At 42.0% G+C, this 72089-nt stretch overlaps 1 long non-coding RNA gene across 1 annotated transcript; it reads left to right on the forward strand.

Moving 5' to 3' along the window:
- The first annotated feature begins 23360 nt into the window (after positions 1 to 23360).
- On the forward strand, positions 23361 to 51515 carry LOC138757018 (uncharacterized). The gene is made up of 3 exons (XR_011353280.1): positions 23361 to 23580; positions 50104 to 50215; positions 51420 to 51515. It is a non-coding gene; the product is annotated as an uncharacterized lncRNA (long non-coding RNA).
- The last annotated feature ends 20574 nt before the right edge of the window (positions 51516 to 72089 follow it).

Consider the following 72089-nt stretch of genomic DNA (forward strand, 5'->3'; position numbering starts at 1 on the left):
TCCCAGCACAGTGATAGCTCCCTCCCTATTTTTGATTTCCACCCACACCGATTCAGTGGACACTCCCTCTGCAGCATCCTCCCTTTCTGTGGCTGTGATACTATCCCTAACCTGTAATGCTACTTCCTTACCCACCCCCCACCCCGCCTCTCTTACCTCCCATCCTATACTTTTTAAAAAAACCTCAGTACATGCATCAGCCAATCCAGCACTTCCTTTGGCCAAGTTTTTGTAATGGCCACAACAAAGTAGTTCCACGTGCTGACCCATTCTCTAAGTTCTTCTTCTTTATTCCTAATACTCCTAGGATTAAAATACACATTTCAACCCCTCTATCTCACTACATTTACTTTTTGTCCCCTCCCTGTCCTTCCTCACAAACTCAGAACATAGAGCATCATGTTTTTGAGCTTCTGCCCTATTCTCTGCACTCACATCTTGGATCCCACCTCCCCAACAGCTCCAGCAAACCTATCCACCAGGATATTGGTCCCTCTCCAGTTCCAGTGCAGCCCATCCTTTTTGTACAGGTCAGACCTTTCTTTGAAGAGATCCCAATGATCCACAAATCTGAACGCCTGTGTCTGCACCAACTCTTCAGCCATGCATTCATCTGCTACATCTTCCTTTTCCTACCCACTCTGGTGCGTGGTACAGACAGCAATCCTGAGAATACCACCCTTGAGGTCCTACTTCTTTCCTAATTCCCTATATTCGGTCCAGGACCTCATCCCTACTACTATCTATGTCATTGGTCCTTATGTTGGACCCCGACATTTGGCTGCTGACCCTCCCCCTCCAGGATGTTGTGAACTCCATCAAATACATTGCATTTGGGAGGCAACACACCATTCGGGACCCTCGACCGTTCTCAGAACCTTATATCTGTAACCTTGAACCTCCCTTCCCTTCTGAGCCAAAGGGACCAGACTCTATGCCAGGGATCTAACCACAGTGACTTGCCCCTGGTAGATCATCCCCTCAACATTATCCAAAATGGTATACCTATTGTTGAGAGAAATGTCCACAGAGGTGTTCTACACTGTCTCCCTATTCTTCTAACAGTCAGCCAATTACCTGCTTCCTGACTTTTGGGGAGTGACTGTCTCCTTAAAGCTCCTGTCTATCACTGCCTCAGCTTCCTGAATGACCCAGAGTTCATCCAGTTCCAGTTCTATTTCCATAACTCGGTCTCCCAGGAGCTGCAGCTGGATGCACCTCTTGTAGGTGTAATCATCAGGGATAACTGCACTGTCTCAGACTTCCAAAATCCTTCAATCGATGCATTTCACTGCCCTAGCTGCTGTCTCCATTAATTATTCTTTGTTTAAATGCAAAGTCTTACTTGCCCTTACCTTATTGGAAACAAACTCATCCTCAGCCTCTGCTTGCCAAAGTCTCATGAGCCAAAGACTCAAAGTCCCACTCCTACCCTGAGCCACTCACACACTGGCTGCTCTCCACTAGCCACTCTGTTTGAGCTTCCCCTCTTTTTATTTATCTCTGCCCCTTATCTGTAGTACTCACTTCTACTAACCACAATTCTGCTTCACCCTTAAATTGCTCTCCACTCCCCTTTTGAATACATTTACCAAAAGCTGGTTCCCAATGCTCAATGTTCTCTCATATCCCTTGCTCCTCCTCTTACAGCAACTGTCCCAAAATTACAATGACCTAAATCCCCAATCCAGTCCATTTTTAAATACACTTAAGAAAAACTGGGTCCTGACACTCACTGCTTGCCTGAGTCCCTCACTCCTCCTCTTACAGTATCCCAGTTATACTCCTCTTGTATGCCTGGTCTCAGTCTTTTTCTTCTACTCTTGCTTCAGAGGGCTATTTGAAGACTAGAGGAGCCAACCTTTAGGCAAGAAGCTCATTTAGCTCCTTTGTTGTAGCCCTTTATTTCTGTAGGGGTGCTTCATATAACAAAATGCATTATGAGATATTTACTGTATATTGTCAACTGGTTTAATCAAATTGATACATATAATTTTTTTTCAAAATGTAGACAATCAGCATGGTAACAGGCCATTTTGGCCCATGAGTCCGCTGCCCAATTTGCACCCAATTAACCTATAATTCCCTGTACATTTCAAATGGTGGGAGGAAACTGGAGCTCCCGGGGAAAACCCACGCAGACATGGGGAGAACGTACAAACTCCTTATAGACAGTGCGGGATTCGAACCCAAGTTCCAATTGCTGGCACTGTAAAGGCATTGCATTAACCACTATGCCAATCGTGCCACAGGTTATGTGAAACAAATCTGCTCGAGTTAGCTATTAGTCTGGCTGTGCTTTCTGGAACATCAGGCCTCTCCCTTTGTCTCACTCGCACATGATATTCAATGCCTGTTCAAAGGCGACTTCAGATGTGACAACAACCAATGCTTAAGTACTAGATTCCACAAAAGGAACCCAGTCCTTTAGTTATCAAATAGAATTTAACAAGCCACACAGAAAGATATTACACTACTGGGGGAAAATTGTTAAAATTAAATTAAAAAAACAATAAAGGAGTAAAACATAGGCCATGGAACAATACAGCACAGTATTGTATAAGTCTACTCCATAACAATGTAATTTTTCCCTACCTCACACCCATAAGCTCTATTTTTCTTTCATTCATGTACCTATCTAAGAGCATTTTAAATTCCCCTATTGCACTAGCCTCCAGCCCCTCCATCCCGGGTAAGAAACCTGCATAGGAGAAGGCCACTCCGATATAAAACCTACGACCCAAGGACCTCGCTGCCACGTCCCAGCTTGCTTGGCCACAGCACACAAACCATGGGTGTAAAGGGTGGGACCAGTACTGCGCGCACTTCACTCCACCTAAAAGCTCCTTTGCGCAGGCCCGAGGACAGGTCCACGTCCTCCCCCTTCACGTCCTCCCCCTCAAAAGATGCTCACAAACTCAAGCTAGCATGCTGGAACATCAGAACCATGCTAGACAAGGCCGACAGACCTGAACGTCGGTCTGCCCTCATCGCACATGAACTCCTCAGACTTGACATCGACATAGCCGCTCTCAGTGAAGTCCGCCTTGCAGATGTAGGCAGCCTCCAAGAACGCGGAGTGGGCTACACACTCTACTGGTCTGGCAAGCCTATGGATGAACGACACCTATCTGGTGTAGGCTTCATGGTCAAGAACTCCATTGCCTCCAAACTCGAAAACATCCCGACAGGCCACTCGGACCGGATCATGTCCATGCAACTCCCCCTTCAAAACAAGCGTCGCATCACCCTCATCAGTGTCTATGCTCCAACCCTCCAGGCGGAACCAGCAGAAAAGGACAAGTTCTACACTGATCTGCGCAACCTCATTCAACGCACCCCTACAGCCGACAAGGTTGTCATCCTTGGCGACTTCAACGCTGGCGTCGGCAAAGACTCAGAAACCTAGCCAGGAATCCTGGGCAAGCATGGTGTCGACAAATGCAACGACAACGAGCGCCTCCTGTTGGAGCTCTGCGCAGAACGGCGGCTTGTCATTACAAACACCCTTTTTCAGCAGAGGGACAGCCTGAAGACTACCTGGATGCATCCCTGATCCAAACACTGGCACCTCCTGGACTACGTCCTGGTGCGAGAAAGAGACAAACGAAATGTGCTCCACATCAGGGTCATGCCCAGCGCGGAATGCCACACTGACCACCGGCTGGTTCGCTGCAAGCTCAACCTTCACTTCAAGCCAAAGCCCAGGAACAGTAAAGCCCCCAGAAAGAGGTTCAATGTTGGAAACCTGCAGTCAGACGAAGTGAGAGGAAACTTCCAGGCAAACCTCAAAGCAAAGCTCGAGACATGCATATTGTCAACTGGTTTAATAAATCCAATGAATGCAAATATGAAACCACTGCACAAGGGGAGCTATTAGTCCAGCTGTGCTTTCTCAGTCCTTCATATTCCCATTTCTCAAATTTCATTCAGCCTAATCCATTGGGTTGATGCTGGCTCTATAGAGCCATGCCATCAGGCCCATTGCCGCACTTACTCCCCTGTTAAATGTCTCAAACATCCATCAACTCTCCCTGATTCTCCTGCTACCCACCTACACTAGAGGATATTTACAGTGGCGAATTGATACATGAGCACTGTAAATGGGCTGTGTAAACCTGGCAGGCCAAAGGGCTGACTTCAAAGTTTAACCGCATTGTCAGAGTATATACCTGAGATCACAGACAACCCTGAGATTCTTTTTTCTGCAGGGCAGCAAAATCTCTATTCATCAGTAGTGGAAAAAAAGTTATATTCAAGCACGGATATGTGTACAAAAGAGAGAAATGTGAATAAGAAGAAAGTGGAAACCAACTGTGCAATACAAATATGATAGAGGAAAAGACTTACTTTTACATGATAGAGGAATTAGGGGATATGGGGAGAAGGCAGGGAGGTGGAGTTAGGTCATAAATTAGATCAGCCATGATCGTACTGAATAGCGGAGCAGGCTCGATGGGCCATTTTTGGCTTACTCCTGTTCCTACTTCCTATGTTCCTATTAAAAAAAAATCAATAGTGTGCAATGCAAGAGTCCTTAAATTAGTTTCTCATTGAGTTTGTTGCTGAGGGGTCAGCTGTTCCTGAAACTGGTGGTGCGAGTCTTGTGGCACCTGTACCTCCTTCCTGATGCCAGCAGCGAGAACAGAGCGTAAGCTGGGTAGCGTGGATCCTTGATGATTGCCGCTGCTCTCTAATGGCAGCGTTCCATGTACATTTTCTCGATGATGGGGAGATTTTAGGCTGGGATGTGTTCACTATCTTTTGCAGGGGTTTTAGCTCAGAGGTATTAGTGCCTCGATGCAGCTGGTCAGCACACTTTCCACTACACATGTCATAGCGAACCTCCACAAACTCCTGAGAAAGCAGAGGCGCTGACGTGCCTTCTTCATGATGAGATCTGTGTGTTGGGTCCAGGAAAGGTCCTCCAAAATAGTGACTCCCAGGGACACCAATGATCACTGGGTTGTATATTCCCTCCTGAAGTCCACAATCTGTTTTGGTGACATTGAGTGCGAGGTTGTTGTTGGTGCACCATTCACCCAATTTTTCAATCTCCCTCCTGCATGATGGTTCATCACCCCCTTTTATACAACCCACTACCAAGGTATCAACAGCAAATTTGGAGATGGCGTTATTGTAGTACTGAGGGAGATTGTGGAGAAGATGGCTGCATATCTCAGTTGTGCATCACTCAACGTTAGGGAAAGAAAATAATCAGTGTCTTGGGTTTACAGTGCCCTCTATAATATTTGGGACAAAAATACTTCTTTCCTTTATTTACCACTGTGTTCCACAGTTTTAAATTTGTAATCAAACAAATTCATGTGATTAAAGTGCACATTCCAGATTTTATTAAAGGGAATTTGTGTACATTTTGGTTTGACCATGAAGAAATTACAACACTCCTTAAACATAATCACCTCATTTCAAATATCACCCTGCATTTTGGAAATGAAAAGCGCTGATGAAAGATTTTAAACTTGCAGCAGTAACTCTCTCTTCATAGCTGCCTAAGCTCATGACTATTTCTGGCATTTGGTGTTTATTTTGGAGATGATAATTGAGAGACATAGAACTGACAGCTGATCTGATGCAATACGTTGGAGTAAGAATTGGAAGCAATGTATAAGCTGTTACCAGTTTTACAATACCGTCCTGCGAATATTACCCCAATAAAATAAAGGTCAACACAATGTTGTCCCTGGAAATCAGAAAGAGGAACAGAAAATATGGAAACACACAAGAGCTCGGGCAGCAACTGTGGAAAGAGAAACAAGGCTGATGTTTCATATCAACACCCTTTCATCACATTTAGGAAGGAAAGGAACCAAGCTATTGAACAGCCCTTGGTATCCGGCATCTAAAGGGATTAGTGGGTGCCAGATTAGTATATTTTCCGGTTACTTGAGACTTACTTTTACAATCCCCAATTATTATATCTGCACTAAGAATAAACAGTTTAAAAGACAAATACTATACTTACATGAATATATAAACATGTTACTTTATATTCAGACACATTCTTTTAAAAAAATTAACTGTCGCTGCATCTGCAGGTCCCTCCCCAAAAGACGAACAATAACATTATAGATAATTAACACCCCCTTCCCAAGTTTACAGATAAAGCCTCTGACTGGGGCGACTCTTAATAGGCAGGGATAAGGAGACATTTTAAGAGAGTCACCCCAACAGTGAGCGGCATTGCTGTTTCACACCACATTATTCAAACAGCTGCTTTGGGCAAAAGACGACCAAGGCACTCTGCTGGGAGAATATTTGCTCTCATCTTCACCAAAGGATTATGTGTTATTTCAGAGAACTTTACGTTTACAATTTTAACTTGCGCATTTTTAACTATTATTTTATTCTATTTATTTTAATTTTTAAAATTTATTTTCCTCATTTTTTTTGGGTCATGGAGGGACCATTAACTTTGAAATGCTGAAAGGAAAATTGTGTTGTGATGGAATCTTGTTCAGGATGTGGAAGTTCTCTTCATAACTGGTCCTATTTCATTGTTTTATATTCCTTTGCTTGTGCCCTTTCTAACTGTCCTTATTAACTGGATATCACTATACATAGCTTAACCCACAGCAACCCGAGCATTATCCCTTCCTCTCTCTTCAAACTCTTGGCACAGTTGGTTTAGTGGTTACCGCAACCCCGCGATCGGGACCCGACTGGGGATTGAATCCCGTGCTGTCTGTAAGGAGTTTGTACATTCTCCCCATGTCAGCATGGTTTTTCTCCAGGGGTTCCAGTTTCTCCCACCCTTCAAAATGTATCAGGGTGTAGTTAATGAGGTGTAAATTGGGCAGAACAGACTCATAGGTCCGAATTGGCCTTATTACTGTGCTGAATGCCTAAAAATAAATTAATTTAAATAAATAAATTTACAATTAAAACTCTCTTATACATTTCTGACAAGAAATCTTTAACCTGAAACAGAACAAAGAGCATGGAACATTGCAGTGCAGTACAGGCCCATGATATTCTGGTGACGTAAAAAAAACCTCGTCCACCCAATTTCATCCTTCCCTACCTCACACCCATAACCCTCTATTTTTCTTACATCCATGTGCCCATTGAACAGTCATTTGAGTGTCCCTATTGTACCAATCTCCACCACCACCCCCGGCAATGGATTCCAGACACCCATCACTTTGTGTAAAAAACATACCTCTGACCTTGTCATTAAACGTTCCTCACACACTTTAAAAAGACGTTATCTGTTATTTGGTATTGTTGCATGGGAAAAAGGTGCTGACTGCCCACCATCTCTATGCCCCTAATAATTTTATGTACTTCTCTCGTCACCTCTCCTCCTTTATTGCTCCAAAGAGAAAAACCTCTCAACCTTACTCCGTAAGACATATTCCTCAATCCCGGCAACATCCTGGTTAAATTTCCACTGCACCCAGTCTAATGAATCTACATCCTTCCTGTAATGAAGATTCAAGGTTCCTTTAGGTCTTGTATTAAAACAGGTGTAATATTACAAAAAATTGACTTTCATCGGCTGTAATGCAATCAAAGATTCGCCATCAGCAGAAATTTCCCGGCACCCCGTACAGTCAGAGGAAGTTCCCCCCAGAATCACTCAGTATCTGTGGATTCACCTCCAGCACATCCACAGCCCCCGCAACCACACAGTCAAGCCCAAACTATTGATAACATGCTCCATATCCAGACTCTTCACATGATCAGGAAGCCTTGAGCGCCCTCGGCATCCTCTTGCATCCCGATTCCAATACCCTATACCCCTTCAGTCAGTCTCAAGCTGGTCTCCAGCAGCCCGCAGTCTACGTGTCTTCCTTGCCTCTAGTCACCAACAGATCGCCACCTGTGTATTCTTCAGCTGCAGAGGCCTTCACTGATCATGATCCCATAAGGTCGTCCCCTTTGCTTCTTCTTGTCAAATAGGAGGGGGTGGTGGTGGGGGGGGGAGGGGGTTGGGTCTCCACATTTTCTGGTGTCCTGCGGTAGTCCTCTGCTTCTTCGGAGTCTGCAACTCTCCTGGCTGCTGCCGAACGCAGGCGCCGCCATCTTGGGCCCAGGATTTTAAAATAAACCAATGCTGGTTCCTTAAACAGGCCATTTAAAGCCTATATGGAATCATCGGTAGTTGGACTGGGCAGTAGAGCCCTATGGAGAAGCACTGTGACTCCTCTCCCCTCTCTCTGTGGGCCTGCACCAGTGGCAGCACTGCTGTTGCAGCAGTTTCTCGATGAGGTGACAAGAATTGAATGCAATACTCATAGTGTGGTCTAACCAGAGGTTAGTAGAGCTGCAACATTACCTCATGGCTCTTCACTCAATCCCTGACTAATGGCACATCATATCCTTTCTCAACCACTCTATCAACTTGCACAGCTACCTTGAGGGGTATATGGAACTTGGACCCCAAGGTCTCTCTATTCCTCCACACTGTTAAGAATCCTGCCATTCAACAAATACTCCACCTTCGTTTGACTTCCCAAAGTACATTGTTTCATACTTATCTGGATTGAACCTCATCTTCAACTTTTCCACCCAACTCCACATCCTATCTATTTCCTGCTATGACCTACGACAGCCTTCTACTCTATCCACAACTCCTCCAAACTTTGCATCATCTGCCAACTTGCTGACCCACACCTCCACTTCTTTATCCAAGTCATTTGTAGAAATCACACAGTGCGGAGGTCCCTGAACAGATCCCTATGTAACACTACTAATCACTGACCTCCAGGCAGAATATGTTCTACTACTCTCTTCTTTCTGCAGGCAAGCCAGTTCTGAATCCAAGCAGCCAAGGTTCCTTGGATCCCAAACCTGTAACTGTCTCTCTTTCTATGGATGCTGCTGGGACCACTGAGTGATTCAGGCATTTTCTGCCTTTATTACCTTAGTGAAATTCTGCTAAAACTTGTGAGCCGAATAAATTATGAAAAATCTCATAATAGGCCTGGATCACAATCTGTTCTGCCTTCCGAAACCTGTCATTTCCCAGTTATTCAAGTATTAACAAAGCTTAACTTTGTTATTTTGTCTATCTGTCTTCCAAGGACTTACAATCAGACACGAATGTCCAAATGTTGCAATTGATCTCAGCATGTCTGTTTATTCTGTGACTCAGTGGTTTGAAAGGAACAAGCCAGGCCAAACCAAATTTCTAATATTAAAACTAAAAATCACTACCCCGTTACTGGATATCAGTGAAACTTAAAAGAACAAATGAGCCAGAGATCTTTCCTAAATACAAGAAAGCGAAGTTGTTGAAAAGCATTTGGCAAAGCATTTTTTTTCTCTCTATTAGATGATTCGAGCTTGATAATGTCAACTGCATCATTAAATTAATGGAGGCAGGGATGATGTTCACCTTTGCCTGCAATTTTGCCTCCAATAAAATGAGGTGCTGAGAGGAGGTTCTTCCACAATGCATGGGATACATTACAAGGTATCGGGGCTCTATTGTTCAGGCCATTACTGCACAGCCAGGGAAGATTAATACAGTTATGCTTTCAAATAGACGAGGGAGCTGGATTAATGCAGCTATTTTAAGAACACTTTCAGTGCAAAGCAGATGTTAAATACAGACTGCTGGAGGAGGAAATCATTGCAAATGTTAACAAACTGACAATCAAGGTGGGTGAACGAGAAAATGTGAATTCTTCAAATATGAAGCACACATGGCTGAGTACAAATTTATACGAGTTGAATACAGATCAGCTGAAACCTAAATGAATGGCACAGAAGCTTGAGGCATTAAATATCCTACTCCAGTTCCCACAGGTTCCAATGAATTTGGATTAACATGAAATTCTACAGCAGTCCAGGTCAGGAAAGTGGGACCGAGTCAAAAATAGCTGAGTGCCATTTGCGCACGGCGTCGGCATCATGCCAATGGATCCGAGAATGTGAGCATTATCTAAGTTATCACAAGGAGACTCAAGACTAAATCGGCAGCCATGAACTGCATATCACTTCATTAAAAGGATTGGGTGCTGAGACATCAACAGATCCCTCTTTATCTATTAGAAAAATAATAAATTACTTTAAAATTTTGAGGTACAGCACAGTAAATGCCAGAATGGCATTTATAAACCACTGCTCTAACACGTTTAGATTTTAAGGTACACAGGTGGCTCGTGTAGCAGTTAGTGCAAGGTTATTACAGCCCCAGAAACTGAGGTTCGAATCAAGTGTGTCTGTAGGGAATTCCGCGTTCTCCCTGTGACCACGTGGGCTTCCTCCCATGTTCCAAAGATGTACGGGTTAACAAATGATAAGATCACTAGGTGGAGGATCGAACTCTCCACCTATAATTATCACATAGCATACAGGCCAGATACTCTCAATGAATCTCCAGATGCCCTGTCAAGAGGAAGCTGTGCCTCTGCACACACCAGCCAGTTGTGGTCACTGGATGATGAGCTTTGCCATCCAGGCATCACTCACATGGTTTATTTCATCAAGGCACGCAACCAGCCCTATACCATTGATCAGAAAAATGACCAGGTCCTGCCAGGTCTGCGCAGAGTACTTCTACTCCCATGACAAAGCACACCAGATAAAGGCATCCAGCCCCTTTGAACAACTCAGTCTTGATTTCAAAGGTCCCCTCCCTTCCACCAATGGAAACGTGTACTTTCTCAACGTCATCGATGAGTATTCACATATTTTTGTTTGCCATCCCCTGCCCAGACATGACCACCACAACAGTAATGAGGGCCTTGTACTCAATTTTCAGCCTGTTTGGATATCCCAGCTATATCCATAGTGACTGGGGTTCATAATTTATGAATGAAGAGCTATGCCAGTACCTGATCGTCAGAGGCATTGCCTCAAGCAGGTCGACTAACTACAATCCCCAGGGGAATGAACAAATTGAAAAAGAGAACATAGATGTATGGAAGGCTGTGAAATTGGCTCTCCAGTCCAAAGGCCTTCCAGACTCATGCTGGCAAGAAGACCTACCCATGGTGCTCCACTCCATAAGGTTGCTCCTCTGCACTGTGACCAACGCAATTCCAAACTAAATTATATTTACATCCAGAGGAAATCCACATCTGGGGCTACTCTCCCAGCTTGGCTAATGGCTCCAGGGCCAGTACTGCTGAGAAAGCTCATGAGGAGGAGCAAGGCAGACTCCTGATCGAGAGGGTGCACCTGCTGCACGCCAAATCAGGGTATGCCTACGTGGCATACCCTGATGGCAGAGAGGACACTGTCTCGATCAAAGACCTGGCACCCACCAGAACTGAAGATCTGATGCCTCAAACATCCCAGGAACTACCATGTACCCCACCCAGGGTTCCGGAGGACACTGCTCGGGAAGTGGACCATTCCACTCCACAACCAGAGCTGGAGGCCTCAAGACCCACTGACCCTGTGTTACAGGGGTTCAGGAAGTTCAGGAAGCCCAAAATCCTCCAGTACTGCGGCACTCGACCAGAATTACTAGACCCCCGACAGACTTGTAAATATTTGTAATCTCTTAGCTTATTTTTGAATGTATGCTCTCTGTTTTTCACCCACTGGTCCTATTCTGAAGGAATGGGTGAATGCAGTGAACTGGAATTCACTGACTGTGTGTAGTTCTGATGGCTAACTTCATCCTTGCCTCTACCCTCACCTACCCAAATATAAACCCTGCTTTTCACCCCTTACCTCAGATTCACCTGAGGACTATAGTATTTACCAGCCATTAAAAGCTATTAAAAGCATGTTTGTCTCTGAGTGCAGTCATGGTGGATACCAACCTTAAAGTCACAGTCATCCTTTTACAGCTGATATTAAGTACACATTCCACTTCACTTTCTCTCCAAAATGCTTCTTAGAATCACCTTTGCTTATCATGCCTGTAGAGATTTCAATATCAGTGCTGCTCAGTGCAATGATTGGGCTGTACCATTCAAGGTGCTATGCAGATACATGTTGTTTTATAAAGATACATTTGAAGTGAAGGACTTAATTTAAAACATTTTAAAAACTTTTGTGATGGATTATATCATATTTTATATTATGTATATGTATTTGGAAGAGTTAGATTATGGGTTTTAGTGTCAGGTCACAAACAAACACACTTCACAAAACAATTCTCATATAAAATACAAGAGCTCTGTTCAAACCAGATACACTGGGCCCAGTGGCTTTGTAAAGATTATAAAAACTGCTTTGCTGAAGGACTTCACAAGTAGGTGTTAATTGGACATGTTGTGAAGTAATGGATTATTGTTTTGAAAGCAATACCTGAGCAGTTCAGTAATCTGTCTGGATGCAGTTTGCTGTTCTAAGAAGTTCATATGGTTTTGCAAGGAAGGAGGGAGGGAGAGAGAGGGAGAGAGAGAGAGAGAGAGAGAGGGAGAGAGAGAGAGAGAGAGAGAGAGAGAGAGAGAGACCAACCGACCAACTGATCAACCGACCAAACAGGCTTTCTCACAGAGAGAGAGATCTGGTTTCTGCAGCATGGCAAGCTGGCAGCTTGTTTAAAACCCCATTTTGAAGACGGATTGTGAGTTCTGAGTTCAGCCTGTTGAAACAACCCATGTGGTCCATACAAGAGGAAATGGCTGGCTAGAGTGTTTCACCTGAAATAAGGAATCAAAAAGGAACTCTGTGGTGACCTGCAGAAGAAGAGGTTATCATTTGGAAAACCTTGATGGGGCACGTTTCTTCGGCAAGTCACTGACTTGGCTGATTGGAGGGAATCAGTTTGTGTTGTGTGTCAAATGAGCAACAAATCTCTCTGAAACCAACGAGAACCTTCCTGAGCGGTAACCATTTAAGTACCAGAGAGAGATGATAATTCATAAATGTTAAATTCTATGCACAGTGTAAGAATTGCCTAATACTGGTGAACTTGGAGGAGTGAGAAATGAGATTGGACTGTGAATCAAATAACTTTTCTAAACTTGTACACATTACATACACGTGCGCTTAGAATTAGGTTCAATTAGGTTAAGTTAATAGTAATAATTTAAAGTTTGATCCTGTTTTTATGTTTAAAGAAAATTAAAAATGACTTATGTTTTAGTAACCATTTGTCTTGGTGAATTTCTATTGCTGGTGGATTTTGGGGCCCTCTGGGCCCGTCACATTTTTAACTTATTAGGAGAAATATACTGTAATTAATATAGAACATCCAACCTTAGCAACGTGCTGCAGATCACTGTGTTTGTTCCAATGAGAACAGAGGACAGAATTGGGAAGAGCCTTGTAAACCTCATTTTACACCTGCTATCAGGCTCTCACAGGTAGACATCTGGAGAGCAGGAGTCACCTCTTGGGAGGCATTGAGAATGGTTCATATTAATTTTCAAAATGGATTATATTAATTTCCATTCACGTGAGTGAAAATTAGACATACTTAAGTTGCCCCAAGCCAGGGTTAAGCAATCAAATTTGTTAATTATTTAAGGAAAATGCATTGCATGAGAGTTAAGCCTTATAAATGCCAGAAATGTTAATATTGTTCAACTGGCATGAGTTGCTTCACATGGAACACATCGTGACATAACATGTGGGAAATTCGTTGTGAATTCCAGGGTAATTCAATAATTGTTGACAAGGGCGTGTGTGGTCTGTTGTAAAGCACAAGATTCCAGATGAATATGTACCATTCAGATCTGGCATAGAGGAAACTGTAGATGTTTGTACAGATATATATTCTTTGAAGGATAAAGAGCAAATGCAGTCAAATGGGACTAGCCAGGGATGCCATCTTGATCAGCATGGTGAGTTGGGCTGAAGGGCCTCTTCATGGTTTATGTCTATGGCTCTACGTAGAGACAATTGGAATTTATGACAGGTTTCACTGCGGTGATAGTGTACTGATCACTGAATTCAAGCATCTCTCCAGAAACATGGCACAAACCCAAGCATCTCACTGTCAAGAAAAACCTGCCCTCTCAAACCCCAGTTTATACTTTTGTCAACTTGCTAAACTCCTCCTTGATTTATTTTAGGTTCCTTTATACTGTTGACACATGCCTTTTCCACTACTGTAGAAAAGACAGTGAACAAAGTATACAAGCGAACAAGAGGGAGATAGATCAGCTCGTTGAATGGTGTAATGACAACAATCTTGTGCTCAACGTCAACAAAACCAAGGAGATGATTGCGGACTTCAAGAGGAAGTCAGGGGAACATGGCCCAGTCCTCATCGAGGGCTCTGGAGTGGAGAGGGTCAAGAACTTCAAATTCTTTGGTGTCGACAACTCCAAGGATCTGTCTACCCTCTACATTGATTCAATCACAAAGAAGGCTCACCAGCGGCTATACTTTGTGAGGCATCTGAGGTAGTTAGGTATGTCACCAAAGACTCTCGTAAACTTCTACAGGTATACTATGGAGAGCACTTAGGCTTGTTGCATCACTGTATGGTATGGATGTGCCAAATCTCAGGACAAGAATAAACACCACAGCCACAGCATCACAGGCACCAGACAACACTCCATCGAGGATATCTACATGAGGCAGTGTCTTAAAAAAGAAGCCTCTATTTTCAAAGGCCTCCAACACCCAGGCCATGCCTTTTTCACTCTGCTACCATCGGGAAAATTGTACAGAATCGTAAAGATAAGCACTCAGTGGCACAAGGACAGCAGGCCCCCGAATAAACAATGAACCAAAGACACGGCCTTACTTTTCGTACATTATTATTTTTCTTTATAGTAATGCTGTAAGATGGTTATAATATGAATGTTTGGACTGCTGCAAGACAGCGAATGCTATGACTTGTTCACGACAATAAATCTTGATTCTGATTCTAATATAATCAGGCTGCAATGCACTTTTGCTAAATGTAATTCCAGGCCATGCCTGTCTTGAATGAAACTGCACCCCACCCACCTTCCTACATTCTTTCTTTGAATATCTTTACATAAATTGTATATTTGTTTGGGTCCGATGAAAGTTTTTCCTTCATGTTCTCTCGTATCTAAAATGGCTTCCACATTTCCAAGATTATCAAAGTGTCCATGCATTAAAATATCTTCATTTTCTGGAGTTCAATTTGGACCAAGGGCTAATCAAATGTTGGCCTTAGTTGTGTTTTATTCCCATTCTCTTTGTAACTTTATAGTTCTTGCAGACAGAGCCCTGAATCTACACTGGTATTTGTACGTCTCTTCCCCTCAGTTGATTAATCTCTCCCTTTTGTTCACTCTGGTGTGCTAAATGGAATGTGGCGACTTTATGGGCTCAGATTTGGTGTTGATTGTGCCAGACACTTCTTTAAATCCTTTTCATTGATTGCGGGTAATCCAATGACAGTTCACTCCTATTTCATTTTTAATTCTCAACCCTCCAATTACGCTTCACTTAAAAGTGAAACTTTGATGAATGATTTTCTTTTTACCTGCTTTGATGAGGCTGTTGTTCCTATTTACAACATGGTGCCTTCCTCTCTGATTGTTAACTAGTTCTCGCTTGCAACCCTACATGAAATCTAGGGCACTGCTTAAGTAGGAACAGAATTAGACCATTGATCCCATAAAGTCTGATCTGTCATTTAATTCAAAGGTGATGTAATTTTCCTTTCAACTCATTCTCCTGCCTTCTCCCCTGAAGAGCCATTCAGCCTATCGAGTTCGCTCTGGGTTTCTATCATGTACTGATCCATTCTCCCACTCAGCCCCACTCTCCTGTCTTCTCACCATAACCTTTGATATCCTCATTATTCAGATACTTATCAATCACTACCTTAAATACACGCAACGACTTGGCCTCTACAGCCACCCATGGCAGCAAATTTTAGAGGTTCACCACTCTCCGGGTAAAGAATTCCTCCACATCTCTGTCTTAAATCCTGAAATTATGCCCTCTTGTCTTAGACTCCCATACCTTGGACACAACTTTACTACATCTACTCTGCCCAGGCCTTTTAACATTGAAAATACTTCCATAGAGACCCTGCTCATTCTTCTGAACTCCAAAGAGCCGTTAAACGTTCCTTATATGCTACTTCCTTCATTTGAGGAATCATTTTTGTGAATCTTCTCTGAACCCTCTCCATTGCCAGCACATACTTTTTTTAAATAAGGAGTCCAAAACTGTATCCTGTTCTCCAATTAAGGCCTCACCAGTGCCTTATAAAGTCTCAACATCACATCCCTGCTTTTACATCATATTCCTCTCGATATGAATGCCAAAATTGTACTCGCCCTCTTCACCACTGACTTAACCTGGAGGTTATCCTGCACAAGGGTATCCTGCACAAGGACTCCAAAGTCCCTTTGCACCTCTGAATTTTGACATCCTTACAGATCAACATCCTACAATCTCTGCTTTAAAATACCCAATGTCTTTGACCTCCACAGCTGTCTGTGGCACAAATTCACCACTCTCTGACTGAAGAAACCTCCTCATCTCTGTTCTAACGGGACATCCTTTTATTCTGGGGCTAAACCCTCTTTTATATGGACACACTTTCATTTCAAAAACTTGTTATGGCCAAGAGTTTCAATTGTATAACCCTATAATTTCTTAAGCATTATCAATTAAAAATTGTTTTTCTGATCACAAATTTCCATTAGACACAGACCACAATGCATTGCAGTGGATTTCTCTCTCAGGATCATGCAGGATGCTGTCACTCCCAGTGCAAACGTCGATTGCAGTAGTGTCCTGAGGATAACAATTAAAGCAGTGTCTCAGGACAATCTTGCTTCAGCACTGGATTGGGTCTTACTTTTCATCCACTCGATTACCTTTGGGAGAAGCCAGTTTAATGTTACAAAGGTCCGCCTTCCCACATATTATTCACCCCCTGAGCCCCCCCCCCCAATTAAAGACATCGTCCTGACTTCAACCACTCAATCCTCTTTTCGTCCAATCTCACAACTTCCAAAAATACTCCTTCCATGCCATTCCATCCTTTAGGCCTCCACAGCTCCATTGTGTTCCTAAATGGTTTTTACCCTCCCCTGTACCCTGAGGATCTTGCTTCTATAATCTTCAGTCCCAAATTTGCCCAGATGCTCCCGTCTTCCTGATGGTCCCTAAAACTGGCTTATGGTCTCAATCCCACCTGAAGGTCTCTGCGTCCTGATGGTCTGGTCTTTAGCGACTACCTTTCTTTACCTATCCAACCAGTTACTTTGCTCCTTGACCCAGAGTACCCAATCTGAGTACTTGTGGTTATTCTATGACCTATTGTGCTCTGCTGCTATTCCTTCCATTTAAGTGCCAATTATTTCCACCCGCTGTTCACTCTACCTTTGTATGGATTTAAAATGCATTTCTAAACTTATTTATTATCCTTTCCACTGGAATGTTTGGTTCCAGTTCACTTCAGGGTTAGTCCATAACATCTCATTACTGCCTGTGTCCCACAAATTCCCACTCCAACCTTTTAACCACACAACTGCTTTCCTAAGATGCATCTTCTTTCTTTCTTTGGCTTGGCTTCGCGGATGAAGATTAATGGAAGGGTAATGTCCACGTCAGCTGCAGGCTCGTTTGTGGCTGACAAGTCCGATGTGGGACAGGCAGACATGGTTGCAGCGGTTGCAGGGGAAAATTGGTTGGTTGGGGTTGGGTGTTGGGTTTTCCCTCCTTTGTCTTTTGTCAGTGAGGTGGGCTCTGCGGTCTTCTTCAAAGGAGATTGCTGCCCGCCGAACTGTGAGGCGCCAAGTTGCGCGGTTTGAGGCAATATCTGCCCACTGGCGGTGGTCAATGTGGCAGGCACCAAGAGATTTCTTTAGGCAGTTCTTGTACCTCTTCTTCGGTACACCTCTGTCTCGGTGGCCAGTGGAGAGCTCACCATATAACACGATCTTGGGAAGGAGATGGTCCTCCATTCTGGAGACGTGGCCTACCCAGCGCAGTTGGATCTTCAGCAGCGTGGATTCGATGCTGTCAGCTTCTGCCATCTCGAGTACTTCGATGTTGGTGATGAAGTCGCTCCAATGAATGTTGAGGATGGAGCGGAGACAACATTGGCGTTCTAGGAGCCGTGGGTGATGCCGGTAGAGGACCCAAGATTCGGAGCCGAACAGAAGTGTGGGTATGACAACGGCTCTGTATACGCTAATCTTTGTGATGTTTTTCAGTTGGTTGTTTTTCCAGACTCTTTTGTGTAGTCTTCTAAAGGTGCTATTTGCCTTGGCGAGTCTGTTGTCTATCTCGTTGTCTATCCTTGCATCCGATGAAATGGTGCAGCCGAGATAGGTAAACTGGTTGACCGTTTTGAGTTTTGTGTGCCCGATGGAGATGTGGGGGGGCTGGTAGTCATGGTGGGGAGCTGGCTGATGGAGGACCTCAGTTTTCTTCAGGCTGACTTCCAGGCCAAACATTTTGGCAGTTTCCGCAAAGCAGGACGTCAAGCGCTGAAGAGCTGGCTCTGAATGGGCAACTAAAGCGGCATCGTCTGCAAAGAGTAGTTCACGGACAAGATGCATGTAATACATTAATTGGCTAAGTAAGGGGACACAGTGAGTAGTGAAGTGGCATTTCTCAGAGAGGAGGGAGGTTTCTCTGGGGATCAATATTAGGGCCATTGCTTTTGATTATGTGTATCATTAATTTGGTGCACAGGGCATATTCCAAATCAGCAGGCAAGAAGGAAGAACAGTCTATAAGGGGATATAGACAGGCCTACAGAATGGGTGGCAGATGAAATTTATTGGGGAGGAAAGCAAATTCTTACATTGTGGTAGGGAGAATGAGAAGAGGCAATATAGAGGGCACTCTATAGAGAGATTCAGGGTTTGCAAAGTTCATTGAAGGTATTTGTAACAGTCATTAAAGAAGGAAACGGGATTCTGGTTCCAAAAAAGAAAGGTTTAAAGTACAAGAGCATCATGAATTGCTATAAAACATCCTGTCCAGCTCTGAGTGCCACAGTTTAGCAAAGAAGCAAAGGCTTTGGAAGATTCAAAGAAAAGGTTAATAAAACAATCCTGTTATAAATTGGAGAGGAGAAGCTGTAGTTCTTGTCTTTGGAGAAGAGAAGTGGTGACCAGAGTAAATGAGATGGGTATTTAAAATCATTAAGTGTGTGGTCAGAATAGACAGAAGTAATTGTTTCCACACCAAGGGGGCCTAGAACTAGAATGTAGGTGACTGCAGAAGGAACTGAAGGTGACAGGAGGTTACTTGTTTTTTTTTTCCCCACCATCGAGTTGTCGAGGTCCGGAACACACAGCTGGGGTTAATGGCAGAGGCAGATTCTAAAGGCATGAAAGGAAATAAATTGCAGGGCTGAGGGGGAAAGGGTGGGAGAGTGGGAGCAGTTAGACTGTTGCAATGGGCAGGATGGACTCAGTCTCTGCCGTGATCTTGATGTGATTCAGTGACTTTCCGAGTGGCTTGGGGAGCGATCTTGATGTTATCACCCTCGATGGCCTTCTTTGTCATTTCAATTTATAGACATATAGCGGAGTAACAGGGTCCTTCCAGCCCAAGAACCCATTCCACCCAATTGATTATAACCTCTGCATGTTTTGAAGGGGGGAGGTAACTGGAGCACATGGTGAAAATTTACGTAGACACAGGGTGCACAGTTAGCATCGGAGTTAACACAAAGCTGCTACAGAGCCAGCGATCAGGACCGGGGTTCAAATCCCATGGGGTCTCTATATTCTTCCTGTGTTTGTCTGGGTTTTCCCCAGGTGCTCTGGTTTCCTCCCACCATTCAAAAAATGTACAGGGGTTGTAGGTGAACTGGGTGCAATTGGGCGGCACGGGCTCATGGGGCGAAAAGTCATGTTACCATGTATGTTTAGATTAAATTTAAAAAAAAATAACTGAATGTATAAACTCCTGACAAATAGCGCCAGAATGAAACCTGGGGAGCTGGCGCGGTATTCGCATTGCGCTGATTGCTACACTAACTGTGCCTCTTTGGTGGACCTCGTTCCTGATTCCCCCATTGCAGGTTCCTGGTTTAAGGTTAGTTTTCTCAGAACTGGTTAGAACTTTAGAGTTCAATGTGGTGAAGCATGGCGCATTACTGATCCAGGAAGGAGTTTCTATATAATGGTCCCTCCCACCCTCCCACTGCCTTCCCAGCCATTTTGTGATACAAGTTCCTCTGGCACCAGGTAAGTGATGTAACCTCCTGGAGAGCTTCAGTAACTTCAACATCCCTAATCAATGAATCATGGACAACAACAACTGGCCAGATCTGTTTCTCCTCAGCCTCCTCCTTGCTATTGGATGGCATTCTTGCTCTCTTCCCTGCATCTTATCTTCTTTGGCACGACCAGTTTTAGAAGTAGCTCTTTCTCTGCCTCCTTTACAGCCTTAGCAAGGCTATAGTTCCCCATGGGGTGTTATGATCTCTTCCCATTTTGTGTTTCTCATACAGCAGTTCAACAATTCTAAGCTGGAGAAACAGAAACCAGTTCTCAATCAAAACTCTGCTGCTCCTCCTCAACTGCTCGTTACCCTTCTCTTGCCAATGGCTTTTCATTTTTAAAACCCTTATTCTTGCCTTCTAACCCCTCCATAGTTGAGTCTCATCATCTCTCCATAACCTCCTTATGGTCCACTTGTCTTTGAAATCTCTAAACCCTGCCCTTTTTATTTTGTTTTCCAACTCCACCGATCATTCACCATCATTAATCATTTGGAGGATAGAAAAAAAGTTTTGTGTCTTGCTTTTCACAATCACTGCTTCAGGCTTTGCAATACCTGCTAATAAAGTCTGCATATTGGAGAAACCTGGGCCCCTGCCAAGCCTAGATAAAGGCTTCTCACAACATTCTCTGAAACTCTAGGATATACACAAGGATACTCATATCAGCACCTGCACCAACATGCAATTAGATACCACATTTAGCTGCACACTCTGGGTTCCTCAACAACTGCTGCTTGGTTTTCCTTCAGGTCAGTCTCCACAAAAAAAAAAGTACAGAGAGTGGATTAATTATTTAGCCAAAGAAATATGTTTGAAAAAGAAGTGGAAAGAGGCAATGAAGTGAAGAAATTCCAGAGCTTAGGGCATAGAGAGCAGAAGGCAGGGCTATTAGAAGATAACAATTATATTCAGGAATATGTTTAATTTTCCAATTATTTTTAACTTGTATGCTTTGGCTCCTGACTCTTCACTCCCAGTGATAATCGCTTCTTGCTATCCAATTAATCAAAGTCTCTCAGAGCCTTGATATTTGCAGGGAAGTCTGCAAAGGTTGAGATTTTGGATTCTTTGCCCTTCTAGTGTTTTTAAGAAGCTTCACAGACTGTCTGAGCAGATCACTGCACTGACATGGAAAGTACAAAATGCCACCGGCTCTCCTAATCTCAGTCAGATCAGCCTTGTCCAATTCACTGACTGAATTCCATTTGTGCATGTTCTTGTACATACATCACTTGTGTTAAAATAAATTAAATTGATTGTTTTTAATTGCACCCGTTAGACCTCTGAAATGTTAAAAAATATTTATATATTGCATCCACTCGCCATGATAATATTACAAATGAAATTATCTGCTTAACCTTGTCAGAATAAAGAAAATATCAAATAAAGACAATTTCCAGCACGACTAATTCCCGTCTTCTCCACTAGAATTACCAATTACAGCCCATGAAGGTGTAATTACCTTAAATCGATTCTGCCTTCGTAGACCCTTAATTAAATCTGCACAAGCAAATGATGTAAGCCTATAGGGAAAAGGGATAATTTTCTCTGCTCAGACAATAGGAAAATTTGGGAACCATAGAACACTACACAAGCACTTTGGCTCATCTAGACTGTGCCCAATGTTATTTTGCTTCATTTCATTGACCTGCACCCAGAACATAGCCTTTCATACACCTCTCATCATTTTCTTAAATGTCAAATGTCAAAATTCACCACTGCATTCAGCCAGCTTGCTTGTTCCAAACTTTCTCCACACTCTGCGTGAAGATGTTTCCCAAAATTTTCCTTTTAAATTTCTCTCAGGTGTGGTAATTGAGTCACTGGACAATTACCTGGATTAAAAATAATTTATCAAGCACTTCCTTTAAGAGTACAGTTACATTTAAAGAAATGCCTTGTAGTTCTCGGTTATCTGATACTAACTATTCTTCGCACATGAATTAACTCAGGCTTCATCCCATATGACCAACAGTGAATTACTTTCAGTTCTCTCCCAGTTGTGAGGCTGGGCTGAACCCCTCAGCAGCCTCGAATGCACAATAAAATGTTATCGACCGCAAGTTTGTTTTATGGTTTTAGGTCAAACACAGGCTCAAAAACCCACTTTGTTCTCCTTATCCGTTGCTTCCTTGCTTGTAAGCAGCTGGGTTAATAATTGGAAAAACTACAAGTTGGCTCTGTGTTTGGGCCTGCCCAGCTAATATGTAGAGATCTGTGTATTTCAATAGGCCCTTCACTGTCTCACTGAATACAGTTTTCTTTTTATTCCAAGCTTGAAATTCTCTTGTGTGGCACAAGGTTACATCAAGTAAAGTTAAGTTGTCACCTTTATTTATCATTCATACCATGCTTACATGGTAAAGACGAGATAGTATTTCTCCAAGACCACAGAGCAGACTTATATAAAGTTAGAATAGAAGTTAAACACATTAAAATATAAAGAAGTATACAGTAAAAGTCCATGGTACACTATCCACATATGTTCTGGGAATACAAGAGTCTGATGGCTTAGGGGAAAAAACTGTTGCTCGATCTGGACGTAATGACCTGAGTTCTATAGTACCTCCTAGCAGATGGCAGAACAGTTTACATGAGGGATCTGTGAAGTCCTTCACAATGTTTATTGCCTTTCGCCAGCATTGAGTGCTGTAGATGTCCTTCATGGTAGGAAGAGAGCCCCCAATGATCTTTTCTGCTGTCTTCACAATCCTCTGCAGGGAATGATTATTTAACATGAGGGAATGATTATTTAAAGTTCAATTGTTGAATGTGATTGAGTCCCTTACAGCCATAGATTCATTGGGCCCTGTAATCTACAGAGGACATACAGCAAGTCCAGAGATCCCAACATGTGTTTGATGTCATGTTGTACATTTATTAACACATTCGAAGTCCATGAGCCATTCACTGCAGTCAAACTACTACCGGAGAGTTAGGCCTGCTCCTGTATTAGTTAAAGGGGTCATTTTCACCTGGCTTCCTACCCTGGAGTCTGGGGCCTTCCGACGTGTTGTAAGGAAATCCACCACTAAGCAGGTTTCGTTTCTTCTTGGAAAAGGAGCTGCTCAAGAATCTGGCCAAATCCACAACCCTTGAGCAGAGAATGGTCCAATTCTGTGTCTTGACCCACAATGATCACATACCAATGTTCCTGAAGCCTCCTCTGGTCCTCCCTCTACTACCTTCTCAGCCTCTTAATCTTGGACAAACCTTCCCCTGCCATCCTCACAATGTCTCCTTTGTGACAAAGTTTAGTCCATCATATCAAAGGCCAATGGACCATGCACAGCAGCAAGGAAATCTTGCACAAAACAGGCCCAACCACGGATGGATTTTAGTGCACTGTTAATGCAATGTGAAAGAATTCCAATTCCTTAGCTGTCGGAGATCAGGGTGTGTACAGGAGGCAAGAACTAGAGGGTAGCACATTTTGCATAATGGTTAATGCAACACCTTTACAGTGCTAGCGATCGGGGCTGGACCTGGGTTAAAATCCTGCGCTTTCTGTAAGGAATTTGTACATTCTCCTTGGGTTTTCTCCAGTTTCCTCCTACCCTTCAAAAAAATGTACTGGAGGTGTTAATTGGGCAACACTGGCCAAATTGGCCTGTTACACTGCTGTATGTCTAAATATTTCAAGAAAATTTAAATTAAAAAAATTAAATTAGATAATCTTCACATTGAATGGGGCAGACAGTTGCAACAAGCTCTATATACTGAATCATTTAGTATGAATGACCTCATGATCCAGCTAATTTTATGTAAACAATAGAACCATAGAACATTACAGCACAGTGACAGGCACTTTGGTCCATCTGGCGCCTTGAAACCAGATACGGCTCATTAACCACGTATGGGTAACTCATCTAAAAGAAGGAAAACTCTGATTTCAAACCTCTGCAGCCTTGTGGCTATACCTGCTCATGGAAAAGGCTTTGGGAGTAAATCCCGAGGAAAAATCCAGAGTTGGAGTCTCGAAGGCGGGTGACTGCTGTACCCAGCACCAGTACGACAACTCCTGTATCAATTTTCGGCGTTCCTTTGGACCTATCATTAACATGGGGGGAGGGCGATCCCACTGCATGGGCAACAGAGAGATCTCCCTATCAACTCTGCCCTGCTTTGCGCCCTGGAGAGGCCACTCCAGCTAGTACCAGAGACGCAGTCCCCATGGTCGACCGTGACTGATGGAGGTAACATATTATTTCCAGTATGAAGTATTTTTTTTCTACTTGACTGTGGTTACCTTTGAGAACTGTCCATTTTCTTGGAGTTGTTTCAAAATTTATTTTCAACATCTTCTGCTTTTGTTTGAATATGTTTTTTTAAATATATTTGACTTGGTGCCTTGTGAAACCCTATAAATACTTTAATGCTACAGGCATGATATAAATTTCAGCTTCTCTTATAGTTCAAATCCTTACTGTGTCAGGAAATAATTACTGAAAAATATGGGAGATATGAAGTGATATGACTAGTGAGTTTGAAGAGATGAGCTTTGAGGGGTTTGAAGGTGGAAAGAGATGAGGAGATATTTAAGGAGGAAATACTGGAGCAAAGGATTGAAACCTCTGCCATTGATATCAGAGCAAAGGAAGGAGATGATGTATCAAAGGTGAAGTCAGAAGAATCTTGAGCATCCAAAGGGACAGGGGCTGTTGGCAATGCCCGATTACCACTCTCGTTCTGAGTGTTCTGACCTGTTGAAACAAATTTAAATTTTAATTTTTAATTTAGCCATACGGCATGATAACAGGCCCTTTCACCCCATGAGCCCGTACTGACCAATTACACCCAATTGACCTAGAAAGTGAATGGCACATTTGGCATAGAGGTTAGAGCAACGCCTTTACAGCACCAGTGATCAGGACTTGGGTTTGAATCCCGTGCTGTCTGTAAGGAGTTTATACGTTCTCCCTGTTTCTCCATGGGTTTTCCCCGGACATCGGGTTTCCTCCCACTGTTCGAAACATACCAGGGGTGTAGGTTAATTGGGTGTAAATTGGACAGCACAGACACGTGGGCTGAAATGGCCTGTTACTGTACTGTAGGTCTAATTTTTTTAAAAAACCAAAACAATTTTAACCTCTGGTACATTTTGGAGGATGGGAGGAAACTAGAGTACTCAGAGGAAACCAATGTAGGCATGAGAGAATGCATAACCTCCTTACAGACTGTGCAGGATTGTCTGGGATGGGAAAGGACCATATTTCATTTGGGAAAGCGTGTGGTCCTTCTGTTCGTCCTGGGCTTTTGTGTGCTTTTAGCACACGACTCAAGGTTTCCAATGCCCTCCACATGCTGCTTCTCTATTTCGTTCAGTCTTTAGTTGCTGCAGAAGTTCCACCTTCTTGGTGGGGGTGGGGGGGGGGGGTGGAGGTGGGGGGTTGTTTCTGAACAGCCTGGAATCTTCTTCTGTCCATCTAGTAATCTCTTACTGTTACAGAGCTCAGAGTAAAGTGCCTGTATAAGGTGTACAGCCGAAGGCAAATAATTCGGTCTACCCATTGGAGTTGACTGAGGGTAAATAGGACTACAACTAGACAAATTCCCTGGATCTGTTGGCCAGCTTCCCTGACTTCAGCAGTTATGTTGATTCATTTGTCATGTCAGTAATTAGCTGGAGGATTTTGCAGAACAGATTCTCTGATTGATCTTCAACAGACATTTGGACAGAAATATGGTTGAGAAAGAATTTGGGCAAAATGGGACTAGCCCAGAATCAGTTGGCAGGGATGAATTGGGATGAAGGGACTGTTCTGTATTACATGGCTCCATGACTCGATGGTCCCTCTCCAGTGCTGTGAGGTGCCTAATGTAGCTAGTCTGCATTTTAGAAGCAGATAGGAGTGCAGAGATCACCACTGTCCCTGATACTATCAGCTTTATGGCTGGACAGTTTGAAGTCTCAATCTTCAAAAATTTTTTTCGTCCGTGGTCCAAAACCTGAGCAAAAGCGATGGGTGAATTTCATTAAGGATATCTCCCTTCTTGAGAGGTGACTCCATAGTTGTAGAATGTGGTCCACTTTTCCTATGTTTCATTGTGAATCTTTCTGGCCAGTGTTGTGAAGAGGAGTGGAGCAGGCTGATAGAGAGGATATTTTCTTTGCATATATTAGTGCAGGACCATTTCTCTCATGTGCTTAAGTGAATGAGAATGACAATAATTCTGGAGGTGGTTGCTGTATGTTATACAGTTTTCCATCTATCCAAGATGAAGCATTACAAGGAGTTGGGCATTGACTCAACTATGCTTGATCCCAGTCTGCATGAAGGTTGGATTGAAGGGAGATCCCTCTGTCATTGCTGCAATTGGACTAGTCTCCTTTCTTGAAGATTATCACAATTCTAGAATCCCTGAAGTTCCCTGGCATGTTCTCCTCTTCCCAGACATTGGAAGATTCAGCTTATTGCCGAGCTTTAGAACTTCAATGAGGATAACATCTGTTTTCAAGGTGTTGCTTTACAGTTGGAATATGGCCTTTCCCACATCTTCTCAGTCTGAGATAGTGAAGAGGCTGGACTGAGATAGGATCAAGGACACCACATATCAGGAGCAGGCTCGATGGGCCATTTTTGGCCTACTCCTGTTCCTACTTCCTATGTTCCTATGTTCCTAAGCAATAATACATGTGAATAATACATGTGAAGTTCCTCTTTGAGTGAACGTTTATCATCTCTATTTCCTATGTTGCTGACTGTTGGCCAAGTGGGCTCCCAATATTTGGACCATTGATGGTGCTCCACCCTAATTCTGATCCTCAGATCATAGCTGATAGGTATAAACTAGATTGCATAGGTTGTGCAGTGTGATTCAGGAACTTTACCACTTCAAGAATTTCCAAGGGATATCTGAACATGCAATCTATTCATATTGTTTTTAATGCCATGAATACCATGCAGGCTGATAGGATAGTTATGAAGGCCTATGAGATGTTGAGATTCATTAATAGGGGGATTGGGTTCAAGAGTCAAGAGGTCATGTTACAATTCTACAAATCTCTGGTGAGACCATACTTAAGAGTTTTTGTACACTGGAGAAACTATGAGTATCATTTGATGTTCCAGTAGTTTACGTTCATATATAGCATATGGACCAAGCTGTGGCCAAGTCACATTCCAAGGTGGTTCAGTCATAGCTGTAGAGAGCTGACATTTTACCATATATGGTTATGTCAGGGGCTGGCAGCTGTGACAGAGCGCAGGAAACTGTTTCCCTAGCGGTCAACAGCAGCAAACTCAATGGGCGAAGCCATAAGGACAATGGCCAGCGAGCACGGTCTTGGAACAGACCACTGGAGGGCAATCCTGCGTCACTCTGGCTGTCGTACCTCGCACTCCACCAGGCCCAGTGGCGTGGGACCCAGAGGGAGGCATTTGTCCTGGGCAAGCACTCACCTTTAAGTCCTTGCTCTGGCACATGGTACCTAAAGCTCCATGGAAAACAGAACAAAAGTTCTGTGAGGACAGAAGAGCTACAAGGCACCGTGTTCATCTTCGCTTGCAAAGGGTGGGCCATGATGATGGTTATAAAGGACATTCCTTGGGTACTAATTATGCAACAGATCATTGACAGGTAACAAAGAGGTTAATGACTTAGCATAATTGCTCAGTCATGAGATAGTTACAATATATCAGCATGGATGATGACTTATAGAATACTACAAGAGTATTATGTTCAGGTCTGCTCACCTCATTGTAGGAAGGACGTGGAAGCTATGGAGGGGTTGCAGAGGAGATTTAGCAGGATGCTGCCTGAATTGGAAAATAAGTCTTGTGTGGCAAGTTTAGCAGAGCTGGGACTTTTCTCTTTGGAAAGTAGAAGGATGAGAGGACACTTAATTGAAGTCTACAAGATTATGAGATGCATAGATAGGGTGGACAGCCAGTACCTCTTGCCCAGGGCAGGAATAGCAAACACCAGAGGATGTATGTACAATGAGAAGGGAGGGAAGTTTAGTTTTTTATGCAGAGAGTGCCTGGAATGCCTTGCCCATGGATGGTAGTGGAGGCTGAAACATTGGGGGAATGTAAGAGCATCTTAGAAAGGCACATGGATGGAAGAAAAATAGAGTGTTAAGGGTTAGGGAGAGGTTTAGTACTTTTTAAAGGAATATATGGGTTTGCACAACATCAAGGACCAAAGGGCCTGTACTGTGCTGTAGTGTAGTATGTATGTTGAGACCAAAGCCACAATCTTCAACAAAAATGCGGGTAATTACAATGGTATGAGGGTGGAGTTGTGTAAAGTAGACTGGAAAGTAAGCAGAGAGACAGCTCCATTGACACACAGTGGCAGATATTCAATCAGCTGTCCCACAATTATCGCCAGGAATGTCTCCCAATTAGAAAAAGGGATTCCACAAAATAGAGACACAATCTGGAGTTAAAAAACCAGGTCAGGGATAATCATTTGTTCTTTATCACTTATAATTTAGAGAATTAGCATGGTAATGGGCCATTCTGACCACAAGCTCATGCTGCCCAATTACACCCATGTGACCAATGAGCCTACCAATCCCATCTATATCTTTGGAACATACCATGTACAACATACATATGTATAACATTCAACGAATGATGCTCGAATGAAATCTGGCCAGGGCTGGTGGCGGGGCACAGGACTGTGAAGTGTTTAGCAGTGTAAGACTAAAAAGCTCAAGGACTTACGTGTGATACCAAAACAAACAGAAAGAGTTCTGATGGATATACAAATAGGAAGAAGGTGGCAAAGGTGGGTGTGAGACTACTTGAGAATGAGGCTGGTGTAATAATAACACAAAAGAGAGAAATAGCAGATAGAGTAACTCAATTTCTAACATCAGTCTTCACCATGGAGAACTCTGCAAATATCTGTAAAATAAGAGATGGTTTAATTTTTAATAATAGGAAGGAACTTATAAAAATCCTCATCACAGGGGAAAAAAGTATTAGAGAAACTCATAGGGTTGAAGACAGAAAAATGTCCAGGACTCAGCATCCTGCACCCAAGGGCTTTAAAGGAAGTTGTTGCAGAAATTGTGGACACATTGATTGAAAGTTTTCAAAAGTCCTTACATTACACAGGCTACCAGAAGATTGGAAAACTGACCTCCTTGTGCAAAGAGGGAGGAAGACAGAAGGTGGGGATCTCAATGCCAGCTGCTTTAAAAATCTATTGTTGGCAAGATGATAACATGAATAATCAAAGAGAAAATAGCTAATCATTTTGGACACCTGAATGTAATCTAACCTAGCAAACATGATTTCATGAAATGTAAACCATTTTTGACCAATGTGGTTAAATTCTATGGGAATGAGAGGAACTTTTAGATGTAGTATATTTACTTTTCCAAAAGGCATCTGGCAAGGTGCCACACAAGAGTCTGGGGCATAAAATAAGAGGCCAAGGTTTTGTCAGATATGATTTTATGGATTGAAAACCGGCTGTCACATCAAAAGCAAAGAGTTGGAATAAATGAATCCTTTTCAGTTTGGAAGGATATACCTGGTGAAGTACCCCAGGGAATGGTGCTCTACCCTTAATATTACTATTTCCATGGGTGATCTGGAGAAGGGAACAAAATGTCAAAATTCTTCAAATGGGCCTGTGATATGAAAATTGGTCATTGTGAAGGCAACCATTTGATGGACATTAGAGATATAGAAGGCGAAGGTGAACAAAGATTTAAATGATCCAGTTCTATTATGGGGAACAGGCAGAGAAGGGGAGTTGAGACCACCAGCATTAACCAACTCTGATCTTATTGAATGTTGCGACAGGCTTCAGCCTGCACCTGTTCTTATATCCTTGTGTTCTTGAGGGATATCCACACACAGACACTGCAGCAGTGCATATCCCAATCACTGTGCCACTAGCTGGTGGCATTCGAAGAACGAAAATCTAATTAAATAGCTTCCATGATTTGATCTTCCTGATTGGGTTAGTGACTAAGATAGGCTGATAGGTTTGTTGGAGTCAGGTAGAATCTAACTTAGGTCATGATCTCAACAGCCTTTCCAAACTGTGTCACAAATCTCCTGTTTCTTCATGTCTAGCTTTGGCCCGTTTATACTGTGTTTATACATTAATCATAATTTTGAGATTTCGAAGATCAAGAACTTAAACTGAAGAAAGATTAAGGAAGTTGATTTTGAGAAGACAGGGCTTAAAAGGAAAGTATTCAGCATGCTCAAGGTTCTATTGGAGAATGAGGAAAATAAGGATTAGAGGGGAGATAAGGAATATTGTTTTCATTGAGTTGTTGGTCAGGATCTATAGCTCATCTGCGTGTTGAGGTGGTAGAAGTCGGTGCCTCATTACAGCAGGTGTGCGCAGCGGTTAGTGCTGCCGTACCCACACTCCTGTTCGGCTCCGAATCATGGGTCCTCTACCGGCATCACCTACGGCTCCTAGAACGCTTCCACCAGCGTTGTCTCCGCTCCATCCTCAACATTCATTGGAGCGCTTTCATCCCTAACGTCGAAGTACTCGAGATGGCAGAGGTCGACAGCATCGAGTCCACGCTGCTGAAGATCCAGCTGTGCTGGGTGGGTCACGTCTCCAGAATGGAGGACCATCGCCTTCCCAAGATCGTGTTATATGGCGAGCTCTCCACTGGCCACCGTGACAGAGGTGCACCAAAGAAGAGGTACAAGGACTGCCTAAAGAAATCTGTTGGTGCCTGCCACATTGACCACCGCCAGTGGGCTGATATCGCCTCAAACCGTGCATCTTGGCACCTCACAGTTCGGCGGGCAGCAACCTCCTTTGAAGAAGACCGCAGAGCACACCTCACTGACAAAAGGCAAAGGAGGAAAAACCCAACACCCAACCCCAACCAACCAATTTTCCCCTGCAACCGCTGCAACCATGTCTGCCTGTCCCGCATCGGACTTGTCAGCCACAAACGAGCCTGCAGCTGACGTGGACATTTACCCCCTCCATAAATCTTTGTCCGCGAAGCCAAGCCAAAGAAGAAGACCACAGCTCCAACAACCCTGACTTTGAGTGCTTCTCCGTGTGTACGTTCTTCTCAATTTCAAAAGGTATGTTGCTTTGTATGTGGCTACTATAAATTTCCCCAGTACAACTGGGAAGTTGGTGGGGGTGGGGATTTGATGGACATGTGTTAAACAACAGGTTACTGGGAAATAAAGGGGAAGGGATGTTGGATTTGTTCTGAAAGCTAGCAGAGGTTCAATGGGCCAAATGGTCCATGATCAAAATGAATCACATCATCAAAGTAGTTGGATGTGTTCTGCACATAACAAGGAGGGTTTGGACCTGGTGGAATTAAGTTGGGTCTTTCTTAATTGACTGGCACAGAGAGAAAGGATTGAGTTGTAAATGGTCGATGATCTTTTACCATTGTAAATCACGGGAAAGAATTGTTATAACCAGGGCAAGTAAGTAACAGGACAGAGAGTTTAGAATTAAGGCAGGTGGTCAAGCAAACACATTTGTTTTATACAAAGGATGATAGACACAAGTTACAAGGGAAGGTCATTTGAATGAGTGAGGAATACAAATTGTTTAAATCAAAGGGATTTAGGTGGGCTGAGCTTGATCTGTATTAAGGTGGATCAATTATGGTCAGTTGCCTTTTCAAATCCCTTAATTTTGTCCTGTCCAAGCTCAAGTTCAAGTTTATTGTCACACGTACTGACGTACAGTGGGAATTTTTGTTTTGAGAGCAGTCCAGCATGTCAACCTTTACATAGTACAACAGTTAAAAACACTGTTCAAAATGCAGGTGCAGAGCAGGGTGGAATAATTTTAAACCAATTATATCCAGAAGAACATTATAGCTGATCCTTGTAACAACTTCTGTTCGCTTTTATAAGAGGAGTTTGAAGAATTTATGATGCATAATGACATTGAGTTCCACGAGGAATTCCTCTTGCATCCAAAATAAGCAAACAAACAAAATTGGTGAGCAACAAACCCCAGCAGACCTATTGCTGCATTGGACCATGTTTCCTTGAGAAGATTCAGTGTCACACAGTGACAACAATGAGTTTATTGTCAGACACAGTACGATATACATATGCGTCAAAATTCTGACTTGCTGCAGCTGAATGGGTATTTTGAAAAAAAAATACAAAAACAACTAAAATATACACAATGGCATACTTAATTGAATTAAAAAAGAGACGGTACATACAAAAAACTTAAATATTCACAGTTATCGTGATACTCTTGTGGAGTCCATGCTTTTGTGGTGTCAGAGCAGTTCATGTATAGTGTACCAAGGGGAGGTTTAAGAGTCTGAGAGCTGTTGGATAGAAACCTGCTGAACCTCAAGGTGTTGGTTTTCAGGCTTTTGTATCCTCTGCCTGAAGATAGAAGTGAGATGAAGTTGTGACCAGGGATCCTTTATGATGTTGGCTGGTTTCTTGAGGAAATGCCTCATATTAATGTATTAATGAGCTTGTGATGGACCTGGCTCTGTTTGCCACCTTCCAAAGCCTTCTGTGTTCATGAGCACTTGAATGACCAAACCAGGCCATGATGCAACCGCTAGTATACACAGTGCAACTGTGAAAGTTTGATATTCAACAACATGCCAACTCTCAGTAGCCCTAGAAAGTAGAGGCATTTGGTGGGCCTTCTTTACGGTTCCCTCAATGTGCTAGCTCCATGAGAGATCTCTTGAAATATCTAGAAAGTTAAACATTCTAACCCTCTCCACCTCCATCCCATCAATGAGTACAAGTATGTGGTCCCTCGGTGTAGAGAAATTGGCAGCAATGATTTATTTTCAGAATCCTATTTCAAAACTGAAGTGGAAGTGAGGGAGGGTAAGATGGGGAAGTCACTTGGCATAAAAATAGGAGTTAAACGATGTGTCTTTTGAGGAATGCACAATGACCTTCAATGAACTGCAAATGACTCTGAAAGGACAAGTAAGCAGATGTTTAATTGAGAAAATATGGCTTCATTGTGTAGTAGTTTCTGAACTCCAGCACAAAAAGATTGCCCTGTACACCTTATCTATCAAAGTCAATACGAAACCCAACATACCGTACTGATTGGACTGATAAGAAATGGTTTACCTATAAAATGTTTGTTTTTAGAAAAGGTTAAAGCGATGTGTTAAAAGAAATGTTCATTATAGTCTGACAATGCAGAGAGAGTTTTTCACCTTTATTACTTCACATGGTGAAGATTGTCAGTGTAATTTATGTATTGGAACAGTTAAAAAAGTATACTTCTTCAAGTGTTTTTTTCCCGAAGGTTTTAAGACCCAAATCTACTCAGAGTTGTTAATAAGTTCAATTTTACTTCCTGCTTGCATCAAGGTACTGCAAATAAAGGTAAATAAAGCAAAAAGAATGTGCAAGGTCAACCTGGTAAGTGAGAAGGGTTCTTTCACGAGCAGTCCAGCAAGTCAACTCTAACATGCATTCAGCTCTACAAAGTAGAAGAGCAAGAGCAACGATTTCAAAGTGTGGTGTTGCAATACAAATAGATAAATTACTATATGGCAAGAGCAGAACCTGAGTGTAGCAGCTCACTGGAGGCTTAATATAACCAGCTTGGGAGGTTCCGAGTGTCGTCACAAAGTCACAATGCGATGACGTCATTTGGAACGTGTGGGTTTCAAAAGCTACACGTGACCGAGTAAACGACTTTTATTGAACTTCGACTCGACTACGTCTGATCATTTTCTTGTTCTTCATTTTGGACTGCGACACAGCTGCTCCATTGGTGATCTCAACAGGCCCAAACAGATTTTGGACCCAGCATGGACAAAGCAGCAGTTTCACTCAAACTGCCTGTCGTTTGGACCGCTCAACCTAAAGTTTGGTTCAGGCCGGCTGAGAAGCAGTTCCACATCATTCACAAGATAGAAGTGGACGCCACTAAGTACTATCGTGTGGTAAGTGCCCTCAACCAAGACACAGCCAGTCAAGTAGTGGATTTCCTTCAAGACCCTCCTGCTCTTGGTAAGGACGAAGCCCTAAAAGCCCTCCTTGTCTGGATTTACAGTCTCTCATGACGTGAGCAATCTGCACAGCTCCTCGGAGTTGATGAATGACATGTTGGCATTAGCAGACAGCCATAGTCCTTGCTTGCTCTTCGAGCAGTTGTTTTTAGAACATATGCCACCTCGTGTTGGCTGACAAGGACTTTGATAACCCTCAAACAGTGGCCACCCATGCAGACATTTTGTGGTGTGCAAAACAGCAAGGCACAAGGCCCACAGAAATTAGTGCTGCGTCTCACCCAAAGGTCCAGGCTCCACGAGTACCAATAACGAGAGCGCACATTTCCCCGGACAAGCATGACTCTGTGACAATAGCTAGGTCGCTGGCCACTGTAACAGCCTCCTCTACATCTGGGATGATCTCTCCCAGTGCAAATTTCTAGTTGACACGAGTACAGAAGTTAGTGTCCTTCTTCCTTCGGGCTTTGACACCCATATCAGGACCACGGGTCCGGTGCTCACTGCAGTGAATAACAGTTCAATTTCATACGTACAGCACATGGACTATACCCCTGAAATTTGGTGACAATAAGTTCACATGGAAGTTCATTCGTGCTGCTGTGTCCTGGCCATTGCTGGGAGCTGACTTCCTCAGAGCCCACTCACTGATGGTGGACTTAAAAGGGCACCAGTTGGTAAGCATCACAACATTCCAGATGCTTTGGAAAAGCCAAACTACCTGCCCTGCACCCAGACGCTGTGGAGTACTCGAACCACAAATTCACCAAACTTCTTGCAGAGTTTCCAACATTGTCTCTCTCCAGTTCTCCACTGCCACACCCAAACATGGAATCGCACACCACAGCCTCACTCAAGGACCTCCTCTACACACCGGAGCCCGAGGCCTGCTGTCCAACAAGTTGCAGCTTGCAAAACAAGAGTTCCACAAAATGGAGGAACTTGGAATCATACGCAGGTCTGATAATCAGTGGGCTTCCCGCTACACCACGGGAGACCTTACGGGAATTACAGGTGTCTCAGCGATGCTACCACTGCAGACTGCTGCCCGGTGCCCCATATACAGGACTTTACAGCTAATCTTCTTAGGGCCAAGACATTTTCTAAAATTGGCTTGGTGCGTGGGTACCACCAAATACATGTAAACCCGAAGAATGTGCCCAAGGCCTCCATCATAACATCATTCGGCCTCTTCGAATTTTCGAGAATGCCTTTTGTACTCAAGAATGCTGCACAAACATTCAAGCGACTGATGGACGCAGTGGGGCATGGCATGGACTTCTTTTTCGTATATTTGGATGATATACTTATTGCCAGCCACTCCCACAATGAGCACCTGCAGCATTTACATTTACTCTGCAGCTACCTACAGGAGTTCAGGCTAATTGTGAACCCTGCCGTGCAAATTCAGGTAGTCCATCAAGTTCTTGGGACATCAGATCAGTAGCCAGGGTGTTGTTCCATTGCCTAGCAAGATGGAAGCCATTCTTAAATTCGCCAGGCTTGATACCATCAAAAGATTCCAGAAATTTGTGGGGATTGTCAATTTCTATCGTCGCTTTCTATCCTTTGCAGCTCATATGAAATCCCTCTTTGACCTCATGTCCAGCAATGCCAAAGAACTTGAATGGACAAAGGAGACGGTAACATTCCAGCATACCAAAGACACCCTAGCGAAAACAACATTGTGGGCCGATCCACAAATGGATGCACCAACCGCCTTGACCATTGATGCATCTGACACGGCAGTAGGCGGGTCTTGGAACAGTGCACCAATGGACAATGGAAGCCTCTAGCATTTTTTAATAGGCACCTCTACCCTCTGGAAATGAAATACAGCACATTCAATAGGGAACTGTTGGCACTGTACCTAGTGGTCAGACACTTCTGCTATTTTTTGGAAGGCAGGGACTTCACAGATTTAATGATGACAAACCGCTAACGTTCACCTTCACGAAAGCATCACAGCTGCTACAAGAGCACTCTTATGGGATTCATTCAGGGCCATGATGGCTGCGGGGAAGAAACTGCTGGTGTATACTTTTCCACTTTTGAATGTTCTTCCCCGTAGGAGGAGGGCAGCCTCCTTTTGCCTTCATACAGACAGAGCCTAAAAAGAGAGGATCAGGACAGCTAGAGGGTAGTAGCAGGAGGCTGAAGAATGGTTACAGGACTTCCTCGGGCTGCGGATTGGGCGGTGTTCAAGGTCTCAGCTGAGAAACTGAATGATTACACCACTGTCACAGACTTTATCAAAACAGCTGTTGATGAGAGCATCTCCTGAATGATCAATGAAATCTGGAACCTGCTGAGAGCCAGATCACAGACATTTCAGTCCAGAGATTCAAATCACTGTAGAAGGAGCAGGTATGACCTGCTGAAAGCCATCTCCTGGGCAAAGTGGAGTTTCTGGATGAAAATGGAAATATGAGGGATACCCAACAGCTGTAGCAGGGCCTAAAAGCCTAACCAGATGCAGTAAGAGATGGAAAAGCTTCTCTCCCTGAAGAACTCAATGCCTTCTATGCCCGATTCGATATTAAGAACAAGAAAGGACCATCACCTAAATCCAAAGGGGGAAAATATTAAACAAGGTTTAATAATGCTGTTGAAAATGTTTTAAATTGAATTAGCAGGGGAAGGGGAACCTGACTGAAAGGGAAATGGATAGGAAGGAGAACATAGGGGTAGTTCCAATAGTCAGTGAAATCTCAAAGCTGGAGGGAGCAAAGAGGGATAGGAGAGTTTCAGAGAGGGAGTCAGGTAGCAAATTGGAGAGAGCAGGGTGGTAGAGTTTCAAGGTTTTGTATATTAAAGAAGAAATAGCAGAACACTGAGGAAGGAATAATAGTCTAGGTGCTAGTCAGCATGGGTTCCTTAAAGGAAAATCTTGCTTGACTAATCTCCTGGAATTTTTTGAGGACGTAACAAGGAGGGTGGACTCAGGAGAGCCAGTGGATGTGGTGCAATTGAACTTTCTGAAAGCCTTCGATAAAGTCCCACACAGGAGGCTAGTTTGCAAAATCAAGGAGCATGGTATCGGGGGTAGGGTGCTGTCACGGATAGAAAATTGGTTGAGAAATAAGAAACAAAGAGTTGGGATAAACGGGTCATTTTCTGGATGCAGGATGTGATGAGTGGGGTCCAACAGGGGTCGGTGTTGGGCCCTCAGTTGTTTATCATTTATGTAAATGATTTTGATGAGGGGATAAATAACTACATATGCAAATTCGCAGATGACATTAAACTGGGTGGGAGTGTAAAGAGCGAGGAGGATGTCAGGAAGTTGCAAGGGGACTTGGATAGTTTAGGGGAGTGGGTGGAAAGATGGCAGATGAAGTTTAATGTGAGTAAATGCGAGGTTGTCCATTTTGGAGGCAGAAACAAGAGAGCAGAGTATTATTTAAATGGAGTTAAGCTAGGGAGTGGAGTAATGCAAAGGGATCTGGGCGTACTTGTTTACCAGTCATTGAAATCTAGCGAGCAGGTTCAGCAAGCGGTGAAGAAGGTGAATGGTATGTTGGCTTTCGTAAAGAGGGGATTGGGGTATAGGAGTAGAGAAGCCCTCCTGCAGTTGTACAGGGCCCTGGTGAGACCTCACCTGGAGTACTGCACCCAGTTCTGGTCCCCATATTTAAGAAAGGACATACTTGCTATAGAGGGAGTGCAGCACAGGTTTACAAGGTTAGTTCCCGGGATGGCAGGACTGTCATTTGTGGATAGATTAGAAAGACTTGGATTATATGCGATGGAGTTTAGAAGGATGAGGGGAGACATGATTGAGGTATTTAGAATTATCAAAGGGCTTGACAGGGTGAAATCAGAGCACATGTTACCAGTGATGGGTGAGACTAGGACTAGAGGGCATAGTTTAAGAATACAGGGAAGGCCATTTAAGACAGAAATGAGGAGAAACTTTTTTACCCAGAGAGTTGTGGGTCTGTGGAATGCATTGCCACAGAGGGTAGTGGGGGCAGATTCATTGGATAGATTTAAGAGAGAGTTGGATAAGGCTCTTGTGGGCAGGGGAGTTAAGGATTACGGGAATAAGGCTGGGATTGGTTATTGAAAGGGAAAGATCAGCCATGATCCTATAAATGGCGGTGCTGGCTCGAAGGGCCAATTGGCCTACTCCAGCACCTATTGTCTATTGTCACTGGGCACCCTCATGTCTCCTCTCTCTTTGTATTGAAGGAAGACATGGGGTGCCTTCAGGAGAGTGAATCTGAGGAAAGCATTGGTCCAGACGGAGTTCCCAGCTGAGTATTAAAACTGCGCTGACCAACCTACCAATGTATTCAACATCTCACTCCATCAGGGCATTGTACCCACCTTATTTCAACAGGCATCAATGATACCATTGCCCAAGATGAATGTGGAAACCTCCCTAAATAAATATCAACCAGTGGCACTCACATCAACAGTGATGAAGTGTTTGAAAGGATGGTGGTGAAATGTATCAGTTCCTTGTCTGAGTGGCAACATGGATCCGTTCCAATTTGCCTATTGTAGCAACAGGTCTATGGCTGATGCTATCTCATTGGTTCTACACAAAGCCCTGGAACACCTGGACAGCAAAGATGAATATAGCAGGATACTCTTTGTCGATTACAGTTCTGCATTTAATTCCATCATCCCCTCACAACTGATCAGCAAACTCCAAGAACTGGGAGTCAACACCCCATCGTGTAATTGGATCAAGGATTTCCTCACCTCCAGACCACAATCAGTGAGAATTGGTAAGAACTTCTCCTCCACCATCTCCATCAGTAGTGGAGCACCACAGGGCTGTGTTTTTAGCCCCCTGCTCTCCTCACTTTACACTTATGACTATGTGGCTTGGTACAACAACAATGCAATTTACAAACTTGCTGACAATACCATGGTGGTGGGTTGTATAAAAAGAGGCGATGGATCAGGGAGATTGAAAACTTGGCTGAACGGTTCACCCACAAATACCTCACACTCAATGTCACCAAAACTAAGGAGCTAATTTGTTGACTTCACGAAGGAAAAACCAGGTATGTTCGATCCAATAATCATTGGGGATCAGAAGTGGAGAGGATGAGCAAATTTAATTTCTTGGGAGTCACTATCTCAGAGAATCTTTCCTGGACCCAACATACTAATGGCATTGTGAAGAAAGCACGTCACTGCCTCTACTTCCTCAGGAGTTTGCCGAGGTTTGTTATGAACCAGAAACCCTGGCAAATTTCTACCGACGTGTGGTGGAAAGTATGCTGACCGGCTGCATCATGGTCTGGTATGGGGACACCAATATCTTTGAGCGTAAATCCCAGCAGAAGTTAATGAACATAGTCCAGGACATCACAGGAAAACCCCTTCCCACCATTGAGAATATCTATGGGGAACACTGCCATCAGAGGAATCATCAAGGATCTTTACAACCCTGCACATGCTCTGTTCTCGCTGCTGCCATCAGAAAAGAAGTACAGGTGCCACAAGACTTGCACCATCAGGGTTCAGGAACAGCTGCTACCCCTCCACCATCAGACTCCTCGACAACAAAATCAGGGACTCATTTAAGGACTCTTACTTTGGCACTTTATTTTTTTCTCTTCTGTATTCCACAGTCAGTTGTTTACATTTGTTTATTTGTTCACATGTGTACATTGTGTACAGTTTTTTTTTGCATGACCAATAAATGATAATTCTGCCTGTCCCACAGGAAAAGGAATCTCAGGGTTGTATGTGAAGCTGTGAATGTACTCTGACAATAAATCTGAAATTGGAGAAGAGTTCACGTTTGTTGGATGCTCTTTCTTGGTAGCGAGAGGAACAAAATAACCTGATGGAAGGGAGGAAGTTTTGTGTTATGCTCTGAGCTGCATTTACCACCTTCTGCAGCTCCGTCTGATCCTGAAGAGAGAAGCTCCCAGACATGCTGTGATGGTGCACCTGTAGAAGTTTATGAGGGATGAGGGGGGGCCTGCCAATCACCCTGAGTCTTTGAAGAAAGTCGAAGCATGGCTGTGCTTTCTTGGATGTCGCACCAAAAATGCTTGGTCCCAGTCAGGTGGCTGAAAATGTTTATTCCTAAAAACCTGAAGCTGTCAATACCAGGGGTTGATTTGGACATGCAAGCCATTTCGGCCCACGTGTCCTGTATGTTCTACATTAAAAAATTCAAAGGTTGGCCACCCCTGGTCTATTGTCTCTCCTTCTGGACCTTTGACAAGGACAGAGGTGTCGGCTCAACTTTCCCCCACCTTACATCGACTGTCAACTCCTTTGTCTGACTGGCATTGAGAAAGTGGTTTGTTATCTTGGCACCATGCCAGTAAACTGTGTGATCAAAGTGCATGGTGAGGAATTTCCCTTTGAAAAGAGTTTCAAATGGTAAAATATATTGCACTCCAATGTCCAGTCACTGGAGTTGTTTATCACTCTGTGGCGTTAAATTCCCTTGAGTATCATGTTCTTGTACCATTCAAACTCACTATGCGACTCCTCACACCGACTGTGCCAACAGTGTGCAGGTAAGTATTTGAGTTAGTTAACTAGAGCAAGGAGCTGAACATCGCATCGTTGCTCATTTTGCTTTGAAAGTCATGCAAATGACCATAATTTCTGCTTCTTAATATAATTTCTGTCACACAAGGTTAAAGATAAGTAAGACAGGCAAAAGAGCAGAGTTTCCCATTTGGAGTTGCATCTGCAGGTGGCTGCCAACTCCTTGATTGTCTCCAACTCTGCCTCACCCACCCTACTCTCACCAGCCCCTTGTTTGACCCTGACTCTGCCTTGCCCCCACCAACTCCTTAATCGACCCCGACTCTCCTTACCTCTACTTTCCCCCCCCCAGCCCCTTGATTGACTCAGACGGCCTCACCCCCACCCAGCCTTCACCATCCCCCTGAATGATCCTGACTCTGCCTGTGGTAGACCACTGTTTATGAAAGTCCATGCAGACAACATCCATTGCCTTTCCTTCATCAATTTTCCTGGTAACCTCCTCAAAAATCTCTTTGAGATTGGTTAAACCTGGAGCCTCCATGTCAATGCAATCACGATACAGGCTCGCCAGTGGCTATACTTCCTGAGGAATTTGAGGAGATCTGATACGTCATGAAAGAATTGCAAATTTCTACAGGTATATTGTGGAGGGCATTCTGACTGGTTATATCACTGGTATGGAGAACAGGACAGGAAAAGATGACAGAGAGTTGTGAACTCGGCCAGCACCATCAAGGTCATCAGTTCACTCCATTAAGGACACTTACAAGAGGCAGTATCTCAAGAAAGCAGCTATATTCTCAAGCCCTCTTCTCACTTCTACCATCGGGAAGGAGGTACGGGAGCCTGAAATACAAAAACAGCTTCTTCCCCTCTGCCATCAGATCTCTGAATGGACAATGAACCACAGACATCACCTCACTTTATTTTCTCTTCTTTTGCACCAATTCTTTATTTCATGTGTAATTTATAGCAATTCTGCATCTGTAATATTGCCACAAAACAACAAATTTTGTGAGACATGTTCGTGATGAAAAATTTTGATGCTAATTCTGAAATGCAGTCGACCATGCAGAAAGCCATGTTGACTATCCCCTAATCAGTACGTTCCCACTACTGATCTCATGCTCACTATCCTTTAACTTCTTGGATTATTCTTAGATCCTTTCTTAAATAATGGAACAAATTTGCTCCAATTCTTCAATTCTCCGGCACGTCAGCCATAGGGAAGGATATTTTAAATGCCTCTGCCTGGGCCTGTGCAAATTTTGCACAAGCCTCCTTCAAGGTCCGAGGAGATTTGTGGTCAGGCAGCCATACGTGCTGCCCAGGCCACGGCACCTCACACCACATTTCAGAGATGAGGTGGTATGCTTTGGATCTTGGGCAATTCCTTTTTGCTTCCTTACTTGGCTCTTGCCATCACTCTGACCCACCCTTATATACAGAGCATCAATAATATTGGGGACAAAGACACTCTTTATGCTCCACAGTTTCAAATTTTTAATAAACAACTTACATGTTGTGATAAAAGTGCACATTCCAGATTTTATTCAAAGTTATTTGTAGACATTTTGGTTTGACCATGTAGAAATTACAGCATTTTTTATACCTAGCACCATAATGTTTGGGATATGTGACTTCACAGGTATTTGTGATCACTCAGCTATGTTTAATTGCATCATTGGTGCAGGTGTAAGAGATCTAGGCTTGCTTCTTAGTTTTTGATCATCTTTGGAGTCTGTAGTTGCCATTTTTCAACATGAAGACCAGAGTTGTGCCAATGAAAGTCAAAGAAACCATAATGACGCTGAAAAATAAGAATAAAACAGTAAGATACATCACCCAAACCTCAGGATTACCAAAATCAAAGTGCTTAGTAATCGCAAAGGGACTGGTAGGCCAAGGTTGACTTCCACTGGTGGTGACAGAAGAATTCTCGTCCTAATGAATCCATAAACATTTGTCCAACTGATCAGAAACACTCTTAAGGAAGCAGGTGTGGATGTGTCGATGACTACTGTCCGCAGAAGACTTCATGAACAGAAATACAGAGGCTACACTGCAAAATGCAAACCACTAGTTTGCCACAGAAAGGATGGCCAGATTACAGTTTGCCAAGAGTATTTAGAAGAGCCTGCTGTATTCTGGAAAAAGGTCTTGTGGACAGATGAGACCAAGATTAACCTGTATCAGAGTGATGGCAAGAGCCAAATGTGGAGGAGTAAAGGAACTGCCCTAGATCCAAAGCATTCCTCCTCATCCGTAAAATGTGGAGGTGGGGTTGGGGTTTTATGGCTTCCACAGGTTCTGGCGCATTTATCTTCACTGATGATCAAACTGCTGATTCTTCTAGCAAAATTAATTTTGAGGTGTATAGAAACAACTCATCTGCTCAAGTTCGAGCAAATACCTCCAAACTCATTGAATGGTGCTTCATCCTCAAGCAAGACATTGATCCCAAACAAAGGATTTTTCAAACTAAAACTGGAAAAATTCTTGAATGGCTAAATCAGTCACCCAGTCTAAATCCAACTGAGCAAGCCTTACTTTGCTGAAGAGAAAACTTCAGGGGAAAGGCCCCTGAAACAAGCAGGAACTGAAGATGGCTGCAGTCGAGGCCTGGCAGAGCATCACTAGGGAAGATATTCAGCACCTGATGATGTCTATGAATCACAGACTTCAAAACACTCATTGTTTGCAAGGGGAATGTAACAAAGAACTAAATGCAACTACTTTAAAATACATACCATTGCTGTGTCCCAAATATTATGGTGCCTGAAATGAGGGGATTATGTATAAAAAGTAATGCCATTTCTACATGCTCAAACCAAAATGTACAAAATAACCTTAAATAAAATCTGTAACATGCACTTTAATCAAATATGAATTGTTTGATGACAAATTTAAAACAGAAGAGCACAGAGGCAAATGTGGTGGTCCACCACCGGCCTACTGCAGGGGGCAACCTCTGTACCTGCAGGAGTGTAAGGGGACAGGTCTACACCTGGCCGGCTGTCAGTCGGCCTGAATGGATCAAAACCCAGGGTGTCAATCACCCTCCAGGATATAAGCTGTGCCGGCCTCCCGAGGCCTCACTAAGAGTTGCTGCAGCCACAGCCAGCCTGGCTCTGTGGAAGTCTTTGTGGATTAAAGCCTGTTGTACAGTATTTATCTTTGTGTGTGTCTGATTCTGGCTAACAGTGCACCACAGCAAATAAAGGAAAAAAGTGTCTTTGTCTCAAACATTATGGAAATCACTGTACCTTAAGACAGCAAGCACCTCTTCCTGTCTAATGCAGAGGGTCCATGACCTCACTGCTGTTTTGTCTTGTCCATTTCTCAAGTAAATAGAGACGTAAAGATTCTATTGATGATTTCCCCCCATGACTTTTTGTTCCAAACATAAATGATCACTTTGATTTTCAAGAGGACAGTTGTGTCGCTTGCTACCCCTTTGCTTTTAATGTATCTGTCCTTGGGATTTTCCTTCAGCTTGACTGCCAGAGAAATGTTGTGGCTTTTTCCTTCTTCACTCTTTTCTGTTATTTCTTATACTCCTCAAATACCTAATTTGTTCCTTGCTGCCTCTACCTGTTATGCACCTCCATTTACCTTCTTAATCAGGTTTTTTTGATATCTCTCAAAAAACCAAAGTTCCTTATACCTGCTAGTCCTGCCTTTAATCACCATTTTTCCCTTATCCCCCTCAAATCCTTTGGAAAATCTGCTTTCAACACCTATGTTCCAGATATGACAACAGACTGCATTATAACTAAACTTTTCATCTTCCCTCTCATTCTCACCATGTATCTGTGTCTTCTCATGACCTATCATTTGCTACTGGAGTCATTCATTTATAATGATAGACCAGTTTAAATGACCTGAGATGGGCTGGGATTTAGTTGTTCTCAAAACCTGAACAAAATCACATCCCATCCCTATTTGACTAAAACCTTTTCTGTCACTGTGATTAAGAGGCAGGTTGTGCGAAGTTTGTTTCCATAGAACACTGCAGCACAGAAACAGGCCTCTTTGGCCCTTCTAGTCTGTGCCAAACCACTTTTTTTTGCCTAGTCCTACTGACCTGCACCCAGTCCATAGCCCTCCATACCTCTCCCATCCATGTACGTATTCAAATTCCTCTTAAATGTTAAAATTGATCTTGCATTCACTACTTCAGCTGAAAGTTCATTCCACCACTCTCTGTATGAAGAAGTTCCCCCTCATGTACCCCCTAATTTTTTTTTTACCCTTTCACTCTTAACCCATGTCCTCTGGTTTGTATCTCACCTACCCTTGGTGGAAAAAGCCTATTTACATTTACTCTGTCAATCCCCCTCATAATTTTAGATAACTCTATCAAATCTCCCCTCATTCTGCTACACTCCAGCAAATAAAGTCCTAACCGGTTTAATCTTTCCCTGTAACTCAGTTCCTGAAGTCCAGGCAGCATCCGAGTAAATCTTCTCTGCTCTCTTTCCATTTTATTGATATCTTTCCTGTAGTTAGGTGACTAAAACTGCACACAATACACCAGATTTGGCCTCACTAATGTCTTGTACAACTTTAAAATATCATCCCAACTCCTGTACTCAGTACTTTGATTTATGAAGGTTAATTTGCCAAAAGCTCTCTTTACAACACTATCCACCTGTGATGCCACTTTCAGGGAATTATATGTCTGAATTTCCAGATCCCTCTGCTTCTTTACATCACACCAAAAAGAATGAGCTTATAATTTAGAAGCTTCCCTTCATAAATTGCTTGCACAAAATATATCACTAACATTAGATTTTAAGCTCAATTAACAGCAAAATCTCAGTCAGTGTTCCCACCATGCAAGCAATGCAGATTGTTTAAATATTTGTGCAAGTAGAACAGCATAACTGTGGGCAGCACAGTTAGAGTTGCACTGTTACAGTACCATCGACCCAGATTCAAATCCAGCGACGTACGAAAGGAGTTTGTACGTTCTCCCTTTGTTGGTTGAGTTTCCTCCAGGTGCTCCAGTTTCCTCCAACTCTTCAAAATGTATGGGGATTGGAGGTAAGATTGGGATATTTGGGTGACTGAGGCTCATGGGATAGAAGTGCCAGTTATCGAGCTGACTGTCTAAACGTGGTCTTGGGGAAATTGATGGGATTGAAGGCAGATAAATCCCAAGGGCCTGATAATCTACATCCTAGGGTACTTAAAGAAGTGGCCATTCAGATAGCAGATGCTTTAAGAATTATTTTCCAGAACTCGATAGACTCAGGATCAGTACCCATGGATTGGAGGGTAGCTAATGTTACCCCACTATTTAAAAAGGGGGGGGGGGGGTAGAGAAAAAGCAGGGAATTATAGGCTGGTGAGCCTTACATCAGTAGTGAGCAAAATGATGGAATCCATTATTAAGGATGTAATAGCGGAGCATATGACTAGCAGAGAAGAGATCGGACGGAGTTAACATGGATTTACAAAAGGTAAATCGTGCTTGACAAATCTATTGGAATTCTTTGAGATGGTGACAGGTAAAATAGATGGGGGAGAGCCAGTGGATGTGGTGTACCTGGACTTCCAAAAGGCCTTCAATAAGGTCCCGCATAAACGACTGGCTTCCAAAATCAAGGCTCATGGGATTCGGGGCAAAGTATTGATGTGGATTGAGAACTGGCTGGCAGGTAGAAGACAGAGAGTTGGGATAAATGGCTCATTTTCTGAGTGGCAGGCGGTGACCAGTGGGGTGCCACAGGGATCTGTACTGGGACCCCAGCTGTTCACAATTTACATTAATGATCTGGATGAGGGGATTGGATGTAATATCTCCAAATTTGCAGATGACACTAAGCTAGGAGGGGTTGTGTGCACGGAAGAGGGGGTCAGGAAGCTCCAGTGTGATTTGGATAAATTGAGGGACTGGGCAGAAACATGGCAAATGCACTACAATGTGGATAAATGTGAGGTTATCCACTTTTGTTTCTGGAGGACAGATTACTATTTGAATGGCAATAGATTAAGAGATGGGGAAGTGCAGAGAGACCTAGGGGTACTTGTACATCAGTCTCTGAAGGCGAGCATGCAGGTACAGCAGGCGGTTAAAAAGGCAAATGGTATGTTGGCCTTCATATCAAGAGGGTTTGAGTATAGGAACAAAGATACCTTACTGCAGCTGTACAAGGCCTTGGTGAGACCCCACCTGGAGTATTGTGTGCAGTTTTGGTCACCTTATCTAAGGAAGGATGTTCTTGCAATGGAGGGAGTGCAGAGGCGATTCACCAGGCTGATACCTGGAATGGCAGGAATGACTTATGAGGAAAGATTGCGCAAATTGGGATTGTACTCCCTGGAGTTTAGAAGATTGAGAGGGGATCTCATAGAGACATATAAAATTCTGGCAGGACTGGACAGAATGGATGCAGATGGGATGTTTCCAAGGATGGGAAAATCCAGAACCCGGGGCCATGGTTTGAGGATAATAGGCAAACCATTTAGGACCGAGATGAGGAGGAATGTCTATACCCAGAGGGTGGTGAATCTGTGGAATTCATTGCCACAGAGGGCAGTAGAGGCAGGTTCATTAAATATATTTAAGAGGGAATTAGATCTATTTCTTCAGTATAAGGGTATTAAAGGTTACGGAGAGAAGGCGGGGACGGGGTACTGAACGTTAAGATCAGCCATGATCTCGTTGAATGGCGGGGACGGGGTACTGAACGTTAAGATCAGCCATGATCTCGTTGAATGGCGGAGCAGGCTCGAAGGGTCGAATGACCTACTCCTGCTCCTATCTTCTATGTCTATGTTAAAATAAAAATGCATAAACTGTGATAAATAGATTATCGTAATCAGAGAGTATATTTCAGATCATCAGTTTAGTACTTTTTTTTTTCTTTTTTGTCTCTCATATGTAATATTCTACATTTGTGTCCAGATGCCTCTTCCACTGGACAACAATTTTTTTCAAAAGGTTTGATTCCTGAAAGAAAAATGGGGATTATGATAGACAACTTTGTTGAACACAAAGATAATTTGATGTGTTGAATCATGTAGGAAGTTGGAGAAACATTAAATGAACTTTCATTGAATTTAGCATGTTAATTGCATAATGATGTTGACAAATTGCATTAGTTCAACAGACATAAAAATATTTTGCAGCTGATTTTCAATTGTACTCAGCATCTGATGCCTCTCATGTCAGACTCCAATAATAGTTAGCCAGCATTGATGGATTCCAGTTGCCCCGATATCGCTTTTCCATGGTCGCAATCAATGGGGCATCTAGGTAAAATAGCCCCTATGGCAAGCACTGAAATTGCCTCCCCACCCCGTTAAAAAAGCACACATTAAGCTGACAGTTTAGCGTATTTCATACACAGTTGGGCTAGATTTGAAGATCGGCCACATGTGTATTGGGCACCTGCTCAGAGGTCATGAATTCCTGTTCCCTGAATCAGCACCATTCCTCACAGTTAAGTTCATTGTAACAGGGTGAGAAATGGGAGGGCAAAAGGTTTTTAATGGGGAGAAGCAGTAACTTTCGCTCTATCCCTCCCTCCCCCCCCCCCTACTTAAAGCTTCTGCACCTGCCATGCAATTAGATTAATTTGCTTTGTTCAAGAAACCAGCACGTTGAATATACAGTATATTGACATGCAGCCACTTCAGAGCCAGGCACAGGACCGCGCTGTCCAGAGTTCTGCAAGCACATTGCTGTTAACTCCCATTACACTGGTAGTGCCTGAATGCTGCCCCTCCTTCACCAAACTGTGGGGTCAAAAAGGGCAGCCTGTAGCTGAACTTCCTTTCTCATCCCAGAATAACTCTGTCTGGCTTCAGTGAGGAACAGAAAATGAACATGGATGATTGAGGTGAACTCTTGAATTCTCACTGCTGCAATTCCCCGCTTATTTCAATGAAAACTCTGACTCTCCTTTTGTTTTGCAAGAGTCCACTGCAGGCCACAGATAACACAAAGGGTTTTCCCGTGAACACCTCTCTGAGGTCTGCTTCCCCTAATGGTAGTGCCAGCCCTGGGTGCAGACCTGCTGGAGCTCACCGGAGTGTTGCTCTGGCACCTCAGCAGGCCACTCAGGGCTAGCATCAAATTGGGCCACTTTGGGGCTGCTTTAACACCTCACTCAATGTGGGATCAATGAATAAAATGGCCACCTTCCTTACCCATAATCCCCCACATAGCTGGAACCACTCTGCGTTTTCCTGGTGCTAGCACTGGCAGAACAGTTCCAGCTGCATGGGGGATTGTGAATAAGGAAGACAGCCATTTTGCCCATTGATACCGCATTGAATGAGGTGTTGGAGCAGCCCCGAAGCAACCCTGGAGCAGCGTGGTGAGGTGCCAGAGCAGCGCTCAAGTGATCCCCGGCAGCACTGCACTCCTGGGATGGAGATTCATTTTTGGGCCAGGGACTCGGATATTGGGCGGGCAAGGTGAGGACAGTGCTGCCCCCCTGCAAGTGGTGCCCAGAGTATGTACCCTAGCCCACAATGTCCTGGGGAAACCTTTCACTGTGTCCGTCACTGACTGCACCAAGATCAGCAAGGAATAAGTCCAAGTTTTTTATTGTTTTGTAGACCTGAAGCATGTTAAAAATATGACAGGAAGTCACAAACATATGTTATATCTAAAAAAAGTAACATGATACAAAAGTTTTAAGGTGATTTTCATGATCAGCAAACTATATCCATAAAATACACCCAAAAGGTAAAGGTTCCATTATTGTCACATAATACTACCTTTAGAATGTAATATACATGAAATTCTTTAACTTTTGTCTACCGTAAGGCAGACAGAGAGTCACTACATGTCCAGAGCCACTCACAGAAACCTACAGCACCTGATGTTCCCCTTCAAGTACTGACCAGGCCTGAGCCTGCTGAGCTTCTGAGATGAGACAACCTCAGGCATATTCAGGCTATTCATTTTCCAGAAAGTATTCAGAAAGCAAAATCTTTGTTGTCCAGTGTTAATTATCTAATGGCACACACTTCCTGTCCTTTAAAAGTGCAATTCACTGGCAGAATGAATGAACAAGTCGCTGGAAAGTGAGCTGTAGATTTAATGCTTCGACGATGTACTACAATCCATTAATCATCTTCAGTTTTCTCCGTCAGAAATTCATGCAAATAGAAGAACATCCTTTTTTGTCACAGATTATTCTGCTAATAGAAAGCAACTCTGATTTGCTGCTTGGCTTTTGACATTCTTTAACCTTTAGTGCATGCCTGCTGCAGTATATTAACTGGCAGGAATATTAAAGAACCCCTGGCCCAGATGTATGCAAATCTCTCATCATTCACAATTCAGTCACCTCTGCAATTAATATGTAAACAGTTCAGAGATTTTTGAGCTTGTACCATTGCTCTTGACTAATTGACCTGCATTCATTCTTGCTTCTCATGAAAAAGAAACTGTTTGTGTGAAAGAATGACTGCCTTTTGTAGACCTGTGACTAATGTTGCTATTCCCCATTGTGTTTGATGTCTAAAGTGAGGTTAGATGACTGGCCACAGAAATAGTTTATTACATTGTGACAAAGGCCATATCTTCAAGCTTTACTGACCCTGTCACAACACAACCTGGATTCATCTCACTCTTCTTTACCTGTTTCAACAGGGCTCTAAAAAGGAAATGGACTGATTGGATCTGAACACCCCTTTTATATTGAGTAAACAATGAGAAGCTGGAGGGGCTCAGTGAGTCGGGCAACATCCATGGGAAGAAATGGGTCAGTCAGCATATTGGGTTGGGACCCTTTATTGTGTCTACGTAGGAAGGGATGATATCAAGTTTATCAAGGGGGGGGTGGTGCAGCTGGGGAGGGGCTGAGATGATAGGGTATTGGATAGAAGGTGGGTGGAAGAACAAGTAGGGGGTTGGGGGGACAGTTAGAATGAGAGTAGGTAAAGAAGTGATGTAAAGAGTGGAAGCAGATAGAGGTGAAGAAATACTGCATGGGAACAGTCATTCAGTGATGGTACTAGTCCCACCTGTCTACATTTACGGGAGGGTGGGGGGGGGGGGGAAGCACAGACCAAAATCATAAAATATTTTTTGTTTTTTCTGTAGTTGGTAGGAAAGAAGTAGGGAAGAAACCAACCAAACACTGAGCAGGGTCCAAAGCAGGGTGCATCAAAAAAAAAGATTGAGAATGGCTGCTCTATCCTATCCACGTATAAATCCGATGATTTTCTTAAACATTGCAATTTTACCTGCCTCAATCACCTCCTCCAGCAGCTTGTTTCGTAATCCACCAATTAAACTGCAAACACCCTACATTTTTGGAGGGTGGGACGAAACTGCAGCACCCAGAGGAAACTGCGCCAGACATGGGGAGAATGTACACACTCCTTACAGACAGCGCCAGATTCAAACCTGGGTCGCTGCAAAACAGAGTCAAGTTAAAGAATATGAGAAACAGACCTATTGGTGAAATCCAATGTCTTATTCTCATAAAAACTAGATAATTTGTCCAGATAAATGCAGGATGTATTATTTTTTAAAAACAAATCCTTTATGTGAAGTACTGAGCAAAGCTCCCTCAGTTTCAAGCATAGTCTTGTAAATTTCAACACCCCCACTATACTTATCAGCAAAACCTGCAAGGTTCCCCTCTCACTTTGTTCCCAAAATGTTGATTCTTTAATAAATCCAAGCTGCAATAACAACGTATTGCAGGCCAGTTGCACTGGTTCAATAGCCCAGCAGGTTTATAGACATTTGATTATTATCACACAATGGACTGATTCCTTAATAAGTTTGCTTTCCTTGCCACTATCTGTATGGTCTATGTGGTTAATGATATTAATCTCCTGAGACTGCCTTGGGTTGATGATTCTAATGCTCTCAGAAACCTGGCTCATCATGAAAGGGCTAGGTTTCCATTCCCAAAGCAATTCACAAGTAGTAAAACCTTTATTTTGCCAACACAGATCAAGCAGCAGGAGGAAATATCTGGATTGTTTTCCACGGAAGAATACGTCCCTTTGATAAATACCATTGGCTATTAATCAAAACAGCAGCCATAAAGAACATGATGTAGATGGTTATTAATAAATAAATAGGTATTAATAACAATTGATTTTGGTGGCTTCATACTGTTCAAATTCCAAAAGGACTGTTTAAATCATTTTAATTCTAAAAATGTTAAATAGAACATAGAACATGACAGCACAGTACAGGCCCTTCAACCCACAATCCAATGTTCCCTACCTCACACCCACAACCTTCTATATTCTATATCTATGTCTGTCAGGAGTGTAAGAGCACAAAATTGGAATCCTTTACACGTTAAAATTCTAGAGACATCTGATTTATTAACAAGGCATCAAAACATTGTGAATGTTATCACAAAGGAGAGAATAAACCAATTATTCTGACTGACAATGGAAGCAAATCCGAGATATGGATCCCCCACCACCCACCATACACTCTGTTCTCGCCTGCTGCAGGTGCCACAAGATTCATGCCACCAGGTTCAGGAACCTGTCCTTTAAAAGTGCAATTCACTGGCAGAATGAATTAACAAGTCTCTGGAAAGTGAGCTGTAGGTTTAATGCTTCGACGATATACTACAGTCCATTGATCACTTTCAGATTTCTCTGTCACCATCAGACCCCTCAACAACAAACTCAATCAAAGACTCATTTAAGGATCTCACGTTATTGATTATCTTATTTTAATTCTTTCTGGTCAGCACAGTCAGTTTGTTTACATTCGTTATCTGTTTACAGTTATTTGTTTGCATGTTTACTCTGTGTAGAGTTTATTATTCTGCTATCAATTAGTGGTAATTTCGCCGTGTCTGCAGGAAAAAGGAATTTTAGGAATTGTAGGAAATTTTAGGAAAAAGGGAATTGTTCTCTGACAATAAATCTGAAATCGGAGAATATTAATATTTTCTCGGGTGGGGAATCTGAAATAAAAAGCTTTATTCAGTAGAATCAGCATTTATGAATAGCATTTAATGTTCAGAGAACATATCAAAACTTAAACATTTTACTTCTTCGTTTATCATGATGCTCAGAAACAGAACTGCCGTTACCAAAACAAAACTCAGGTGATGAAATGGCTGAGAGGGAGTGAGATATAAAACACATTAGTAGATTTGTAATGCTTCACTTCAACTCTAATTTTAAACCATTTTCACAGCACATGGAGCAGGAAAATACAAGTGAGGTAAATAGATCTAAAAATAAATGAAGGGGTTTATGAGGTTAATATAGGAAACATATCATAATAAAGAAAATGGCAAAACCTCTCTTTTTGACTTCACAGTTTCCAGACCAGTCTATCAAAAATAAAAAATGTAACAATCTTAAAGATGTGCTCATGAGAACATTTTAAAGATTTTCAAATTCAAAAGGTGCACCTCTGAATCTTAAATACTTTAAAAAAATATATATATATATTTTAGATATGCAGTACAGTGACAGGTTCTTTCGGTCTATGAGCTTGTGCTGGACAATTACACCCAAATGACCACAACCCCAGTACATTTTGAAGGGTGGGAAGAAACCCATGTGGATACGGGGAGAACGTCCATACTCCTCACAGACAGCGCTGGATTCGAACTTGCGTCTCTGGCGTTGTAACAATGTTGCACGAACTGCTACTTTAACTGTGCCGCACCCAAGCTACAGCAGATATCTCTCCATTAGATAAAAAGTGAAAGAGATTCTTAGTAGATGTATTAAATCAGTGGATACAGTGCAAGAATTTTTTTTAAAAATTGAAACAGCTTTTCCTGAATGTAAAAATCAACTTGAACGTAATAAGGAAAAAATGGAGAAAGTGGAAGATTCGTTTGTGGATTGAGGAATCCAGAAGAAAGACTTACTGAAAAAAAATTGATACATTGGAAAATCAAAGTCGGAGAAATAATGTGAAAATTGTAGGTCTCCCAGAAGACATTGAAGGGTCTGATCCAATAAAATTTTTCAAGAATTGGATTCCCGAGGTTTTGGGCAAGGAGTTTTTTTTGGAAGGCTTAGTACTAGAGAGAGCACATAGAGCATTACAAAAGAAACTGTTACCAGGACAACCGCCACAGGCGGTCTTAGTTTGTTGTCTGAACTACCAGGACAGAGAAATTATATTATGGTTGGCGGGTCAGAAGGCATGACAAAGTCAATCTCCAATGATAATTCAAAATAACAGAGTATTTTTTAACGCAGATCTGAGTCAGGAGACTATTAGGCGACGATGGGAATTTAATTCAGCTGAAGAAGTGCTGTGGCGGAAGGGTTACAAATTTGCTTTTCGATACCCTGCTGTGTTAAAAGTCTTTTATGGTCATTTCCAATCTCAGTTTTTTGAGAATGACCATGATGCATTAATTTTTGCTAATTCATTACTGGATTTGTGAGGACATAGAAGACTTTCGCCACCATCACCTAAAAAGAAGGCAAATGGAAATGGAAATGGGTATGGGAATGGGAAGAATGGGAAAAATGGAAAGAATGGAAAGAAAGTTTTAACACAAAGTCTATTGACATTGAAGATCTGGAATAATCTTTGGGATTGGAGTCACTGGGATGAATATATTTACAGTACTGGATTGTGTTGATGTGAATAATATATTTCTGGCTGGGGAGAGTGGATAGGACTGAAATCTTTGATAGTCATCTGCCACTAGTGGGGTTAACCACACCCAGTTTTTTAGGGCGTTACTAACTTTGGGTAGTTTTTTTGGGGGGATAATCAAAAATTTTAAAAACATTTTTTTCTAAAAATATTTAGGGGAGGGATAGTGATCTTAAGTTAATATAAGGATGTCTAATTTGAAATTTGCAACTTTCAATGTTCAGGGGTTAAATAATCCGATTAAGCGAAAGCGAGTTTTGTCTTATATTAAGAAAATTAAAACTGACATTACCTTTTTACAAGAAACACATTTGACTGAAAAAGAACATTTGAAATTGAAGAGAGAATGGGTTGGGCATGTGTTTTATTCTTCATTTAATTCTAAGGCAAGGGGTGTAGCAGTTTTAATTCATAAGAATTTGCCTTTTGAATTGCAAACTATGGAAGGAAATGTGGAAGGGTTTTAAAGGTGAATTGTAAAATTTTTGCTGAATCTTGGACTTTGCTTAATGTTTATGTACCTAACGTGGTTGATGAATGTTTTATTTCGGATGCTTTTTTGTTGTTAAATCAAGCTAATGAAAATATCTTAGTTGGGGGAGATTTTAATTGTGTTTTGGACCCTTTGCTGGATAGATCCCCAAAAAGTATAAAGAAATCAAAGATGCCGATACAAATTGGGGCCTTGATAAGGATTTAAATTTGATGGATATTTGGAGAAGGGTCAATCCTATGGAGAAGGATTTCTCTTTATATTCGTCTCAACATGATTCATTTTCTAGAATAGGTTTTTTTTTAGTATTGGCACATTTACAAGGAAGGGTATTACTGGTCGCCTAATTATAGGAAGGATATAAACAGAGTGGAGAGAGTGCAGAGAAGGTTTACCAGAATGTTACCTGGGTTTAAGCATCTAGAGTATAGGGAGAGATTGGACAGATTAGGTCTTTATTCTTTGGAGCGTAGAAGGTTGAGAGGGGATTTGATAGAAGTATTTAAGATTATGAAAGGGATAGACAGAGTGGATGTGGATAGACTATTTCCGTTAAGAGGAGGAAAGATTAAAACAAGAGGACATGAGTTAAGAATTAAGGGGCAGAGGTTTAGAGGTAACATGAGGGGGAACTTCTTTACTCAGAGAGTGGTAGACGTGTGGAATGAGCTTCCGGGAGAAATAGTGGCGGCGGAGTCAATTGTATTATTTAAGAAAAGGTTGGACAGGTATATGGATGAGAAGAAGATGGAGGGTTATGGGCATTGTGCAGGGAGGTGGGACTAGAGAGGGGTGTTTGGTTCGGTGCGGACTAGAAGGGCCTAATGGCCTGTTTCCGTGCTGTAAATTGTTATGTTATTTTTTTTATTTTATGTTAAAATATAAAAGCCGGGTTATATCAGATCATTCTTTATTATTTTTTTCTTGCGTAAGTTCATAAGTGGTACGTTCATCTTATAGATGGAGAATTAATACAATTTTGTTGAAAAAAACAGAGTTTGTTGCCTTTGTTAAAGAACAGATTACTTTGTTTTTGACTGAGAATGTTAATTCACTAGTAAGTCATTTTGTGTTATGGGATGCATTTAAAGCTTACTTAAGAGGACAAATTATTAGTTATACTGCTAAAGTTAAGAAGCAGTATATGAAAGAAAATTTTGATTAGAAAAGCAAATTGATGAATTGGAGAAGGAATTTCAGAAAGAAGTGACAGAAGATTTTAAAAAAGTGGCTTTGGCTAATTTGAAATTGTGTTATAATACGTTGCAGACTTATCAATTTGAACGTTTAATTAATTGATCTAAGCAGCATTATTGTGAGTTGGGTGAGAGGGCACATAAGGTACTTGCATGGCAGTTAAAGATGGAACAGGTTTCACGGACTATTAACGCTGTAAAAAAGAATTCAACAGTTACCTATAAATCTCAGGAAATTAATGACCAGTTTTATTCATTTTATAAAGAATTATATACTTCTGAGGGGAAACAGGATAGTGGTTCTATTGATTCTTATTTATCTAAGTTAACGTTACCAGCATTAGAAGAGGAGGATGTTATGGACCTGGAAGCTCCATTCACAGAATTAAAGATTAAGGCGGCTATGTTGGAGACACCAAATGGGAAGTCACCAGACGACGATGGATTCTCGGTGGAATTTTATAAAACCTTTCATGAAGATTTATCTTCTGTGTTTGAGGAGGTATTAAAACGTGACTGAACAGTATGAGTTACCAGAATCTTGCTCTAGTGCTTTAATTACTGTAATCCTGATAAAAGATAGAGATCCGTTGAAAGTGTCTTCGTATAGACCTATTTCTTTATTGAATGTTGATTACAAAATTATAGCAAAAGTGTTAGCAAACCGACTTGCCAAATATTTACCTAAATTGATACATGTTGATCAAACAGGCTTTATTAAAAATAGAAATGCATCAGATAATATTCTTGATTGATTAGTTTGGTCAATGCATATCGACAACAGCCCAACCACCCAAAATAGTTGCGCTTGACACGGAAAAAGCCTTTGATAGGGTTGAATGGGATTTTTTATTTAAGGTATTGGAGAAGTTTAAATTTGGCCCTTTTTTATTGGTTGGATTAAAGCTTTATATACAAACCCAATTGATGGTAACAAATGGTCAAGTCTCATCATCGTTTAAATTGACGCGTTCAACTTGACAAGGTTGTCCATTGTCACCAGCCCTGTTTGCATTGGCTATTGAACTATTAGCACAAACAATAAGACAGAATGAACAGATAAGAGGGATGAGAGTGATGGATGAAAAGTACAAGATTAATTTATTTGCAGATGATGTTTTGATATATTTAACAAATCCAGAACAATCATTGCTACACTTGCGGGAATGTTTATTACAATATGGAACATTATCTGGATATAAGGTTAATTGGGACAAGAGTAACATTTTGCCAGTTGGAGAAGGAGACTATTCAGAGTAAGTATAAAAAATTGTAAAACTGAAATGGTCTGATAAAATTAGATATTTAGGAATTATTGTAAATACTGAGTATCAATCTTCATATAAGTTAAATTATGTTCTTTTATTAAAAAAAGATTAAAGCAGATTTAATTAAGTGGAAAGATCTTCTGTTAACTTTAAATGGTCGAGTTAATTGTATTAAGATTAATATTTTCCCCTGTATTCAATATTTATTTCAATCAATACCATGCTCTCTTTTAAGGGGATTTTTTTTCAGGATCTAAATAAAGCTGTGAGAAAATTTTTATGGAAAGGTAAAATTCCATGGGTAGCATTATATAAACTTACCTGGAAGTATGCATTAGGTGGGCTTCAATTACCCCATTTTCAAAATTATTATGAAGCAGCCCAGCCAACTTCATTATTAGTAGATTGATTGATTTGGACTAACCCCTGAGTTGGGCTAAGGTTGAGATGGCTTGTATTTCTGAAGTCAAAGTGCCTCAATTTATATTTCTATGGAATGTAAATTTGTTGCAGGAATATAATATGCTGATATTAAAACATTTATTAAATATATGGACAAAGGAAAATAAGATTTTAGGATCAAAAGGTAAATTGTCAATCTTAACCCCCTTATATAATAATCAGCTTATACCTTTTTCAATGTTTAATAATCATTTAAAGAGTTGGGATTCTAAGGGTATAAGGATGTAACAGGATTGTTTTGTCAAAGGACAGTTTCTTTCTTTTAATGAATTGAAAGAGCATTTTGATATTGCTGAAAATTCTTTGTTTGTTTATTATCAACTTCGAGCTTTGGTGAAAGGTATGTATGATAGAGAGATTATTTTACCTTTATTGACGGAATTCAAATCTTTGATTTTTTTCTATTCCAAAAAAGGGTTATATTTCAGTTATGTACCAAGATAATATAGATAAACCAGAATGGGACAATTCTGAGCTTAAATGGGAAAATGATTTAGCTTTTATTTTTCCAGAAGATTATTGGGCAGATACATGTCATGATAGTGTTACTAAATTGACGAATGCACGGTATGGAATGGTTAATTATACCTTTTTACATCAGTTGTATTTCACCCCAGAGAAATTGAAAAAATATGGTTTAAGTAATTCAGACTCTTGTTTTAGATGTGGTGTATGTACTGGTACTTTTTTTTACATGTTGTTTGGTCTTGTGTTCATGTAGAACCATTTTGGGAAGAAATTAGTTTAATTTTGGAAAAATTGTATGATATTAAGTTACTATTAAATCCATCTATTTTTTAATGGGTTATATGGTTCATTTAAAGGGTTTAGGGTTCGATAAATTTCAAATTGCATTTGTACGCTTAGCATTGTCTGTTGCTCAAAAATGTGTTGCAAGTACATGGAAAGATAATATAGTGATTAACATAATGAGATGGCATAAAAAATTGAAACCTTGTATTGTTATGGAAAAAATTACATATAATGTGCATGAGAATTATTCTTTTTTTGTTAATAAGTGGTTACCAAATTTGGAATATATGCATTTACATGTACTTTGATTTATTATATATTCTTAGTTTCTGTTTATTTTTTTGGCTTTCCTTAAGAGAACTGGCTGATGGGGTGGGAGGGTGGGTGGGGATTTAAAAAAATATATTATTTTTTAAAAATTTTTCTCTTATTTTTCTGTTTTTTTTTTCTTATTTTTTTTCCATATATATTTACTTATATAAAATTGTCCTTATGGTATATATGCTGTATTATTACTAATGATTTTTCAAATAAATTGTTTTTTAAAAAAAGGAAGGAATTCAACATACAAGGACAAGAAATCGGAGAAGAGGAAGGCCAAATTACTTTGTAAGCCTGCTCACATTCAGAAAGATCATAATCAGTCCTCTACCTCAACTAGTTTATTCTCAATCACCATACCCTCTGATCCTTTTAACCATCCAAACACCCATCAATTTCAGCTTTAAATATGCTTTGCAGCCAGCGACGTCCAAAGGCTATGTCTGTTATATAGTCAGGATAATGTGAACTATTTTGTAACCATGTAAGAATACATCTTTTTCACTGTAGTAACTGTAGTGCACCACTGTGGGGCATATATATGTGTGTGTGTGTGTGTGTTTGTGTGTGTGTGTGTGTGTGTGTGTGTGTGTGTGTGTGTGTGTGTGTGTGTGTGTGTGTGTGTGTGTGTGTGTGTGTGAGAGAGAGAGAGAGAGAGAGAAGAGAGAGAGAGAGAGAGAGAGAGAGAGAGAGAGAGAGAGAGCAGTTTCCTGAGATGGTGGAAGACGTCAGTAAGTAAAATCTCTTCTGTTATTTGAATCCTGCATCTCCAAGTTATTTAAGAAGCCTCCCAAGTAACTCCTGAAAAGGTTAAAATCTTGTGTTTTTGATTTGTAGTTAATTTTTTGACTATCCCTTTAAAGATAAGTATTGTTTGAAGTGTTACCATAGTTACTATGATGTCATATGTCATAATATCCGGGTATACAGGGAGTATGCTTTCATTCTTCGGAGAATCGAGACAAGAGATGTAAGCTGTTGGATACTTTTCTTTGAATTCATCTTATTTCATCTTATTTCTTCTTATTTTATCTTATTTCATTTTAATCATCTTAATTTTGGTTTAACTGTTTAAAGAAGAATATTGTTATCATTATTTACTCAAGTTAAGAAAATCTCAATGTGAAGTTAAGCAAAATGTTTATCTGTTTATATCAATGAATTAAAGCTATTTACAGCTGCATCTACAGAGTTTGATGTATAGGAAATAAGATAGTAATTCGGAATATCGTCACTCACGTTTCTGTGAAGATGACATGTTTTGAAATTTGGAAATACAAGAGATTGGAAAATGTCAGATATAACTCCAGAGATATAATAATGACTCTCCATAGTCACAGTCTTTTCCCCTGTGTCAGGGATTCTTAAACAAGAGAGCATTTGTTGAAGATGATGGGGAAAGATTTAAAAGGAGTTGGGGTGCAAATTTCACACACAGAGGGCAGTGGGTATATAGAATAAGCTGCCATAGGAATTTGCAGAGGCAGGTATAATTATGACAGTTATTTGGGGCCGATATACAGGTATTCCCTCCCCGCCACCTTTATGAAGCTAGAGAATTCCTATGGAACCTTTCATACATTGAAATGGCGTAAAGTGAAGAAGCGATTACCATTGATTACTATGGGAAAGATTTTTGAGTGTTCCCAGTCCCAAAATATAACCTACCAAATTATACCAAATAACACATAGAACTTAAAATAATGGTAATATTTATTAAAAGCAGGAATTATATGATAAATACACAGCCTATAAAGTAGAAATAATGTATGTACAGTGCAGTTAGGCTGAGTCTTTGGAGGTCGGGGTGGTGGGAGGTACAGGAGACTGGGATGTAGGAGAGAGAGAAAGAGCTGCTCGGGGCTGTACACGCAGCCTCTATAACAGCTCACTGCTTTCATAAAAGCAAAAATCCTTTTGTAAAAGTGAACACAGGTTTCTTCATAAAAGCAAATTTGTGTAAAGTGAGTATTCGTAACGCCGGGTAAACCTGTATGCATGGGAAATGTTAAAAGTGATATGGGCTGAATATAAGCAAATGGGCCTAGCTCAGATAGGCAACTTGCTCAGCTGTTGCACCAAAGGGCCTGTTTTTGTGCTGAGTGAAGAAATTTCCCCTTATCTCAGTGTATAATAGTAGAAACGGTGGAGGCTGTAATCCTAAAAGATGGCACAAGCCTATCTCCAAACCTGCTCAGCTTCAGAGAAACCTTTTTATGATGTGGCCAAGAGCGATGTCTAAAGGAAGGAATTATTAAACTGGAATCATATTTTTTCTTATTGTTCAAATGCCATTAGATTGTCATAACCACACCTAGAGGAACACAAGAATGGTTGAAGCTGGAATCTCTGAGGAGACAATGGCACACTCCAACTTCTCTCTGCCCAATATATCGTTCAGTTAGGAAATCTGTCTTCCTTCCCTGGTCTGGCCTTTGCATGTCTCTAGACCTGTCTTCCTGGTTAAAGCCTCTCTGAAATGTCCATTCTGTTACAGCACAGTACAGGCCTTCAGCCCTCAATGTTGGGCTGAACTATATATTCCTACCTTTGGGGTAGCATGGTTAGCGAGCGATCAAGACCGGGGTTCGAATCCCACATTGTCTGTAAGGAGTTTGTCCGTTCTCTCTGTGTCTGTGTGAGTTTCCTCCCACCATTCAAAACACATACAGGGGACTGTAGGACAATTGGGTGTATTTGGACAGCACGACTAAATTTAAAATTTACATTTAAACTAAAACAAAACCCTTACTACTTCATAACACCCCATTTTTCTTTCAACCATGTTCCTGTCAAAGACTCTCTTAAATGCCCCTTACGTTTCAGCCTCTCTGTTCAAGGCAAATGGGGATGGACTGTGATATATAGATCCAAATACATTGTAAACAAATAAAAACAAATAAATCTTAACAGGATGGAGAGAGAGAGGGAGGAGAGAGAGAGAGAGAGAGAGAGAGAGAGAGAGAGAGAGAGCAGTAATGGGGATTCTGAAAACTTAAGATATATAGAATATGATGAATTAAGGAAACAAAATTAAAGGGAGCAGGGCAGAAGGGAGCAAGGCAGAGCTGGAGAAAGGAGTTGACAAAGAAAGATAAAAAAACATTGTGAAGGTGGAAAACTCAATCTGTCCCTTCACTGACAGGCAGAAAATACAAGAACCTGAAGATCAGATGAGATCTGTACAGTTCAAGTGGGATATTAAACTGGAATTGATCCAGAAAGATTCCTGAGAATTTTGGACTGAGTTATTGGATTGTTGGGACTTTGTCTCCCTGTAGCATGGGAGGCTAAAGGGGGATTTTAAATATCAGTATCTAATCGAGTCCCTGCTTGTTCTGGTCCACAGATTAGCTAATTTATTCCCCAAACCAATGAATCCCTTCTCCTCTTCTCCCCCTTCTCTCTGAACCACAAAGCTAGAGAACTGGTTGCTGCGGCTTTCCCCAGGCAGGTCCTACACCCCAACAGAATCAGGAAAGATTTTAAAAAAAAACTTCCGATTAATTTATTTCTGCGATATAATTTCATGGATGACTAGGTGGGCATTATGATTTCTTGACAAGTGAGATGTAATATTTAGAGTGACATTATTTTGTGAGTTAATGATAAAATTAATTGGTTTCTGAAGAATGCCCACACTGGAGAGTGAAGGAATAAATTTACCTAAATGACTAATGATATTCAAAATGCCAGTGTGTGCAATGTCAGTGAGGACAAGGGAACAGTGATTCCAGATTCTCACACACCCACAGATGATTATTTTTCAATACTAACTGCATTTGTGCTGATCTTATAAGAAAACGGTTCTGAAAGGAAATTTAGGCCAACCTTACTTTTTAAAAAAATATATAAAGATTTGACTTTCAAACATTTCCCTGTGTGCATATAGATATATAAAATATATATATATATATATATATATATATATAGATATATGTATATCTATATACACACACACACACACACACACACACACACACACACACACAAACATAACCACACACACATATGCACATGCCCACATACACAATGCCCCCTCACACACACAAAATGCCCACACACCCACATGCCCACACACACACACACACACACACACACACACACACACACACACAATGACCCCCGACACACACACACACACACACACACACACACACACACACACACATGCTCACACACCCACACACAAACACACACATACCCAGACGCACATGTAAACATTGTTTGGTATGTAAAATATCTACTAATAGAAGCTAACATTTCAGTGACCCTTTCATCCTAAATAGAGTGGGACAAATTTGTTTTCAGCATAATTTCTGTAGGCCACTGACAGTTTGGTCATGAAAAAATTATTTTGTCACATAGGCTGTTAACTGATTCAAAAGCATTGCTCTGTCAGTTCAGGCCATCACTGTTGATTAATGGCCCATAGATGTGACAAAAAGAATTAAGGTTGTAGAAGAGTTTTGTATTACAGTTGATAGAAATATTCTCTAAGTCTATAGAATACTCAAGTAACTTACTAACTACAGATGTTGGACTAACTCGTCTGCAGTGCCCAGGCTTTTCCCTCCAGCCTTTCATTTGCCACCCTTCAGTCTTCCAGCACTTTGACAGTACTTAATCATCACTCATATATCTCAGCCAAGGTAGCTGCAATTTCCTCTTTGACTTCCCACTGTATCTTTGGATATATCTGATCAGGCCCAGGAAATGTTACTTCCTTTATTTTCACCAGGATATGGAGGAATATGATCTATTGTTGCTCAAGTTTATGTTCGCCCTTATCCTGACAATGGGTGTGGGCAAGGATTGATGTGTCTGAATGGGAATAGCTGGGAGAGTTGAGATGGTTGGTCACAAGAAGCTCAAGTTTGGATCCACAGAGAGTAGATGTTCAGCCTTTGGTCTTACTGACATAGAGGGAGCCACACTGAGTACATGACATGAAGTAGATCAGGTTGGAAGATGTGAATGTAAAGCTCTGCCTCACTTGGAAGATGGGCCATCCTAGTAAATTTCTTCTGTGTCGTTTTCAAACCCTCCAAATCCTTTCTGTAATGGGACTTGCCCACAATATCCTAAGTGTGGCCTAACCAAAGTTTTATAAAGCTGCAGTATGACTTCCTTACTTTTATACTCACTTACCCTCCTACTGCCATGAAGGCAAGTATACCTATTTCTTTACCACCCTATCTACTTGTGTAGCCACTTCCATGGATCTAGAGAAACAGGACCCCTAAATCCCTGTGCACATCCATGCTTCTAAGAGCACTGCCATTAACTATATATTTCCATGGACTATATATTTCCATGGATCTAGAGAAACAGGACCCCTAAATCCCTGTGCACATCCATGCTTCTAAGAGCACTGCCATTAACTATATATTTGTCTGCTGGAAGAACTCAGCAGGTCGAGGAGGATCAATATTCAGCATTTCAGGCTGAAACTATTATTATTCAGCATCTGCAGTCTCCTGTCTGTCTACATCTCATGTTGGTCTGGATTAAATGTTATCTCCCATTTCCCTCCTATACGTGCAACTGAGCTATATCCTGCTATATTCTTTGATAGCCCTCTACACCGTCCACAACTTCACCAATCTTTGTAACATCAGCCAACTTACCAACCAAACCACCAACTTACTCATCCTGATCATATTTATGGATCACAAAACAACTTAATAGAGGTCCACAAGATAATGAGAGGGACAGACAAGGTAGACAGCCAGCGGCTTTCTCGCCGGGCAGAGGACATCTATACAAAGTGAAGGGAGGAAAGTTTAGGAGAGACATCAGGGTTTTTTTTAAATGCAGAATGGGTGCCTGGATTACATTGCCAGGGGTGGTGGTGGAGGCAGGAACAATAGAGGCATTTAACAGACTTTTGGACAGGCACATGGACAAAATAAAACTAGAAGGTTACGAGGAAGGGAGGGTTTAGTATTTTTTTGGTAGGAACAATATACCGTATCAGTCAGCACAACGTCATGAGACAAAGGGCCTGCACTGTGCTGTAATGTTCTAAGTTCTATGTTCTAATGGAGGCTCCAACAATGATCCTTGTGGAATATCACAGCTCACAGACCTCCAGCAAGAATAATACCCTTCAATTATTAATTCACCGTGAACCCCATGTCTGCACCTTCTAAAGCAGCCTACCATCTGTGACCCTGTCGAATGCCTGATTAAAATGCATGGCTCTGCACTCCTAAACCACCTTTGTCCCTTCTTCAAAAAACTCAACTAACTTGGTAAGACATGATGATTGTCCCCTAATCTGACCATAATTTCCCAAATACACATATAACCATATATATAATCATATAATCATATAACCATTTACACATATCCTATTCTTAAGTATCCCCTCTGCTAGTTTCTCAACCTCTGCTAGTTTCCCAACCTCTGATGTGAGGCTCACTGGCCTACAATTTCCTGGAGGAAGGTACAACATTAGCCATCCCTGTCCTTCCTGCTCAATGTAACATGTTGGACCTGGACTTTAATTAGTAAGTGCTTAAACAACTTTCACATGTCTTGGCCTTGTTCCCAATGAACTCACTCATCAACTCCCTCCCCCCACCCCCCAGCTCCTGCCAAATAATATCGTCTTTCACTCCTCTAATTTAATACATTTCTGCAAGGCCCAAGCTTATCCTTGTTCAGATTTACCTTGAAACTTAAGGAATAGTGATCACTGTATCAAAAACGCTTTCCCACTGAAACTGTGATCATTTGCCAATACAAGGTCTAGTATGTTCCTCATCCTGGTTGGACTATCAACATGTTGCTTTGAGAAACCTTCCTGAAAGCACTTAACAAATTCTGCTCCATCTAAACCTCTGGGGCTCAGGATCACGACCTCCTGGGTAATGAACTCAGGATTGCTACCTGTGCCATGTGCTAGTGAGGTTAGAAATAAGAGAATAATGCAGCTTAACTCATGGTTATAGATATGGTGCAGGAGTGAGGCTTCCAGTTTCTGGATCATTGGGCTTACTTCCAGGGAAGGTGGGACTGGTTCCAATGGGAGGGTTTGCATCTGAACTGAGAGGAGTCTAGTATCCTTGCGGGAAGATTTGCTTGTGCTGCTCTGGTGGATGTAAACTAGATTTGCAGGGGGAAGGGAACCAGAGCAGATAGAGGGGGGAAAGATAGTGTTAAAATTGCATGCATTGTTAGAAGCCAATGGGTTGAAGGTAGTGGAAATGTTCTCAGGTGTATCCATTTCAATGCTCTGAGTGTTGCAGGAAAGGCAGATGAGCTTAGAGCGAGGATTGGCATGAGGAATTATGACATTATGGCCATTAGTGAAACTTGATGGTAGGAGGGGCTCAATGCTCAGGGCTTCTGTTGTTTTAGATGCAATAAATGGGGAGTAGTGGCATTGCTCATCAGGGAAAATATCACAGCTGTGCACAGGCAGGACAGACCAACAGGTTCGTTTACTGAGGCTATATGGGTGGAGTTGAGGAATGGGAAAGGTATGTCCACACTCAATTTACCACCCAATAGTCAGCGAGAATTAGAGAGGCATATTTGTAGAGAGATAGCTGACAGCTGCGGGAAACATATTGATTGGGACTCCTATGCTGTAAAAGGGATGGATGGCTTAGAGTTCGTCAAATGTGTTCAGGTAAGTTTTCTAAATCAATAAACAGAGGAACAAACTAGAGAGAGTTCCATACTGGATCTCCTTTTAGAGAACGAGACAGGACAGATGACAGAAATATGTGTAGGGGAACATTTTGGGTCCAGTGATTAATTTCAAGTTAATTATGGAGAAGGATAGGTCTGGGCCTTGGGTTGAGATTCTAAATTGGAGAAAGGCCAATTTTGAGGAAATGAGAAAGGATCTAGAATTTGTGGATTGGGATAAATTGTTTTCAGGCAAGGATGTGGGAGGTAAGTGGAGGACCTTCAATTGTGAATTTTTGAGAGGACAGAGTTTGTATATTCCTTTGTGGATCAAAGGCAAGGTTAGAAGGCATAAGCAACCTTGGTTTTTGAGGGATATTGAGGGTCTGGTTCGGAAGAAGAGAGAGGTATATACAAGTATAGGCAACACGGAGCAAATGAGGTATTTGAGGAGTATAAAAAATGCAAGAAAAACATCAAGAAAGAAATCAGGAAAACAAAAAGACGACTTGCTTTGGCAGACAATGTGAAGGAAAATCCTAAGGGTTTCTACAGGTATGTTAGGAGCAAAAGGACAGTAAGGGACAAAATTAGTCCCCTTGGAGTTCAGAGAAGTCAGCTTTATGTGGAGCTAAAAGAGATGGGAGAGATCTTAATTGTTTTTTTTCCATCAGTATTCACTCAGGAAAAGGGGACAGGGTTGTGGGAAGTAAGGAAAATAAGCAGTGAGGTCATGGAAACTATAAAGATTAAAGAGGGGGAAGTCCTTGCTGTCTTAAAGCAAATAAGGGTGGATAAATCCCCAGGGCCTGACAAGATATTCCCTTAGACCTTGATGGAGGCTGGTTTAGAAATTTCAGGGGCTCTGGCAGAAATATTTAAAATCCCCTTAGCCACGGGTGGTGACGGAGGATTAGAGGGTAGCTAACGTTGTTGAAGAAAGACTCCAGAAGTATCCCTGAGACTGACAATTCAATTATTTGTGTAGCCAGAAACTGATTAGGGACAGTCAACATGGCTTTGTGCATGGTAGGTCATGTTTAACCAATCTTATAGAGTTTTTCAAGAAGGTTACCAGGAAAGTTGATGAAGGAAAGGCTGTGGATGTTGTCTACATCAACTTCACTATGGCCTTTGACAAGGTCCCACATAGGAAGTTAGTCAGGAAGGTTCAGACTCTATGTATTTATGATGAAGTAGTGAATTGAATTTGACAGTGGCTGGAGAGGAGAAGCCAGAGAGTAGTGGTGGATGCTTGCTTTTCAGACTGGAGTCCTGTGACTAGTAGTGTGTCTCAGGGATCGGTGCAAGGACCATTATTGATTGTCAGCTATATCAATGATCTGGATGATAATGTGGTAAATTGGGTCAGCAAATTTGCAGATGACACTAAGATTGGAGGTGTTGTGGACACCAAGAAGGTTTTCGAAGCTTGCAGAGGGATCTGCAAAAATGGACTGGAAAATGGCCGATGGAATTTAATGCAGACAAGTGTGAGATGTTGCATTTTGGAAGGACAAACCAAGAAAGGACATACACGGTAAATGGCAGGGCACTGAGGAGTGCAGTAGAATAGAGGGACCTGGGAATACCTGAAAGTGGCATCACAGGTGGATAGGGCTGTAAAAATAGCTTTTGGCATATTGGCCTTCATAAATCAAAGGGTTGAATATAAGAGTTGGGATGTTATGTTAAAGTTGTATAAGACATTGGTGAGGCCAAATTTGGAGTATTGTATGCATTTTGGTCACCTAACTGCAGGAAAGATATCAATAAGATAGAAAGAGTGCAGAGAGGATTTACTAGGATGTTGCCCAGACTTCAGGAACTGAGTGACCGGGAAAGGTTAAACAGGTTAGGTCTTTATTCCCTGGAGTGTAGAAGTATGAGGGGAGAACCTGATAGCACAGAAAATAGGCCATTCAGCCCTTCTAGTCTGTGCCAAACTATTATTCTTCCGAGTCCCACTGGCCTGCACCCAGTCCATAACCCTCCATACCCTTCCTATCCATGTACCCGCCCAATTTTTTCTTTAATGTTAAAATGGAGCCTGCGTTCATCACTTCAGCTGGCAGCTCATTCCACACTCTCACTATTATGTTCGTTCCTTGAAGAACCTTGCGTGGTTTTAAAGCGTATACAAGTTTATTTTTTAAGCTGCTAGAACCCACAAAGCACTTGTCTTCTGTCGTGGTCTACTTCTGTTCCCCCACACATCATCCACATTGCCTACTTTGAGATGTAGTTCTTTATTATAATAACGCCACCTCCTCCTTATTCTCCGTGTGAAGAAATTCCACCAAATCTTCTCCCCCTTTTGCCTTTAATCCATGACCTCGGATTTGTATTTTACCTGACCTCAGTTGAAAAAGCTGACTCTCGCTGTTGAGGTAAAAAGGAATTTTTCCAGACCAGACTTTAAAGTTGTTTTGTCTTTTATTGCTTGAAAGAGAAACAAAAGCCATGCCCTCTGTGGAATTAGACAAGGAAATCTGCAGATGCTGGGGGTCGGCCAATACACAAAAGTGCCGTAGAAACGACCCTTCTTCGCCCCGCTGCCCTATCACTTTCTCAGCTTCTTTCTCTACTATCCTACCACCTGTTTCCATCTCTTAGCATTTCCCCTCCCCCCATCCTCCTCTCCTCTTTCCCTTCCCCCTCAATCCTTTTATTCAGGTGTTTCTCCAGATACCTGACAAAGAGCTCAAGGACTGAAACGCTGATTGTCTTTTATTTCCTGTGGATGCAGCATTGACCTGCTGACTTTCTCCACCACTTTTGTGTGTGTACTGCATTCGAGGCCTCTGTATCCATTATCTCCCACCATCTACATTCTACTCCCAAGTCTCGCTTGACCCATGACAAACCTTGTTAATAGCTCACTTCAATGTCAGGATCAAAATTACGTTTATAGAGGACTCTCCACTGGTCTTCTCAATCATAAACATATTGTAATATTGTTAACATCAACAGCCCAATGTAGTTATCCAGAACTATGTACCACCATAAACTCATATGGTTCCACAGAAAACACAAAATTGAAGATAAACAAGCCCAGCTGGCAAATATTAAATCTGCTCATTCTATGAAACCTTCTAAAGATCAGCAAATCATCAAGACAAGTCAAGTCACATTTATTGTCATCTAATTGCACAAGTACAACCTGATGAAACACCATTCTCTGATCCTCGGTGCAGAAACATGCAGACATACAGACAAACAATACATAGGCAGGACAAGTATTCATACACATAAATAAATATCGTGTGAGCAGTTCCTTTGGTCATTCAACATTCCTCCTAGGTGTGGGAAGGAACTGTCTCTAACCATCACCAGCATTCATATATCACACCCATTTTGAAGCCAGATGCACGTCATACATCAAAATAATTGCACCAGCAGTTGAGCCAAAGGTCGTAAACACAGGTTGAAGAGAATTGGGCTCAGGTGTGCATTCTTCTCAGAGAGTAATTATGGCCGAGTAAAATATTGCTATCTTGGAAGTGAATTCCACCTGTCCCAATGGCTGTCAGTTGAGGTTATGACTGGAGCCAATAAAGAAATTGAAGCAGTTTTCAGAAGGAGGTTTTTCAGGATATTTGAAAGAAGCAGTATCACTTCCAATGTTTGCATATTAGAAGGATTTAAAAGCGCTTCTAGATGCAAGGCCTTAATGAAGCACATTATATTTCAAGATCACAACTTGTTCACAGACAAGAACAGTGCAGTGAACAGGAAACAATGAGACAATTATTCAGTTCAAGACATTCAACATTTAGAAAATCATCGCGCATTGATCCTTACATCAACCTATCCAATTAGTACTCTAACCGCACTGATAGTCCAAGCACTGGTGTAGGAACGTTGGATGCTGCAGAGATATGTGCCATTATTCAGAGCCACTGCCTTAAGAGAGATGGATCATGTTCAACAGAAAATCAGATTCAACCATGACACATAGCATTTCACTTGTCAGGAAGGCGCAACAGTGGCTCCACTTCCTTAGAAGGCTGAGGTGAGCAAGGCTACCTGCCACCATTCTTTTGACTTTGTACAGGAGCTCTATATAGAGTGTCCTGGCTGGCTGTATTATAGTGTGGTACAGTTGCTTCAGATCAGATAAAAGCAACGACAAGCCACTGCAACGAAGATGAAAAGATGATGCATAAGTCAAGAGATCAAAACCTTCTCTGCAAGCATCTAGCTTCTTAAACAATTTAACCTGAAGGGTCAAGGGGATTTAACCAAGTGTAGGAGACAGCCCCGATCAAGGTAATTATTTCTGAGAACTAATTTTCTCTAAAATGCCAATGCTTTTAAAATATTTTTAAGCTTATAATATCTCTGATTGTGCCTTGATCTGATGTGCACATCTGAATTGTTATTATTTTGCTCTCTGCAAATCTTTTCAGATATTAGATAAGAATAATTTTGAACTCCTGGTTCGTTGTCCAAGAGATTTTTTTTTTGTAGAGTTGAATGCCCAACCCTTTGGATACTTCATGGCTGGCCATCAGGAATCTGCTGATCTGATACTTCATGGCTGGCCATCAGGAATCTGCTGATCTGATACTTCATGGCTGGCCATCAGGAATCTGCTCATCTGATACTTCATGGCTGGCCATCAGGAATCTGCTGATCTGATACTTCATGGCTGGCCATCAGGAATCTGCTGATCTGATACTTCATGGTTGGCCATCAGGAATCTGCTGATCTGATACTTCATGGCTGGCCATCAGGAATCTGCTGATCTGATACTTCATGGCTGGCCATCAGGAAACTGCTGATCTGATACTTCATGGCTGGCCATCAGGAATCTGCTCATCTGATACTTCATGGCTGGCCATCAGGAATCTGCTGATCTGATACTTCATGGCTGGCCATCAGGAATCTGCTCATCTGATACTTCATGGTTGGCCATCAGGAATCTGCTGATCTGATACTTCATAGCTGGCCATCAAGAATCTGCTGATCTGATACTTCATGGCTGGCCATCAGGAATCTGCTGATCTGATACTTCATGGCTGGCCATCAGGAATCTGCTGATCTGATACTTCATGGCTGGCCATCAGGAATCTGCTGATCTGATACTTCATGGCTGGCCATCAGGAATCTGCTGATCTGATACTTCATGGCTGGCCATCAGGAATCTGCTGATCTGATACTTCATGGCTGGCCATCAGGAATCTGCTGATCTGATACTTCATGGCTGGCCATCAGGAATCTGCTGATCTGATACTTCATGGCTGGCCATCAGGAATCTGCTGATCTGATACTTCATGGCTGGCCATCAGGAATCTGCTGATCTGATACTTCATGGCTGGCCATCAGGAATCTGCTGATCTGATACTTCATGGCTGGCCATCAGGAATCTGCTGATCTGATACTTCATGGCTGGCCATCAGGAATCTGCTGATCTGATACTTCATGGCTGGCCATCAGGAATCTGCTGATCTGATACTTCATGGCTGGCCATCAGGAATCTGCTGATCTGATACTTCATGGCTGGCCATCAGGAATCTGCTGATCTGATACTTCATGGCTGGCCATCAGGAATCTGCTGATCTGATACTTCATGGCTGGCCATCTGGAATCTGCTGATCTGATACTTCATGGCTGGCCATCAGGAATCTGCTGATCTGATACTTCATGGCTGGCCATCAGGAATCTGCTGATCTGATACTTCATGGCTGGCCATCAGGAATCTGCTGATCTGATACTTCATGGCTGGCCATCAGGAATCTGCTGATCTGATACTTCATGGCTGGCCATCAGGAATCTGCTGATCTGATACTTCATGGCTGGCCATCAGGAATCTGCTGATCTGATACTTCATGGCTGGCCATCTGGAATCTGCTGATCTGATACTTCATGGCTGGC

Source organism: Narcine bancroftii, chromosome 3 (assembly GCF_036971445.1).
Source record: "Narcine bancroftii isolate sNarBan1 chromosome 3, sNarBan1.hap1, whole genome shotgun sequence".
Classification (NCBI taxonomy): Eukaryota; Metazoa; Chordata; class Chondrichthyes; order Torpediniformes; family Narcinidae; genus Narcine; species Narcine bancroftii.